General features: G+C 40.6%; 1 protein-coding gene across 3 annotated transcripts; it reads left to right on the top strand.

The window, feature by feature from the left end:
• The first annotated feature begins 36,090 nt into the window (after window positions 1-36,090).
• ASB9 (ankyrin repeat and SOCS box containing 9) lies at window positions 36,091-63,076 on the top strand. 3 transcript variants are annotated; one of them, XM_039339868.1, is made up of 7 exons: window positions 36,093-36,421; window positions 46,378-46,457; window positions 49,108-49,215; window positions 57,267-57,417; window positions 59,734-59,868; window positions 61,167-61,358; window positions 62,281-63,076. In XM_039339868.1, the coding sequence occupies exons 1-7, from the start codon at window positions 36,328-36,330 to the stop codon at window positions 62,403-62,405; spliced, it is 885 nt and encodes a 294-aa protein (XP_039195802.1). In that variant the 5' UTR covers window positions 36,093-36,327; the 3' UTR covers window positions 62,406-63,076. The 3 variants fall into 3 exon arrangements, with proteins under 3 accessions (XP_039195800.1, XP_039195802.1, XP_039195801.1); XM_039339866.1 differs by lacking the exon at window positions 62,281-63,076 and having other exon boundaries at window positions 36,091-36,421; window positions 59,734-59,883; window positions 61,167-61,930; XM_039339867.1 differs by lacking the exon at window positions 62,281-63,076 and having other exon boundaries at window positions 36,100-36,421; window positions 61,167-61,930.
• Window positions 63,077-72,089: the final 9,013 nt, after the last annotated feature.

Genomic DNA, 72,089 nt, shown 5'->3' with positions numbered 1-72,089 from the left:
AATATGCTGGAACAATGGGAGAATATGTGGATGAAAAGTTTAAAATTTACATTGAATTATAACTTAAAAGAAGATTTCTACAAGATGATGTATCACTGATATTTAACACCAGACAAGTTATCTAGAATCTATAAAGATACTTCAAATGAATGTTGGAAATGTAAATGTAAAGAAGGGACTTTTTATCATTTATGTTGGACATGTGACAAAGCAAAGAAATATTGGAGAAGGATTCACATTTTGATATAGAAAATCCTTAAAGTAAAAATAAACATGAAACCAGAAACTTTTCTTTGGAATTTAATGGAAAAGGACTTGGAAAAACTTTGATCCTGTATATGTTGATAGCAGCAAGACTACTTTATGCACAAAAATGGAAGGACATTTCGATTCCCACTATGGACAAATGGTTACAGAAGCTGATGGAGTTGGCAGAGATGGCAAAATTGATTGTTCTGGTTAAAGAAAAGAATACAAGTACCTTTGTTTCTACATGGAGACTACTTCTGGACTTTGTGCTTGAGGTGGAAACAAATGAAACTTTGATTTTGGGTTTCACTGATTAGATTGATTTGTTGTTACAGAAATGGTTAGTTTTTACTATGATGAAAAAGTAAAAAGTTGAGGCTCGACATTAATACTCTATTCTACTGCAACAGGGGAAGTCATAAGTCAATCTCTTTTTTTTCTTTTTCCTCCCTTTCCTTCACTTTCTTCTCCCTTTTTCCTCCCCATTGTGTGTCCTACTAAGGAGAAACTTCCTGACAGTGAGGACAATTAACCAGTGGAACAGCTTGCCTCCAGAAATCATGGGCGCTTCATCACTGTAGATTTTTAAGAAGAGGTTGGACAGTCACTTGTCTGAGATGGTATAGGTCCTCCTGCTTGAGCAGGGGACTGGACTAGAAGAACTCCAAGGTCCCTTCCAGCTCTATTCTATTTTATTCTACTCTACTATTTGCTTTGTATTTTGTATTTTACTTTACATCTTAATATTTTTTTTTAAAGGAGCTGGGTAACCTAGATGCAATCCTGTGAGGGTGGTTCGAGGATCCCATGGCGACCTGGCACACTGAATCCCACATCCGCTCCCTTAAGCAGGGAAAGTGGCCAATGGCAGAGTACATCCAGGACTTCACCAGCCTAGCCAGCCACCTCCCTGACTCGCTCGAGTGCATTCTGATCTTCTTTTTCCCGGGGGAGGGGGGACTAGATCGAGAGCTACACCAGAAGTGCTAAAAGTGCTTTGGAGTCTGCAAGCATGTTTCAGAGTTGCCAACAAAATGGAGATTGACCCGATGGAGTTCTGAGAGCACACCGTGCAGGACAGCTGGCCCAGCAAAATTCCCAGAGATGCACAGGCCCTAGGGGAGAGAGGGGCATTCCCTTGGCCAGAGGAGGCAAGCCCCAGGAGCCTGCTTCCCCTGCAGAAAGAAGCATAACTGAATGCCTCACACCATGACCAGCAATCGCTCCTCCACCCACTAGCCAACCCAAGAAAAAGAGACCCCCAGGAAAGCCAAAGGAGAAGACACATGTGGGACAGCAAATCATTGAGTCCTCTCCTCAGTCCAGCGAGGAGGCTGGAACTCTGACCAACCCTTGAAAGAGTCTGGTCTTCTATGAGAATGACAATGAGGAGGAGGAAGATCCATTGATAACTGGCACTATCATCCCCATGATGGCCCTGATGGTGATTGTGGTGCCCTTGTCAAGGTTCCGACTGATGAACCCAACCAAGCAAACACCTTCAAGACATTCTGATCTCTTCATGTAAAACTTTATTCAGTACATCACTGTGGCACTAATGAAAGCAAAACCAGCTCTGGCAAGACCCCTCCCAAACCCACTGACAATGCTGCTAGCATCGAATGTTCTTGCTTTGACAACATATGGAGATGCAGCCATTTTCTTCTACTTTATGTTTTAGGGTTAGAATTAGATGATACTGGGGGGAAGGGGAGGAATGTGCTTGGGAATTTAGTTAGGCATAACAATACTGTGTAAGAGTGGGAACCAAGGTTTTTTGTAATAAGAGATCATAAGACATGGTGGGCTGAAGAACTGGTGGGGAAGCCAGCATTTCAAACTAATTGGGGAATGTGATTTATGACAGTTAGTTAGAGGAGAGAATTTTTGATACTATGTGCTTAGGGGAGAGCGAAGTCAGATTTTGGCTTGGACTATGTACGTGCCAATGTGTTGCTACTCGAATAAAGATTCTTTAAGGTAAACAATGCCTCGAAGTTCTTTGAAGAGTTTCATCTGTCGGAACCATGACATTAAGCCAAAATCTCCAACTTTCCTAACTATCTAGGGATCCTGAGCCCCAGTCGCTGTCCCTAGCACTGAGAGATAAGCTGACGAAGATTTGGGGAAGATTTCATCATTTCATCATGGAGAGGGAGAAATTGCCTGACAGCAGCTGCTACCCCAGGGAGAGGGGAGCGACAGCCAGTGCGCTGGTAGAGAAGAAGCTTTTGCTGGCTTCCCAGCTGGGAGTGAAACCCAAGCAGCTAGGACAGCTAATCTGGTCATCAGATTGGGTCCAGCCCAGTGGAGACTCCAAACGCTTCGAGACGGCCTTGCCACCCTTAAGGGCTTTAAAGGTGGACGAGACTGGGCTACCACAAAAGGACTCCACATATGACATTCCCCATACCAGGGGAGAATTACCAGACTGTCTGCCACTGAGGACTCGGGTGAATGGAAATATCTGTCTGCAGCTTGCAGTCAGTCAGTGGAGAAATTGGTAGAGAAGTTTGAGGGGCTAGAAATGAAAAGTGGGGAGCAACTTTCCCATTCCCCATATGCCAGCGATCAGGACAATCAACTCCTACTGAGAGGAGCCCCCAGCCCCTCCTTCACAGAGCAGGCAGCCTTCCTGCTCCTGAAGCCCCCTGCCAGGCTTCCAGTCCCACAGAGAGAGACAGCCCCAGTCACCGCCCCTCCAAAAGCCCCAACCGCTGCTGCCGAGATGAAGGCCCAGGCATCCGCTGGGACAGCAAATCCCCAGAACAATGTGCATATCAATTACCCAGTCTGGGTCCCCTGCAGCAATGGGGAGTATGGCAGCCCCTGCGGGTGGGAGGTCAACAATCTCTGAGTTTGCAGCAGATAATAGAGGCCCTGCAGCAACTTGGGGTGGCGCAGAGGCCAGAAGACCAGCAACCAGTGGGGGGACAACTGCAGCAAGGGGATTGGTCGCCACCCCTGAATGTACAGCAATGGCAGGGGGCCCTACATCAACCAAAGATGCCACAGCTCGTGACAGACCAACAGCAGGAGGAATGGCAACAGCCTCCACCCAGACAGCAACTTTTGGGAGACCTAAGGTGACTTGGGATGCCCCAACCACAGACACTGCTACCACAGCAGGGGGTGGCCACAGCCCCCGAATGTGCAACCCCTGAGAATGCGGCAGCAGCCATGGTGGGGCAGGCAGCAACTGGGGGTGCAACAGCCACAGTGGGGAGCCCAACAGCCATTGAATCAGCAACCAGGATGGGGCCAAAAGCAACTGGGGTGCAACAACTACAGTGGGAAGCACAACAGCCATTGAATCCACAGCTAGGTTGGGGCCAACAGCAACTAGGGTGCAACAGCCACAGTGGGGAGCCCAACAGCCAATGATTGCTCCACCTTTTAGAGCAACCTTCGATGGGGACCCTTAACCAAGTGTACTCTCATTTGAACCGCTGTGGCCATCTCTTCCCGGACTTAGCCACTATGGTTGATATGATTATGTCCAGGTTAGAGGGAGAGGCATCTGAGTGGCTGAATAATTTATATAACGAGCAAGCCCCCAAATTGGAGGATTCCCACCTCTTTCTCCTAGGACTGAGAGCAAGATCTGAGGACCCATCCATTGCCCTCAAAGCAGAAGAACACATCCATAAGATAAAACAAGCCGGCAGGCCTGCCCTGGAGTATGTATGAGACTTTCACAAATTAGCTGGTCAGATAGAGAGGTGGCCTGAGCAATCCATAGTGCATCATTTCAGGGAAGGACTAGACGATCACCTCTCTCAGGCCTGCATCTATCGAGCAGTACCTGATCAGCTGCAAGAATGGTACCAGGCAGTGGTAAGATTAGACGTTCAGCTCGCTCGCTACAAGAAGCCTCCCCCACCTGAAGCCGAGCCAAGGCCAGAGCAACCCAAATGGTAACCACCCCACAAAAACTTCCATTTGCTGCAACTGCTGAAAGATCCCAGCCACCTGCAGGGCTGCCAATCAAGTGCTTCCGATGCGGACAGCAGGGACATCAAGCAGCGAACTGCCCAGTCCTCTACTCCCAACAACAGAACAGACCGGGACCAGCAGCCAACAAGAGAGAAATCCAACTGGATCACATAGGAACCTGTTGCCCAAGTCACATCTCCCACACAGGGGGATGCAGGGACCCAGGCTGGACCCGTCCCCTCTCTACCCTCTTTCGACAGCGACAACAAAGGAGAGAATGACCCAATGGTGAGTCGACATGTCCCACCTTTCTCTCTACCTGCCAAATTTATAATCCCTAAATTGGAGGCACAGGCGGATTTAAAAGTGTTAGTCGATTCCGGATGCTCCCGGTACATCATTAGTTTGTCATTTGCCATGAAAATGGGCATACGAGCAAAGCTGCTCTCCAAACCAATGAGGTATGAGCAAGCCGATGGCTCCTTGATGGGAGGGAATTTAGTCACACAATTAACTGAGCCCCTACGCTTAGAAATAGATGAGCACTGGGAGTTCATTCGTTTCCTGGTGGCTCCAAAAATGACTGAGACTGTGATCCTAGGATTAGCCTGGTTGGATAAATGGAAGCCATTTATCTGGTGGGAGAAGGGAATGAGAACTGTAAGGCTACCTATAGGGCCCAAGCCCCCTATTGATTCAACGGACGTTACAGGAAACTTTAGCCCACCCAACGAGTGAGCGCACATGGTTGCCTCATTGCCACCAGGTGAGCCACTTATCCCCAGGGAGTACTGGGATCTGGCAGAGGTATTTAGTGAGAAGGAATGTGACACCTTGCCTCCCCGCTGACCCAATGATTGTTCCATTGAACTGTTGCTGGGAGCCAAACTCCCACGACCGAGAATGTACGTCATGCCCCCCCTTGAAAAGGAGGAGATGCAACGATACGTGGACAAAACCCTAGAGAAGGGGTTCATTGAACGAGCCAAGTCTGCTGTGGGTCTCTGTGTTGTTTAAAGAAGAAAAAGATGGGTCTCTTCGTCTCTGCATAGACTTCAAATCTCTGAACGCAGTGAGTATGGAAAATAAATACCCCCTCCCCCTCCTAAAGGACTTACTAATCCACCTGGCTAAGGGGAATGTCTTCACTAAATTATACCTGAGAGAAGCATATTACTGGGTGAGAATAAAGGAGGGAGATGAGTGGAAAACTTCCTTCAACTGCCCCTTGGGAAGCTATCAATTCAAAGTCATGCCATTTGGGCTACAGGGGGCCCTAGCCGTATTCTTGCAATTGATTAATGAGACCCTACATGATCATTTATACAAGGGGGTTCTGGTGTATCTTGATGACATCCTGATATACAGCACAAATGTGACTGATCATATAAAGCTGGTGAGAGAAGTATTAAAAAAAACTATTGAATGCCAAGCTTTATGTCAAACTGTCAAAATGTGAATTTCACCAGACCCAATTAGATTATCTTGGCTATAGAATTTCCAATGAGGGCATTGAAATGGACCCAGCCTTTCTCTAGTAATTTTCTATAATCCTATTTTATGTAAACTTCCTAAAGATACATCACATCTACATCCAATTTCCTTAAATTGTTAAACATCTAAACTCTTTTTCTTGATATATTTAATCCATTAATATTTATAGAAAAGAGCTTAATTACGTCTCCCATTTTTAACTTGATCTATTTTTTTGTTTTTATTTTATATTTAATTAATTGAGTCGTTAAAAATTGGTATTCTCATCTCTGATTTCGTATACTACATGGTATTTGTTTTAATACGATTATTTCTTTACCCTTATACATTATTGATTCGTCTCTTGTTTTTTATACATTTTATCCCTTATTGATCTTCTAGTAAACCTTATATGAACCTCTCTCGCCAATCTATGCCTTCGTGCATAATTTGTGTATACTCTATATGTTTCATCCATGTCTCTTTTTACTTCCAATTTTCTTTGCCTAGAATCACCGCCAAAATCTCTGCCATTTTTCTCCCAAATCTTCCTTCTTTTCCTCAACAATATTTTGAAATCTTAAACAAAATGAAGCTTTGTTCATTTCCAGAAAAGCAATAGATTCAGTCAACTCCCTATTTGCTTGATCAGATTTCTGTATCATCCCTTCTATTTTACTATCAACAAGCTCCATTTTGTTTCAACTTTTTGAATTCTTTGTTCATTTTCCATCATTGTTTGTTGTATATTACCTATCTTATCATTCATATTTTTAATTTCATCTCTCATTTTTCCAATATCATTCTTAATTTCTTTATGATGTATTTTCATTTCTTCATGATTATTTGCTATTGCCTCTTGGGTCATCATCATTGTTTCTTGAATCGTTTGCAGTGTTATCTGCAAACTCTGTGGGTTCATTGCCAATTCTACTTTTTCTTTTTCTTTCCCCAACATGATTCTTTGGCCTGAAGGAGAGGCCATTGCATTACTAGAGAAAGTAAAATTTAGAAACATTATACACAATATTAGCATAAAACAAGAAAGGAGGAATTATTATATGTGTCAAAGAAAAATAAAATTAAATAAATATACTTGGATGAAAAGGGGTGAATTTTAATGTTGGAAATAGTATTAGAGTAAAAACAGTATATGCACTAAATAATATGAGAATATTTGTATGATCACCATGCTTAGATGGAATTCCAGTCGAGTCTTATAAAAAATATGAGTGTTACTACAATGAATAATGTTGGATTCCTAGTAAGTAATAGAATATGAAAGAAGGAAAATGTAAATAAGAAACAATGGGGCAATAAGGACAAATATTTCAAAGAAAGAGGGGGGAAATGTAAAGAATAGAAGAGTACTGTTACAAACTGCTGTTAACAAAAAAGGATATATTACGTGTGTATGTGTGTAATGTTTGTTGTGTTTTGTTTTGTTGGTCTAAAATAATAATAATAATAATAATAATAATAATAATAATAATAATAATAATAATAATAATGACAAAGTAGCAACAATGGTGCATTGGAAGATCTGCAAAAAATATCATTTGCCTGTAAGCAAAAACTGGTGGGATCATAAAATAGAGAAAGTCATAGAAAATGATAAAATTAAACTGCTCTGGGACTTCAGAATTCAAACAGACAAGCACCTGCAACATAACACCCCAGACTTAACAATTGTCGATAAGAAAGACAAAAAAGTCTGGATAGTGGACGTGGCAGTGCCTGGAGACAGCAGAATAGAAGAGAAAGAACTGGAGAAGATAACAAAATACAAAGACCTACAAATAGAAATAGAAAGACTGTGGCAAAAGCAAGCAAGGGTAGTACCAATAGTCATAGGCTCCTTGGGTGCAATCCCAAAACAACTGGAGCACCACTTGAACACCATTGGCATTGACAAATTCGCTATTAGTCAATTGCAAAAGGCGGCCTTATTAGGAACTGCTTCCATCCTGCGACGATATCTGTAATACCATCAAACATCCACATCTGCCTATCCCAGGTCCTGGGTAAGGACTCGATAGGTAGACAAAATGCCAAATCCAGTCTGAACATCTGGCTGACTGTGCGATGAATGATAATAATAATAATAATAATAATAATAATAATAATAATAATAATAAAGAAATGGACCCAACCAAAGTAAAAGCTGTAATTGAATGGTAGCCCCCAAAGACTCTCAAACAGCTCCAGAGCTTCCTAGGCTTTGCCAACTTCTACTGTCAATTCATCCCCTCCTTTGCTGAAATTGCCATACCCCTTACATAACTACTCAAAACAGGCAAAGGAGGAGGAAAACCACGACAGGTCAACCACTAACATGGACTATGGGCTGTCAACCCGCTTTTGAGAATCTAAAAAGACTATTTGCTGTTGAGCCAGTCCTAAAGCACCCCTGCCTAGGGGAGCCCTTTGTAATTCAAGCCGATGCCAGTGACGTGGCCGTTGGAGCTGTATTGCTGCAAAGGGACCAAAGAGGAGCTTTGCAACCCTGTGCTTACACCTCAAAAAAAATTACTGAAAGTGAAAGGAGGTGGGCAATCTGGGAGAAGGAGGCGTTCGCAATTAGGTGGGCTCTAATAAACTGGCGACACTATCTAGAAGGGAGCAAGGTGCCTTTTGAAGTATGGACAGATCACAAAATCACTGAAAACTCCCCGCAAATTGTCCCCAAAGTAGGTGCAGTGGGCACAGTACTTTAACTGTTTTAACTTCACTCTTTTTTCTGGGAGGAAAAAACATCCTAGCTGATGCTCTATCCAGACTGCCCCAATACAAAAGTGAATGTGGAGAGGTTAACGAGGCAATTATCTCCAATCCACAAACTGCCGCTCAACTCATGCCTCCACTGATGTGGAAAATTATGTCAGGAGTTGTACTGTATGTGCCACCATGAAAAGAATTCCAGGGAAAACCCTCGGTTACTGCAGCCAGTGGCAGAGCTTTCTCAACATTGGGAAGAAATTGCTATGGACTTTATAGTAGATCTACCTGAAAGTAGAGGAAATACTGTCATCTGGATGGTGATAGATCTGTTTTCAAAGCAGGCTCACTTCATCACCTGCAAAGGGCTCCCATCTGCCCAACGACTGACTAAACTGTTCTTGAAACATATCTACCAGCTGCATGGAACCCCTAAACGAATAATTTCAGACAGGGGGGTGCAGTTCACAGCTCAGTTTTGGAGGAGCTTTCTTAAATTAATTGGATCATCTCAAGGTCTATCATCCACTTTTCACCCGTCTACCAATGGGGCCGTGGAAGCCGCTAACAAGATGGTGGAGCAATATATCAGATGTTATGTTTCCTACCAACAGACCGACTGGACCGATCTCCTTCCTTTTGCAAAGGTGGCTTACAATAACTCTGTTCACAGGAGCTTCCGGTGGGAGGCGACGGCGATGGCGGCTAGCTTTTAGCCGTCCAGCTGGGGAAGTGTCAGAGCCGCGGAGCGCAGCGCGCATCAGCTGGCCCGCGGCTCGGAAATCCCTTCCCGGGCAAAGGGAAGGGATAGAGAACGCAAGAGTAGAGGTAGAACCCCTGAACCCCCTCTGGATTTATTTCTAGAGGGGGTGAAAGGAGTGTTCCCTCGGAGCTCTTGCTGATCTCCGCCTCCCAGCTGTTTTTGCTTCCTAGGAAGCAAAAGAAACCGCCGCTTCTATCTCCGTGTTTACAGCATTTTGGTGAGTAATTTTTAAACGGACGGAGCAGTTTAAAGGATTTTTTGTTATATTTTAGGTGTTTATTTTTTTATCTTTTGATTTTTACTATTTTTCCTCCTTTTCTTTGTTATACTAGTGAAAGGACTTAAGATGGCGTTTTGAAAGTGTCGGAGTTTTTTTTTCCTTTCTCTTTTGTTTTACTTTCCCTTTTTAAGGACTGTTTTTTGCTTTTGCTTTTGCTTTTGGCTTAGAATTTTTTCTTTTGAATTGTTTGCTCTTTTACTACTTATTCTTGGGATTTATTTTGGACTTTTAATGATTATAGTTTGTCTCTTTTTAAAAATTCTTTTTTTCTTTTTTTCCTCCTCCCTTTTTGGCTGGAGGGGAAAGGGAAGTGACAATTGTGCTTTTTAAAATGGCTTCAAAGAGGCAGCAGCCTTCCTCAATACCCAAGGTTATTTCTTCTCCTATAACTTCCACTGCACAGTTACAACAACAATCTAAACATGCACCACCGGCTCAGCCACCACCCTCCCCTCCTCTACCTGGACTTTCAGTACAAGAGGTTAGAGGCATAATGGGAGAGATTGTAGTTCAAATGAGAGAGGAAATGACTCAATTTGTTTCACAGATTAAATCAGAAATTAAATCTGATCTCAAAGAAGAGATAACGGGGATAAAGTCTAAATTGCAAGAAAATAATAATGAATTACGACAAGATATACTGGCAGCTGTTTCAGGTTTGGCTACTGTGGTGGTTAAGCTCGATGCAAGGCTTGAGGAAGTGGAAGACAAAGTTGACTCTTTAGATGACAAAATTCAAGACGTGGAAAGGAAGGTGGACTCCTCACAAGAAGATATTTTGATGTTTCAGTACAGACAGATGGAGTATGCTCTGAGGATTAGAGGCCTCAAGGAAGATATGAATCAAGATTTGATGGAGGTGGTTCTTAGTGATCTGGCGCTGGCTTTGGATATGGATAAAGGAGAATTACAGAGAGAAGTGGAAAAAATTTATAGACTCAACTCCTGGATTGCTAAGCAGAAGAATTTGCCCAGAGATGTGGTGATTTACTTTACAAAGAAGTCCCTGCGGAATGAGATTATACAAGCTTTTTACAACAAAAGATTTCAGATTGCCGCCCAAGATGTCATCATTCTAAAGGAAATCCCATCTAAAATTTTAAGAAGTAGGAAAGACTTTGCTTTTTTAACCAATGAGCTTAAAGCTAGATCGATGCCATTCAGATGGGAAATTCCGATGGGTATCGTTTTGAGCCATGCTGGGACACGTTACAGATTGAACACAGTTGACAAAGCTAGAGATTTCTATACTTCGGTCCTGAGTGCAGGCTCAACTTCATCTGGTCGGAAATCTTTGAGTGGTAAGGAACCTGAGCAGCAATCTGAGGCACTAGATTTGGTTTCCGCAGGGATGATAGAAGTGGCAAAGCAACGCCAAACAGAGGCTAAAGAGCAGAGGATGACTCGTGCAGCCTATAAGCGTAAAGAGAAAGAGCAACGTAAAAAAGAGCCCAAAGAGAATTCTCCTGGAAGTGCATCACCGCCGGTGGGAGGAGCAAGACCCAAGAGTTATGCAACACACGCAGCTCTGTCAGAGTTTGATGGTGTCTTCTCCAGGCTGCGTGCCAAGGGAGATGGCAAAGTTTTTGACCTGGAATGTTAATGGATTGAATTCTCCTCAGAAACGGAAAAAAATCTTTTATTATTTGAAGCAACATACCAATGATGTTATTTGTTTACAGGAAACTCATATTCTACTTAAAGATCAGAAATATTTAGTTAATGCTCGTTTGGGATCTCATTTTATATCTCCTGCACCTGGGAAGAAAGGGGGAGTTGTTATATATGTTAAACAAAACCTGCCAGCTTGTCTGGTAGAATCAGATCCCCAGGGGAGATATGTGATGATTGAACTTGGTATTTATGGAAAGAAAGTACTTATAGTTGGACTTTATGCTCCAAATCAACAACAGGAACAATTTTATAAACAGTTACACCAAAAAATAACTTTGCTTGATTATAGATCAGTGGTATTAATGGGTGATTGGAATGGTGTCTTAGACACACAAAGGGATAAGAAAGGTTCCTCTCCTTTTCTTAAACAAGCAAGGCTACCTAAAGCCTTTTTTGATATGAAAGAAGACTGGGAATTAAGGGACTATTGGCGGGAACGTAATCAAGAGGAGAGAGATTTTACTTTTTTTTCTGACAGACACCAATCTTTTTCAAGAATTGACTTTTTCTTGATTACCACGGATTTGTATAATAAAGTAAAGAATGTAAAGATTTTTCCTAGATCACTGACGGATCATAGTCCAGTTTGGATGGAGTTGATTCAAGAGAAAGAGGAAAGAAGATCCTGGAGAGTTAATGAAAATTTGTTTAGACAAGAGAAGAATGTTCAAAAACTAAAGGAGTGTTTAAAGGACTATTTTGCTTTGAATATGTACAAGGGGACTTCAATGTCAATGGTATGGGATGCAGGTAAAGCATTTATGCGCGGTGTTTTGATAAAAATGAATAATTTTTATAAGCGAAATCAGATTCAGAAACGTAGAGAACTTGAAGATGAAATTAAACTAAAAGAAAGGGCTTTGATTCTAAATCCTTCTGATGAAAGTACTAAAGAATCTGTAAAGTTATTAAGGTCACAATTTAATATGTTGATAGCAGATCAAGCTGCAACCAATTTATTATTTATGAAACAAAATACATTTTGTAATGCTAATAAGCCGGGGAGATGGTTGGCTTATCAATTAAGAAAGAAACAGAGACTGAGAATAATAGAGAAAATAAATTATAAGGGTAAACTAGTTTCTCAGAAGGAATTAATTAAAAAATCTTTTTTGGATTATTATCAAAACCTATACAAATCTACTAATGTACAACTGTTAGATATAAATAAATATTTAGCTGAGGCAAGTTTTCCTAAACTGACTGAGGATCAGAAATATGAAATTAATGGTTTAATTACTAAGGAGGAAATTGCCTCAGCAATTCAACAATTGAAATTAGGGAAAGCACCGGGTACGGATGGGTTAACAGCTGTTTATTATAAAGCCTTAATGGAGGAGATGATCCAACCATTAAATGATCTTTTTAATGGTATCTTACAGGGTTTAGAGATTCCTCCTTCATGGCGTAGTGCTTTTATATCATTGATTCCAAAGGAGGATCAAGATCTTACTTTACCAAAAAATTATAGGCCTATATCTCTTTTAAACGTGGATTATAAGATATTTGTAAAAATTTTGGTAAATAGGCTTATGAGGGTGGTGCATCATCTTGTGCATAAAGATCAATCAGGGTTTATAACAGGAAGGTATATGAAAAACAATGTTAGACAAATTATTAATTTATTAGAATACTTAGATAAGAACAACCAAGTTTCTGCAGGGCTCATATTTTTAGATGCTGAAAAAGCATTTGACCAACTGAATTGGCATTTTATGCTAAGAGTAATGGAAGAAATGAATTTTGGTGAAAACATATTACAAGCCCTTAAGGTAATATATCAAAAACAAACAGCACAACTTATTGTTAATGGAGGTTTGTCGGAGGTTTTCACAATAGAGAAAGGTACTAGACAGGGGTGTCCTTTATCGCCATTGTTGTTTGTTTTAACATTGGAAATATTATTGATCAAAATTCGAGAGTCTCAGGAAATTAAAGGAATATATGTTAATAAAAAAGAATATAAGTTGAGAGCTTTTGCGGATGACTTGGTTGTTACTTTGTCGCAACCTGATTATTCTGTAGTAAACTTATTACAGTTGATTCACCATTATGGTTTGGTCTCGGGTTTTAAGATTAATGTAAATAAGACTAAAATTTTACCTAAAAATATGTCGAGTCAGGAGAAGCAGATTTTGGTTAACTCGACGGGTTTTGAGATTGTTAATAAGGTAAAATATTTGGGGGTGATGCTGTCTGTTTCTAATGCAAAATTATTTAAAAATAATTATGAAAGGTTGTGGGTCAGGGTACAGAAAGACTTGAAAAATTGGGAAAAGTTGCAATTATCCCTCATGGGAAGAATTGCAGTGATAAAAATGAATATTCTACCCAAGTTCCTTTTCTTGTTTCAAATGTTACCAATTTTGAAAAATGAGATTAATTTAAATGAGTGGCAGAAGGGTCTCAATAAATTTATTTGGGCAGGTAAAAAACCAAGGGTTAAGTTCAAAATTATGCAAGACTTCCGTGAGAGGGGTGGACTCAAGGTACCAAATTTGAAATTATATTATGATGCGGTGGTTTTAACATTAATTAGTGACTGGGTAAATTTGACAAACTCTGAGATACTTTATCTAGAGGGATGGGATTTACTTTATGGGTGGCATGCCTATTTAATATTTAATAAAAAAATAGATTGGGCTTTTAAATCTCATATTTTAAGAATTTCTTTACTTAGGATCTGGAGAAAATATTATAAAAGTGATTTTAAAGTACCATTATGGGCTATACCTTGGCATGCGATAGAAGGAATAAAAAGAGGGGTTAAAATGGATATGGTGTCTTATAGACAGTTACTTAAATGGGATGGACAAAACTGGCAATTAAAATCACGGGAAGAATTAGCACAAGAAAATTTTACTTATTCTTGGTTCCAATATAGGCAACTACTAGATAGATGGAAGATGGATTGTAAGGTGGGTTTTCTTAGAGAAGATGAAAATCTTATTAAGCAACTGAAGGATCAAAGACAAACCCACATTAAGAGAATTTATGGGGTTTTAGTTGAATTGGACTCAGAAACGGAACTAATTAAAGATTGTATGATTAGATGGGCGCAGAACTTTGGTGAGCCAGTTTCATTGGACACCTGGGAAACTATTTGGGTGAGAAATGTCAAATTTACTCAAGCACAGAATTTAAGGGAGAATTTTTATAAAATGTTTTATAGATGGCACCTTGATCCACAAAAAATGTCTTACATGTACCCTGACGTGCAACCTAAATGCTGGAGATGTGGTTATAAGGAGGCTTCCTATTATCATATTTGGTGGTCATGCAGAGAGATAAAAGCATTTTGGATCAAAATATGGTGGAATATCCAGAGAATTTTTAGAAGGAGGGTAAAATTTACTCCGCAATTATTTTTGTTAGGTATTGTTACAGATTGTGATACAAAGGAGGTTGTATTGATGTTAAATTTGATCACAGCCGCGAGGCTGTTAGTTGGACAATATTGGAAGAAGGAATCTTTGCCTACATTGCAGGAATGGTTTTTTAAAGTAGCTTATCTGGCGGAAATGGCAAAGATTTCGGCTTTCTTAAAGCAACAAACGCAAGAGAAGTTTTTTGCTATCTGGGACAAATGGATAAAATTTATACAATTTAGATTGGGTATACAAAAATATCATATAGCTTTTTCATAAGTTTTATTTTTATATATATTATAGATATCTTTTTTATATATATAAACATAAAGTTTTTAATTTAATTTTTATTTATTTTTTATTTCTCAAGCCTATATTCTGCTCTGGGAAGCTCAGGGGGGGGGAAGGGAGGGTTTTTGGGAGGGGTGTGGGGTGGGGTTTTTTTTTTTTTTTTATATATGTATTGTTTAACTTTTTTTCTTTTGTATATGTTGTTTTTTGTTCTGTATTGTTCTTGTTTTTCTTGTAAAATTTATAAAACTTTTAATAAAAAAAAAAAAAAAGAAAAAAAAAAAAAACAAATAACTCTGTTCACAGCAGCACTGGCTTCACACCTTTCAGAGTAGCCACAGGAAAAGAGTTCAGCCCAATACCTGAATACGCTCAAGCGTCCCCACCTCAGACACTTTCTCAATGGGTGAGGGAGTGGGAAGAAGTTTGGAGAGCTAAGAAAACTGCTTTTAAAAAGATTTCTGAGACCTATAAAAAGCAGGCAGATAAAAAGGGGCTCCTCAAAGAACATTCCAAATTGGAATGTTGACTAAATATTTATGCCTCAAATTACCTAGCAAGAAATTAGGACTGAAATTCTTGGGGCCTTTCCCCATCATAAAGATCATTAACCCAGTCACAGTAGAATTAAAACTCCCTAGGCTTTTAGGAAAAGTGCATCCTGTCTTCCACTGCAGCTTGTTGAAAACTTTTAGGGGCTCCACATTAAGATCTCCCCTGAAAAAGGCACCTGGACCCCTCGTGGTAGTGGGTCAGATTCATTATGAAGTAAAGCGTATTCTTGATTCTAGAATTTTTAAAGGGAAATTGCAGTACCTAGTCTGAAGCCACTTGGGTGAAAGCTAGCGATGTGAAAGCCGACAGACTCATCAAAAGGTTCTATAGGAAACACCCTAACAAACTGAGAGACAGCCCCTAACATATGCTTTTGTTTACATTACAGGATCTGTCCTTTCTGTAAGGGGAGGGTCAGATGTCAACGCTGCTAACATCGAATGTTTTTGCTTTGACAACATATGGAGATGCAGCCATTTTCTTCTATTTTATGTTTTACTCTTAGAGTTAGAATTAGATGATACTGGAAGGAGGAGGAGGAATGTGCTTGGGAGTTTAGTTAGACATAACAATACTGTGTAAGGGTGGAAATCAAGTTTTTTTATAATAAGAGATCATAAGACATGGCGGGTGAAAAAATGGTGAGGAAGCCAGCATTTCAAACTAATTGGAGAATGTGATTTATGACTGTCATGTTGCCCAATCAAGTGGAAAAATATTGTTATGAGAAAGCATCTCTAGGTCTGGCCAGACACCTGGTGTAATGTCCTTGAGTCTCACAGTCTGGCTTCTTAAACTTTGCATTCCAAATCTCTCAAGACCTTGTTTCAAAACGTGACAGGCGGACCCTCTTAAAACTGGAAGGAACCTGGAAAACAATAAACACACATTAAGCCATTCCTCCTCCTTATCTTCTTACTTTGGAAGCCCCTGGTTTCTGTGGGCAATTTATATGGGACTTATTGATTAACCACTCTGCTCTGATGTTGTGAGGTTTAACCATGTCATTTCTTCTATTGGGTAACCTCTCCACTGTACTAGATACTGTTGCTTCCCCTTATGGACCTTAGAGTCTAAGATTTGCTTAACCTCATAATGCCTCTTGCCCTCCACTACTATTGATCTGGATGCTTCCTTTTCAAGTGGCCTCAGTCTAGACCCCTTAGCCAGCTTTAGCAAACTGCAATGAAATACTGGGTGCACTTTACCCAATTCTGGGCAGTTTCAACTCTACCATAACTGGGTTAGTAATTTTCACAATAGGGAAAGGTCCTATGTACTTAGAACCGAATTTCTTGTAAGGAATCCTCAATTTTAAATATTTGGTAGATAGATACATTTTATCTCCTATATGGAATATCCCCTGGGGAGCTCACTTCTTGTCCATTTCTTTCTTTTGATTCTCTGTTGCTTTGGCTACTACTTTCTTCACATTATCCCAGGTGTTTCTAATGGAATCTACCCACTCATTCAGTGTTACTGATGAGGGGGTCTTTGTTGGGCACTCTGGCATTGGTACAAACTCTACTCCCATAGCTATTTTAAAGAGGGTAAGCCCTGTGCTACTGTGTACCGCATTGTTGTATGCCACTTCAATGAATGGCAGAAGCTCTGCCCAATTAGACTGCTGGTAGTAAACATAACAATGTAGGTACTGTTCCACCATTGCATTGGCTCATTCTGCAGCCCCATTTGTACTCAGATGGAAAGCTGAACTAAGACTTTGGGAGGACCCTATTAGCTTTACAAATTCACGGCAAAATTTGGCAGTAAATTGGACCCTTCAGTCAGAGATTATGTATTTGGGTATTCCGTGCAGCTGGTAAATATGTTGCAGGAATATCCTGGCCAATCTCTGGGTGGATGGGAGGCTGGAGAATGCTGTGAAGTGGGCCTGCTTTGAGAATAGGTCCACCACTGTCCATATCACCATATTTCTTCCATTCTCTGGAAGCTTGACTATAAAGTCCATGGCTATTTCTTCCCAAGGCCGGGTCAGATCAGCCATTTTCTACAGGAATCCTGGACTCTTCCCTGGTCTGTGCTTCATGGCTGTACACACAGCACAGGTCTTCACATAGCTTTCTATGTCCTTCTTCATTCCTGGCCACCAGAATTGTCATTTAGTCAAGTGTAATTGTAGTCTGTCAGGAACAAATAGTTTGCTCCCTTTCTAGGCCAATTCCTCCCTCAAAGTTAGCTCCACTTGGTGAGTTCTAAATCATGGAGGTCCTGTTTCATCTTCTGTGTGAAAGCATCACCAGACAGGGTCCCCCCCCCTTCTTTCCTGTTGTCTGGTGGTCACTTGAGTAGCCAACTTCCTCATATGGATAATAGAGTTCACCACTTCTTCCTGAATACTTTTGTATTGGTGATAATTTATGCTCCAAATGAAAATCAAAAAGAATTTTATAAAGATCTACATGAAAAACTTATAGAAATTGGACAAGGAAACATCTGTATTATAGGAGATTATAATGCGATAGTGGATGTAAAAATGGATTATATTAGCAATATGAAAAATAAAAAGAAGCGGAAAACACTATCAAAAACATTTTTTGAGATGGCACATGAATTTAATTTATTTGACCAATGGAGGAAACAAAATCCCATAAAAAAGGAATACACCTTTTTTTCAAATCCACACAAATTGTGGTCTAGGTTGGATATGGCATGGATGAATGGGGAAATAGGACAAGAAGTGGAGACAATAGAAATAATGCCAAATATGTGGGCAGATCATAATCCTTTGAAAATAGTGTGGACAGGTCAGAATAAAGCAAAGAGAAAATGGACACTTAATACTCAAATTTTAAAGGAAAGAGAATTTACTGTAAGGATTAAAAAAGAAATGGAATTATTTTTTAAAGAGAATACAAAACAACAAACATCATTACAAATTATATGGGATACTGCCAAAGCATATCTAAGAGGTATAGCAATAGCATATACAGCTAGGAAAAATAAGGTGAAAAGGCAGACACAAAATATACTTCTGGAAGAGATTAAAAAATTAGAATCCAAATTACAATGAGAGCCACAAGATGAAATGATTAAAGAGGAAATGACTCTGGCCAAACATAAATTAAATATAGTAGAACAAGAGGAATTGGCAAGAGAACTGAAAGTAATTAAACAAAATTTTTTCGAACATGCAAATAAACCTGGGAGGTGGCTTGCTTACAAATTAAAAAAAGAGAAGGACAAAAGATTTATTCAGGGACTACAGGACAAAAATGAAGAGTTGCAATATAAAATAGATGAAAAGAAAAAAATAATTCAGAAATACTTTGAGTTTCTATATAAAAAAGAGGAAATAGAGGAGGAGAATATAAAACAATATCTAAAGGCCAATGGTCTCCCGGAATTAAAAGAAGGACAAAGAGAACTATTGAATAAAAAAATAACAGCAATGGAACTAAGAATGGCAGTACAAAAACAAAAAAAATAATAAAACCCCGGGGCCAGATGGTCTACCAGGGGAAGTATATAAGACTCTATATGAAGACCTGGAAATGATATTATTAGATGTATATAATGATGTATTGGAGAAAGCGAAATTACCAGACTCCTGGACAGAAGCCAACATAACTCTTATTCCAAAAGAAGATACAGATCCGAAACAAATAAAAAATTATAGACCAATCTTGTTGTTGAATTCGGATTATAAAATTTTTACTACAATAATTGCGGAACGACTAAAAATAATACTAAATCAAATAATACATTCGGATCAAAATGGTTTTTTATCTACTAGACAAATTAGGAACAACATGAGAACGGTGTTAAATGTCCTGGAATATTATGAAGCACACCCCGAAATCAGGTTGCATTAGTATTTTTAGATGCTCCGAAGGCATTTGATAGCCTTAATTGGCAGTTTATGTTCCAACAGATAGAAGATATGAAATTTGGAGAGAAGTTTGAACAAATGATAAGGTCAATATACAAAATACAAAAGGCTAGAGTAATTATAAATGGGGAGAATACAGAGAAGGTAGAAATTAATAAAGGAGTAAGACAGGGATGTCCAATGTCACTTCTACTTTTTATTCTAATGCTAGAAGTGCTATTAACTCAAATTAGAAACAACAAAGAGATAAAAGGATTAAAGGTTAAAACAGAAGAATACAAGAAAGACACAGGCATTTGCAGACGATTTGGTATTTTTTATAGAGGAACCATTAGAAAGAGGTAATATTTTAATGAATGAAATAGAAAAATATGGAATGGGGGCCGGACTAAAAATAAACAAAGAAAAGACTAAAATATTAGTAAAAAATTTAACTGAAAAATAAAACAGTGGATTAGAAGAAAATTTGGGGTTGCAAATTATAAAAAAGATTAAATATTTAGGAATTTGGCTCACCATAAGATGCTCTTCAATAAAAAAAAGATAACTATAAAAAATTGATACTACAAATACAAAAAGATTTAGAGACTTGGGGGAAATTACAATTAACATTGTTAGGAAGGATTTCGGTGATTAAAATGAATATTCTACCAAAATTGTTATATCTATTTCAAACAGTCCTGATAAAATTGGGGGAAATTTTTTTTGACGAATTAAACAAAATGATTAATAAATTTAGATGATTAGGTAAAAAAGCATGAATAAATGTTAAAGTGTATAGGACAGCAGAAGTAGAGGTGGCCTTGGGCTCCCAAAATGGGAAATCTATTACCAAGCAGCGGGGTTGCTTTGGATCAACGATTGTATAAACTTAGAAGATAAAAGGATCTTAACAATTGAAGGTCATGATTTACAGGCTGGATGGCATGCATTTTTATGGGGAAAAGATAAGAAATCCCACACATACTTTTACCGGCATCAGATAAGGGATGCATTAATTTGGACATGGGAAAAAGAAAAAAAATATATACGAAAATTCCAATTTGGATCTCACCAATGGAGGCAATGATTCATCCAAACACACTGGATAAAACAAAGATGATAAGGTACAAAGAATTATTAGATAACCAAGGGAAGCTAAGATCAAGAGATGAATTAAAAGAACAGGGAATAACTATTGATTGGTGACCATATATACAGATACAATCAAAATATAGCAAAGACACGGAAGAGTATGGAATAAGTCGGACACCACAACAATTGGATAAAATACTGACAAACAAAGGAGGAAAATTTTTAACAAAAACCTATAAACTCTTATTAGAAGTTGAATTGGAAGAAGAAATAGTAAAGGGTCCAGTGATAGCATAGGCACGAAATATAGGTAGAAATATAGAATTAGATGAATGGGAAAGAATATGGAACAAAAACTACAAACTAACGCTGTCAACTGCATACAAAGAAAACCAATATAAAATGTTCTACAGATGGCATTTAGCACCGGTGAGATTGGCCAAGATATATAAAAATATGAATCTGGACTGTTGGAAATGCAAAGATAAAGAAGGAACATTTTACCATATGTGGTGGCAATGCCCCAAAGCAAAGACATTGGGAGCAGATAAGGAGATAGATACAGGAAATAACAAAACAACAAATTGAACTTAAATCCAAAATATGTTTATTAGGCATAATTAATCCAAAAATGGAAAAACAATTTCAATACATCATTATACATATAATAACTGCAGCACGCATCGCATATGCGCAATGCTGGAAAAGGGAAAACATACCAACAAATGCAATGATTATACGCAAGATATTAGATTGTGCTGAGATGAACAAACTTACCTTAGAAATAAAGGACAAAGAAGTCACAGACTTTTATGAGATATGGGACATGTATTACAACTGGTTAGAACTGAGGAATAAAAAAGTATGAGAAGTAATGTAAATAAATGTAAGAGATATAGGACATAGTATTGTTAAGTAAAAAGAAAAAATGTACTTTGTATTTTGCTGTTTGTAAAGAGAAAAGGGGAAAAAATTAAAAAAAGCAGGCAGATAAAAAGAGGGCTCCTCAAAGAACATTCCAAACTGGAGAAAAGGTTTATCTGTCAACTAAATATTTACGCTTCAAATTACCTAGCAAGTAATTAGGACCGAAATTCTTGGGGCCTTTCCCCATCATAAAGATCATTAACCCAGTCACAGTAGAATTAAAACTCATTAGGCTTTTAGGGAAAGTGCATCCTGTCTTCCACTGCAGCTTTTTGAAAACTTTTAGGGGCTCCACATTAAGATCTCCCCTGAAGAAGGCACCCGGACCCCTCATGATAGCGGATCAGATTCACTATGAAGTAAAGCATATTCTTGATTGTAGAATTTTTAAAGGGAAATTGTAGTACCTAGTGCACGGGTTGGCAACCTGCGACTCCGGAGCCGCATGCGGCTCTTTCAGCCGTCTCTTGCGGCTCCCTGTCCTCAGCCACCATGTGCAGTCTGAAAAAAAAAGTGGGATTAAAAAAGTTCAACCAATCAATTCAAACTTCTCATGAAGTTTGAATTGATTGGTTGAACTTCTTTGATTTGTGGGACTGCCCACAAACCTCTTTCCTTCTTCGTACTGCACGTGGTGGCTGGGAGGATTGCTGAAAAGGTGTCCCTGGTAAGGAGCCGTGGGTGGCCGGTTTCGGGGTGCCTCTTCCCTGCCTGGCGGGTCTTCCCTCGCCCTGCTCCGCTGCCACCTCTGTTAGTTATGGGGGGTGCCGGGGGTCTTCCGGAGCTTCCCCTCTCCACCTGCACCTTTCGGCCATCTCACAGGCAGCGGATTCCCCCGTGGCACCTGCCTGGCCCTTTACCCACTGCTGCGTGGTCCTCTTGGCTGTCCTCCTGCTGCCGCTGCTGCCAGTCACGCTGAGCAAGGCCAAAGAGGTAGCGAGTGGGCAGCTGCGCCCCTTCACCATCCTGCTGCTGCCGCAGCTGCCCTCGGTGCTGCAGGAGAAGGATACCTTGGGCTGCGAGGGCAGCGGGGCCAGCAGTGGGTCAGGACCCCTCCTTGTCCCTGCGGCAGCATTTCCCATTGCCGGTACGGCTGCCCATGGTGCACCCAGCCTTGGTGACCTCCTCTTGCAACGGCGATGGCTGAGGATGCGGTGGGGCAGCAACCGAGCCGGGGCGGCGGGGACCCCCGATGATGCTGCAGTGGCTGCCGCTGCCGGAGCCACTGCTTCCCATCCTGTTCCCCCTTCCCACCCATTTGGATGAGAACGCAGCGAGGGTGGTGGCCAGACCGCACTGCCGCCGCCGGAGCCGCTGCCTCCCATCCTGCTCCCCCACCCCACTCATTCAGCTGAGGACGCAGCTGGGGCGGTGGCGGCAGCTTCCTCGCCCTCCTCCTCCCCTTCTTCTTCCTGCTGCCAATGGACGGCTCGGGCAGGTGCCGGGGAAAGATGGGTGCCTGGAGGGAGCAGCCGAACTGGTGGACGGGCTAGCAGCAGCTACATTGGATGGGCGGAGGGTGAGCTACCTCGCCCTCCTCCTCCCCTTCTTCCTTCTGCTGCCCCTGGGTGGCTCAGGCGGGCACCGGGGCAAGAAGGGTGCCCGGGGGGAGCAGCCGGGCCGGCAGAGGGGCTGGCAGGGGCCAGTCAAGCAGAGCAGCCACAGCATTGTGGCCAGGGCCAGTGGCCCACACGGCAACAGCCCCCGCCACGGCTACATCAGATGGGCGGAGGGCAAGGCTGGCCAACGCGGAGTCCCGGCTAGGGGGATGGCGGCAGCTTCCTCACCCTCCTCCTCCCCTTCTTTCTCCTGCTGCCAATGGGCAGCTCGGCAAGTACCAGGGCAAGACGGGTGCCTGGGGGGGAGCAGCCGGGCCAGCAGGGGGGCTGGTAGCGGCTACATTGGATGAGTGGAGGGTGAGCCCGGGCAACGTGGAGTCCTGGTTCAGGCGGCAGCGGCAGCTTCCTCGCCCTCCTCCTCCCCTTCTTCCTCCAGCTGCCCCCGGGCGGCATTCCCAGCTGGGGCGGTGGCCGGTGCCAGCATCACTACCTGGGCAGCCGAGCCGACCACACATCTCCCTGAGCCGGTCCATCGGGGGTGGTGGCAGGCGGGGGCATCGCTCCCTGGGCCATCCCTGGGCATTCATCTGCGTGACTGAGATAGGCAGCGCCACCCCACTCCGCTCTCATTTCCCCCGACCAGAGTTGGGGCCGCTGCCTATCTCAGTCACATGGACGAACGGCCGTGTAAACAGCACCAGATGGCTCCACCGCCGCCACTGGAGATGAGCTTGAAGGAGAGGTCACCTGCTCCCACCTCCTGAGAAGCAGAACTTCTGCTTCCTCGCTCTCCCAGCGAAAGAACCCCAGAGAGGTGGAAGACATCCTTTCTCCCACTTTCCGCTTCTCATCCTCTCTTTTCCAAGCACCTCTTCCAGAGCGAGCCAGAAGCCTCAACTCCAGCCTCCCACAGCAGGCTGAGATAGGCAAGCCCACAGCTCCTTCTCCCCATCAGCCTCCTCCTCTACTTCCTAGGAACCTTCGTACCAAAAGGCGGAAAGAAGAAAGTCCCAGAGAGGGAGAGTGTGGGGTGGGGGAGAGCAGTCTTTTCCAAGGGGAGGAGAAGCTGGGACAGAGCTGGACAGGGGGCAGAGCCAGTGCAAGTCTCGCCTTAGGTTCCACTCTTTAAATCAAGCCTCCTGTTCTGTGTGCATGCGGCGCGCGCATGCGCGCATACATTATGCGGCTCCCAGTTTTTTCTTTTGTGAGGAAAACGGGTCCAAGTGGCTCTTTCAGTTTTCATCTTGCTGACCCCTGAACTAGTCTGACTCAGCGGGAGCCTGAGGCTAAATAAACAAACACTTAACACACACTGGCTACAAGGAATGCAGAACCAGCTAACAGCAATTAGGATTGACAGGATTAGAATAGAAAAACCAAAAGGTACACAACAATAAAATAATTAACACCGGATCCCTCCTGGAGCAAAAATTAACACCTTTTAGACAGAAATGAAAAGGTAATTAACCCAACAGTAGACACTGACCAACAAATCAGAAAAGACAAATTTAAACTCACCAATCAGAAATGACAATTTTGGAAACCATGAAAGGGTATAAGAACTCATGTTTAAGGACCATTCTGTCTAGCTAGCTGGGGATTCATGCTGAATTGTCACTCAACTTTAATCTACGTGATTAAACCTCTTTTTCCAGTAGCTGGCTTCACATTCTATTTGTTCTCCTCTGCGCAGTTTGGGAGAATCCCGGCTGGAAGATCCTGAACGGGGGAATTCCTCCCAACATAAGTATGCTCTGTAAATGGTAAAAAGAACTATGCAGTCAATGCTGAAGAAAAACAGTTCAGTCTATATAAAGAAAATTTTCTCAATTTAAAAACTTTGTCAATGCTGGTATTTTCCCAATGTCATCAAGAGAACAAAGGAACAAAATAACTGTAGTCTGATTAAGCTACAAGCAGAACTCACCAGAATTTGGAACTTTGCATCCAAATAAATGTTTGATTTCCAAGATTTCTCTTCTCTCCAAGTCCAGTCTTTTCCCCCATTCACTTTTTTCCGCTGTGGTTGCAATTCTGTGCATGTCTGTTTTTTGTTTTTTTTTTACATTTTTAATTAGATTATTCAGGAGAGCTCCACTTCTACATGTCTGCTCTCTCCAGCACCAGAAAGACCACTTAATACAAGGCAAACTTAATAGTTCACTGAAAGATAAAGTTAATAGTTTGTCAGTTCTATTGTGGACTAGAATTTGGAAAAGTTAATATTGGGGAAGGGTGAAGAAGAATGACTGGTTTTTAAGATGCAATAAGCTTTTTTTAACAAAATAATTGCTAAATAATTTAGTAGATAATTACTTATCCTAGAGCATTTTCTCCAAGAACCTACAGATGGCATTGCACAGACAAAATTTGGATAACAATAACTCAATATAAGTTAAAAGAATTGCAAAGGGACAGAGATACACACATGCATATATGTACACACATACACAAACAAACAAACAAATAAACAAACCTCTACCTGGCTGAGAAAAAGATTTAGACAGAAAAAGAAAAAGAGAAAAAGAATGGACAGAATGTCATTAACCATGCAAGGTCTGTTGAGAGAAAAATCTTCATTAGGGTCCAGTCCAAGCCGAGAATAAACAAGATGGAGACTGCTTTAGAAAGAAGGTTGCAGTTTATTGAAGAGGAGACCCAGATGTAAAGATGGCTCTGGGAAAAACTGACCAGATGTAGTACATAGGGAGGATTTTTATACCTTCTTGGGCTTTTGTTTGGAGTTGTTCCTGTGGAATGAACTTTGACCTGAGTCTGAGTGTGCCTTTCTGGTATTCTGATGGTGGTGGGTTAATCCTATTATGTCCCAAAGATCATATCCTGCTTCCCTGGAGCTGTGGCTGATGGATTTTTTTGGTGTGAGGGATTGTTGATTCTAGGAATCTTTATCTTTCTAATCCCAGCTTCCTGGCTCTAATCTTTCTGACATGATAGCAGTGTTCCAATATCTCAGGGGTTGCTTGATAATATAAAGCCCAATCTGGCAGGCCAAATCCTCCATTTTCTTTTGCTTCTTGTAGCATTTTCAATCTAATTCTAGCTTTTTTTCCTTGCCAAATAAATTTCAAAATCAATGTATTTAATTCACTAAAAAAATTTTTCCCAGTTTTATCGGTATTGTTTGAAATAAAAAGAGTAGCTTTGTTAAAATATTCATCTTCATCATTGCTATTCTCCCTAGCATTGAAAGTTGTAGATTTTTCCATTTTTCCAAGTCTAATTTTATTTTTTTAATAATTTTATGTAGTTGTCTTCTTTTATTGTTGCACATCTTGCTGTTAAATATATCCCCAAGTATTTGATTTTCTTAACTATTTGAAGTCTGTTTTTTCTTGCAATTGATTTTTTTGTTTATCTGTGAGGTTTTTAGTTATCACTTTGGTCTTTTCTCTATTTATTTTTAGTCCTGCCACTTCTCCAAATTCTTCTATCTTTTTCATAAGCTTGAGGCTTGTCTCAAGTGGCTCTTCTAATACAAAGACCAAGTCATCTGCGAATGCTTGTAGTTTATATTTTTCATTTTTTATCTCCAGTCCTTTAATTTCTAAGTCTTGCCTAGTATTTCTATTCAGTATTTCCAATGTTAATATAAATAATAATGGAGATAATGGGCATCCTTGTCTTGTGCCTTTTTTAATATTAAAGTTTTCTGTAAAGTCTCCATTTAAGATTACTTTAGCTATTTGTCTATGATAAATTGTTTTAATTATATTTATAAAATTTTCTCCAAAATCCATTTCGTTTAGTTGCTGAATCATAAATTGCCAATTTACGTTATCAAAAGCCTTCTATGCATCTAGGAATATTAATACCATCTGCTTCCTTGGGTGCATTTCAAAGTATTCCAAAATATCTAAGATCATTCTTAAGTTATTTTTTATTTGTCTTTTAGGTAAAAATCCAGTTTAGTCTGTATGTATAAATTCAATCAAAAATTTATTTAATCTTTCTGCTATTATTGAAGCAAAAATTTTATAGTCCATGTTTAATAGAGATATTGGTCTATAATTCTTTATCTGTTTCAAATCTGAATCTTCTTTAGGTATTAAAATAATTGTTATATCTTCGGTTCTTTAGGCATTGAACAAGGCAGAGTGTTGAAACAGCGAACAACTTTATTAACTCAGAACAGAAGCAGCCCCAAAGGCAGCTATTTATACAGTTAGCCTCTAGGTGGCAACCAATAGGTTTAAAGTAACAGTTTCCTGCCCCAAACCTCATTATCAGCTTGGAGACAGCCAGTCTGGCTTTCAGTAACAGCAACTGTTAAACAATACAGCAATGTAGGTCAAACATTAAGCAAGTGATTTAAAACAGTAAATGCTCCAACACTGGAAGTTTTTAAGAAGAGACTGGACAGCCATTTGTCCGAAATGGTGTAGGATTTCCTGCCTGAGCAGGGGATTGGACTAGATGACCTCCAAGGTCCCTTCCAACTTTACTACTATTATTATCATTATTATTAACAGTTGTGGCCAATACATTACACCCCTTCCCCCCAGATGGCTCAAACTCTCAATTGCTGGACATAGCCCTGCAGATATTTAGGTGGCCTTCTTGACCATTCTGAATGTCTAGGGGTTGCAAGGGTCTCCTGGTCTACCCACTCGCCTGTCTGGCTGGGTAGACCAGGACTCTGAGGTCCAGTAAAGTCAGGTTGGCTTGGGTCCCTTTGGCCGGCCAGTCCAGATTGGCCCAAACCAAAGTCCAATCATGCAGCAAAGTCTGCAGGGCTGTCCCTCAGTGCAGTTTGCCGGTCCTGTTCAGCGGATACTGTCTGTCTGTTCAGGGGAAGCTCTCCTACGGTCTTTTCACCATCTCCTTGAGTAAGAGTTCTGTTGAAGTGTGCAAGCTCCTCTGTTGGGCCACTGTCGCATGGCCCTTGCGTGCGGCCCTCTTGAGAGGCCTGAGCCAGCGACTAGTTTGCTAGTCTCCGACATAGCTGGCCAATGTGCCAGCGAATGGCTCACCCATCTTCCAAGACCACCTCATAAGAGAGTGGTCCTGACACCTTAACAACCACGGCTGCCACTCACAAAGCCCCTGGCCCATAATTCCGGGTCCAAACCCGGTCAGCCACTTGTAAATTCCAAGGTGCCTTTGGCTGAGCAGAATCTGAGGCAACCCGGTCGGGGTGCAGCCTGTCCAACTTGGTGATCAAACATCGGCCCCATCTGAGTTCGGCAGGGCTTCTGCCCATGGCGGTACAGGAAGTTGTACATTGGCAGAGTAGAAAATCTGCCACTCTGTGGTGCCAATCCCCTGTGACAATCTGTTTTAGTGATTCCTTGGTTGTGCAGACCATGTGTTCCACTTGGCTGTTCGAGGCTGGGTGAAAGGGAGCCAACGTGGTGTATCATATTAGATTTGCCCTCAGGAAAGACTGGAATTCAGAAATGGTAAACTAAGTCCCATTGTCTGAGACTAACACATCTGGAAGTCCATGTGTTGCAAAGATTCTGCGCAGTTCCTGGATGGTCCTGGCAGTAGGACCAGGCAGTGATTATTATTTTTAGGAATATTGGGAAAAATTATATATTTAATTGTTATCTATCAAAACAATGAGAATTGTATTAACTCAACGTTTGCAAAAGAGGATATTTTGGGAAAAGAAGAAATCAACTAAAACCATTATGTGGATTATGGATTATAGAAATCAATTGTTAATGATTGTTTTACAAATGTAACCCAGACAACACACTGTTCACCAATTATTAAGTGATTTATGTTTTTTTAAAAAACCAATAAAATATATTACAAAAAAAGTCCACTCCTTTTTCAATTAATTTTTTGGTCAAAAATTGATATTCTTTTTGTGAATCTCTTATCCTTCTAGGAACCTGTTTCAAGACTACAATTTCCTTTTCTTTATACTGCAATGGATCCTCTCTCACTCTTCTCAGTATCTTGTCTCTTGTTGATTTTTTCACGAATATAACATGTACCTCTCTGGGAAGTCTGTGTCTTCTTGCATAACTTGAATTGACTCTAAATGTTTGATCTATCTCTTCTTCCATTTCCTGTTTCCCAATTTTCAATGCATTTGCTAGCAGTTCTATCATCAGGTCTTATTTGTCTTCCACTATATTCTGAAATCTTAAGAAATAAGATGCCATGTCCATTTCCAGAATTGCCACTGAATCCTCCAAATCTTTATTAACCTGTATCATCCTTTGGTTTTCTTCTTTTATTTCTTCCATCTTTTGGTCAGTTTCCTCTGATTTGTCTTCTATTTTCTGAATTCTTTGTTCATTTTTTGTGATCATCTGTTGGAAATTTTCTAATTGTGAGTTTAAATTGGCACAGAATATTGGACACTATAAATTTCTTTTCCACCTAACAGAACTTTTGCCCTGGCTTTAGACCTTCATGGTTGAAAGGCTCCCCTTTTGGGTGCCGCTGCAGGGATCTTTTTCTGCTGCCTCTATTTGTGTCTTCCCCTTTCTGCCTTAATAGTATAAAAAGTTTGTTTTCTCACATCCAGGAGCCCCCATAGAAGCACCTATCAAGTGTCCCTGACCAGATCAATTTTTAATCTTGTGCTAGTAAAAGTGTGTCACCCACACTTATATGGCACAAAGGGGGGATTGTGCAAAGTCACATCCCCCCACCCCCCCCCAAGAAAGAAAGATTTTGAGGATATTAAAAGGGCAGAATATTATATTTCCCCAAATGAATAATGGAGAAGAACTTTAAAAAGGCAGAAACCTCTCCCTCCCCCCAGCCAGAAACTCAGCAGAAACCAGGTTTGTAGAAATATAGATGTGATAATCCTTTCAGGAAGGTTGGAGCCAGGAAGCTAGAAGCTGATGAGATTAGAAAGACAAAGACCCCTAAAATCTACATATCTCACCCAAACTCTAAAGACATGACCTTTAGGACATACCACTTTATAATGCCTTGACAAGGCCACACTTGGAAAACTTTTGGTCACCACAATGTAAAAAGGATGTTGATTCTAGAAACAGTACAGAGAAGAGCAACAAAGGTGATTAGGGGACTGGAAGCTAAAACATATAAGGAACGGTTGCTGGAATTGGATATGTCTAGTTTAAATGAAGAGAAGGATGAGACTGACATGATAGCAGTATTCCAATATCTCAGGGTTGCCTCAAACAAGAGGGAGTCAAGTTATTCTCCAAAGGACCCAAAGGCAAGACAAGACGCAATGGATGGAAACTAACCAAAGAGAGAAACAACCTAGAACTAAGGAGAAATTTCCTGACAGTTACAACAATCAGTGGAACAACCTGTCTCCAGAAGCTGTGAATGTTCCAACAATGGAAGTTTTTAAGAAGAGACTGGACAGCCATTTGTCTGAAATAGTATAGGGTTTCCTGCCTGAGCAGGGGGTTGGACTAGATGACCTCCAAGGTCTCTTCCAATTCTGTTGTTGTTGTTGGCTAGGCTTTTATGACAGCATTTTTCAGAGTTCCCCATGCTTCTTGAGTTGTTTTCCTTTCTAGGATTTTCATGCATGGAATCTTTCCTAGATTCAATCTGAGTTTGTTGAAATCAGCTCTTTTTGAGGTTTGAGACACTGGTTGAATTATTTTCTGTTGCTTGTATTTGCATTATATTGAATTCAAGTATGACATGGTCACTTTCCCCCAAGGTTCAAACCCAAGATATGAGGAATGGAGAACAGAGGATAAGAAATGGAGAATGGGGAGGAGGAGTGGGGAGAGAGAGGGGGGGAGGGAGGGAGGGAGGGAGAGAGAGAGAGAGAGAGAGAGAGAGAGAGAGAGAGAGAGAGACTTCTCAGGGGGATGGCATCTTCCTACACTATCTACTAATTTTAGTATTTGAGTCCTTATAAAAGTGAGTTAGTTTACAAAATGCTTGTATTATAAAGTGTCTCTATTCATTTTCTCTGATTTAAAAATTATTTAATCAGTATACTGTGTTCCTTTCCTGGCACCCATCTTTTTCTAATTCATACCCAACAATTTGATAGAGGTATTTCTGGCTTAATGACCTTAATTGAGACTGAAATTTACATTGCTAATTGATGCAGTCATGAGGTGAAACATCATATGAAGGGCACACTTACTGATGGCAGTTTCGGTAGTCCTGGTTCAGGTTGTTAGGCCAAGAGCGCTCTATTATTAGGCAAGGATCTCACACATCTTCTGCCCTGTTGTACTTGCCTCTGTTTCAACTCCCCATCATCTCCCCCTATTTCTGCACTTTTGGCTGCCTGGCACACTGCCCCCCATGCCATTTTGCCACCCTGCACACTGCCCCCCCCCAGGTGACCTTCACCATCTTCTTCTTCCTGCTTCTGACAAGGTACGTCCAGCCTGGCACTTTGTGAGGCAGTTGCTGGCCATGCAAGGCCTTCTTTTGTGATGTTCCCAGGCTTCATCAACAGGGAAGTATCAACAACAGAATGTCAGCAGCCTTTATCAGCAGCAGGAAGAAAAAGATGGTGAAAGTCAGGAAACACTGTGACTGTTCACATGCTGGTTGGATTTCTTCACTGAAGCCTGTACCTAATGAGCTTGACTGGTCTAGGAAAAAAGTTTAGTTAGTAATGGATTGGATAGTAAAGTGAGCTGAATTCTTAAATGGAAAGACTTAACATGATTGTGGGCTGATCTGTACATGAAACTAAGGATATATACCTTAGGAAAAGAATCTGCTCATGTTCGTTTTAAGTTTATATTATTTGTACATTGTCTTTTAAAAGAACCTATAGTTCCTGACTTGCCAAGCCAATTTGAAAATATGGTGTACATGGCTTCTGTGTTTCATCAGCCACAATTTGAATAGAAATCTCAAATTCAGGCATAACAAGTAGAATCAACTACATAAGAGAGAAAAAAACCCTCTTTCTATGTGCTTGATTCTCTTGGAACATAATCTATTTCTATATTTTATACTTATCCATGGTTTATGATACCTGTGAACATATCCTGTAAATCAGATCTGCTGAATGAAAATTGTAATTCACAATACAGTCTTTTGAGGAGCTTTATTATGGCTGTCCAGGTCAGGAGCAAACATATTTTAAAGCTGAGAGAGATGGAGACCAAGAATGCAGTTAATAAGTTAAAAGTAAATAAGATATCAAACTTTCAAGATAATATTTCTTTGTTTGATTATTTTATTACATTTTTGAGGCCATCTGTTTCCAGATAACTCTGGGAATATAGCAATTTAGAACATTGGTGGGGAGGGAATCCTATAAAATAGGCAAAAAGAACTGCGCAAGTCCAAATAAAAACATACATTATAACAAAATACAATGAAGAGAAGCTCAGCATTCTCCCATAGGAGAAAGGTCTGGGAGAACTGCCAAATCTTTAGTAGAAGATACTGTTTGTTATTCATTCTGTTTTTTTCCACCCTGAACAAGGCCATTGTATTCATTATCATCATCTTTTCCTCTTTCTCCCTTCCAACAAATTCAGTTAATACCATCTTTTTTCATTTCAAAAGCCACATTGTGTAAATTAAGCTCATCCACCTTTTTTTTTTTTAAAAAAAAAGTGCAGCACACTTTGGTTGTTGATAGATTGAGAATATATGAATTAATTGTTACCTTGATTTTATTTATCTGTTAGTATGCCATGTTTTCTATGTTCAAATAGGATTACGTAAAATTAAACACCATTTAAAAGAACAAAATATTTTTCAAAAGTACAGTTGTTTGTAGCAACTCTTAATTAGTTCTGGGTAAAATATAATTGACACCTGTTCTAATTTTATATGCTGACAATTAATAAAATCAACTATTTGCTGTCATCTAATACATTTTAACATTTAACTAGCAAACTTTGGGTGCGGGCTGTGTATTATGACAAATATAACCATAGGAATTTTTTTACAAATATCTTCCCCGTTTTATTGGGATTGGCATAGCTGCTATTTTCACTTTTATCTATTTTACATATAATTCAAATAGAGCTCTTGATATCAGTGGAATAAAATCAACTTAAAACTCTCTCTGCATATTTTAAGGACACACAGTTGTAATTTATAAGTTAATGTATACCATTAATTTTGTAATTTTAATGACAACTTAAAAACAATCTATTCTCTGGCCAATCAGATGCCATGGGGAAGTCCATAGAGAGAATCTGCTTTTATTTGCCAGCAACTTATACCTCAGATCCACTCTCTCTGATTCAACAGGAACTGTGTGGCTATTTTATAGCCCCTGGTAGACTTATGCATTTGTTTCATCCATGAATTTGTCTTATCCTCACTGAAACCTAAATAAATAGGGGACCAATATCTTCTAGTAGGAAATTCATGAAAATCACCCTTTTATTGGCTATTTGTTCTAGTATGGATATTTATTTTGGTAACGGTGAAAACTTCTCATCCATAGTTACTCATAAGTTACTCGTCACATAGATGGTTCTTTGGGATTGCATCAGAAAAGATGACCTTTCCTCTCTTTGTACTTTGCTATACTGTATTTTAAAAAAAGCCTCCTTTTTTGTTTATGCTAATTGTGGTTGTATGAGAATATTATACTTACTAGCCTTTTCAGATTGTCTGAATTTTCTTGAACGCAGTTGTATTAGGGCTACCGGATGTGAGCTGAGAAAATCTGGACAACCATTTTTTTCCTACCATTTCACACTCTTGTATCTGGTAGCATTAATTGTACAATAGAATGCTTTCTTATTTATCCCTTTAGTATTGATTTTCTTGTTTTGTTATATTATTTTAAAGTTGCATTTTTATTAGGCAATTTGTCTCTGCATGACAGTGAAAAAGAGGACTGAAAATGAAAATAATGTATGGTCTGAATTTTCTAGTTTGGAGGAAATGACTGAATGTTTTTGGGGGCTTGTCTCATAATCAACCTCTCAACCAGGTAGTCTAAGGTTATGAGTAAGCAATCTGTTTTCTTGTCATGGTTAAGAAATTGCCAGAGGTATCTCCCAAAAGCGTTACCAATTTAGTAAGCCTGTTAAAGACTGTTTGCTTCTTTTAGATATAATACACTATACTGACTACACAATGAAAAAATGGATAGATGTTCGGCTGTAGGGCAACATTACATGATCCATATCGGGGTGTCAAATTCAATTTCACTGAGGGTCACATCAGAATTATGGTTGCACTCAAAAGGACAGGTGGACGTGGCTGGGTAGGCATGGCTGGGTCGCCATGACTAGGTGGCATGGCTGGGTAGGCATGGACAGCTCGATGTTGCTCATGTTGAGGGGTGCCTGTGGGGGGAAAGGCAAGGCTGGAAGGGGGGATCTGGATGTCTCCAGTGGAGGAATGCGAGACCAGGGTGAGTGCAAAACCTTGTCCACTAGAGGAGCCTTGCTGTCCCCTGGACATGAGACCAAAAGGGCCCCTCCCTGCCCACCTATCAAGTGGTGGACAAGATCTGGCCTATGGGATGAAAGGCAAACCAGCAGAAGGGGAGATGGGAGCATGGGGTAACACGAGCCAAGCATCAGCAGAGGCCGGTTCCAAGTCACGCCACCACCATGTGGCAGGGCAGAGAGGGGAATGCAGCACTTACAATAGTCATGCTAGGCAGCTGGAAGGCTGGGGTCTCTCTGGGATGGTGTTTAGGCACCTCGCTAGGATGGTTGCTCATGATCACATTAGAGAAAAGTCACACCCTTGGAGAGGCAGGCGAATGCCGGAAGCGGAGCTGCAGTCTAGAATAGCTGGGCACCCGTGGATGCATGAGCCACCCCGTGAAGAAGGACATCTGCTCCCTGGGATGCAGGGCCGACAGAATGCCACAGCCCAAGCAGAGAGGAGGTTGAGTGCGAACCCCCCCGAAGGAAGAACTGGGCACCCAGTTAGGAATGATGGTCCCTGGGCTACCCGGAGCCCTGGGCAGTGAAGCACAGGTGCCGAGCCTGGCCCTCAAGCTCCCTTGCAGCCCAGTTCAGCCCAGCCCCTCTTTCCCAAGGGGGTGCTTGGCTGTGCTTACCTCCTCCTCAAGGCTGCTACTGTTGTGCTTGCTCTCCTTGGGCTGGCTAGGCTTCCCAGGCTGGAGGAGAGTGTAGGAGCAGTGGGCCTCCTGTTGGACAGGGCTGCTGTTGATGCCGCCACCATGGGGCAAGGCGAGGCAAGGCAGATGGTGGGGCAGGACGAGGTGGGGAGGCCTAGCTGTGGGGTCCGAGGTACGTGAGTGTGGTGCATGGGGGGGAGGGCTAAGCGTGGCTTATTGGATGCCCCAGCTCATATCCAGCTGGCCATCGCTGCCCACCAATCAGCAGCTGATGCCATGCACTGCCTGCTCCCGTGTGCTTGCTGCTCCTGCACACATGCCCAGGAGAAGCATCTGGATCAGCTGGGGTGGGCCAGGGCTGAAGCGATGGGGGCTGGCCCCTTGCCAACTCCAGGGTGGCCCTATGGGCCAGATCTAAATCCATCGCAGGCCAGATCTGACCTGAAGGCCTTGAGTTTGACACATCTGATCTATATAAACCCATCATGCTATATTCTTTAGGAACAGACATTATTCAGAGTACAGAAAAGGCGCTGGAAATATTAAGCTGTATAAATTAAATACCTGCAATAAGAAAAAAAAGCCAACATCATTAAAAACTAGCTTACATCCCTATATCTTGGTATATTTTTCCATTCTTGCAAATTATCTTTGCTTTCTTCCATTTATCCCTTCATACATGAACTTTTGTTCTTTAAGCAATGTTATGCTTATCATGTGAATGGATGCGCTGGTTCTAGTGGCATTTCCTCTGTCCTTTTGGATTATCTTCACACTTAATTAGCACAGAAAATGAAATATGCCAATTAATTGAGAAGTCTTTATGAATGCTCTGAGTTTGGATTTATTTATTATTTTTTTAGCAAAAACCAGATTTCCCTACTCTGCCATCCTCTAGATGCATTTGCACTACTACTCCCATTAGCTTCCAATGACACCTCCCCTAAAGAAGTGGGTAGGCATGCTGAGTTTAGCCCAAATACAACTAGAGTATGTGAGGATCAGAAAAACTGTCAGAGGAATCATAACATTGAAAATTTAGTTTTTCAAACATATGGCTTTAATATCCACACCCTAATGGTGTCCATTTCTATGTGAAAAGAGATACTTTGCCTTTTAATGTATATGTTCATGTTATTTTTGAATGCTAGTGCATCTATGTCTGAAAATAAAATAATGTATGCTTTGTGATAAAAGCAGAATAGATGATACTAAAATGTCTCTCTTTCCCTCCCTCCCTCCCCCTCTCCCCTTCCCTCCCCTTTCCCCTTTTTCTATTATAAATCCCCTGAAGGCACAGTTAGTTGAACAAGTTAAACTAGCTCTTTCTGTCTTGTTTTGTTGGCAACTGAGAAGTTTTCTTATAAAAACAGAAGAGAAGCATGCTGATTGGATATAGTACTGGAAAGGATATGACATCAGCCATATTCCTCACTTTGTTCTGTGTGTCTGAAATCTGAAAATGTCTAGGTGTTTTGGTCACTGTTGACAGTAGCTGCAGTAATCCCTTAATAAATAACTCATGGAACTTGAATCTGGGTTGTTTTTGTTTTTGGCTGGTTTGTTTGTTTTAAAAGAGGCAAGTTGGAATTTGAACTCTCATGATTTCAACTTTGAAGTGGAATAACTGTAGCCCAGTATTGCAATGGATGTGGAAGAAGAAAATACTGGTCTTTGCCTATTTCGAAGTTCAGGAAGGATCACTCATCCACGTTATCTACTTAATCTACTGATGGGTGGTAAGTAAACACTCTGTTATGTGCAGTTTCATAGCAGATGTGAAAAAGCCAGAGAAGTTGTGAGTTGGCAGTTAGCAGAATTTATTTCTTTAGAATATTTTTTTTCAGCAGAGAGAATAATCAATAAAAAGGATCAAATACAGAAAATACAGAAGAGTGTGCAAAAAAAGTTGCTAAAATAGAGATTTTTTTTTTAAGACTGGAGATTTACAAATGTAAATTGCATTTTGATCTGTTTGACTTTTGCATTGCTTCATAGTATCAGCATCAAATATGAGAAAGTTGATTAGTTCGCATAATTTGAACAATATCCTTCAGGGTCCTCCTCTTATTACTTGTATGTATGATGTTTTGAATAATATTGGAGTTTGTGTACAACTAGGGATAATTATTTCAGTATAATTTGGGAATTGCAGCAACAATGACCTTAGCATTCACCCCATAATGTCTCACTGTTGACTTTCTGCTTGCAAACTTCTTTAAAAAATATTGATTAAAAATGGCAGTATGCACATAAAATAATTACAATGATATGTTTGTGATCTGCAGTTTATGCTGAATTTCTATAGGGCTTCAGTGCTCTCAGCAAACATATTGATTTTCTGCAACTGAAAATAGGTTAACCTTAGTAGTTATTCCTACTTATGGTTATACAGTATTCCATTTATCATTTCAATAATAGATGTTTATATAAATTTAAAGTTGGGTCATATAATCTTAAATGCAATTTAATTCGAAAAGTTATATATTAAACAGTTTGCAAAAAATAAAGCAAAAAAATTTAAACTGGGAGAAAAGACAGATCTGAATCATGACACTTTTATAGATCTAGAAACTTGTATGGAAAATAGTTTCTTTATATTCAGTAGTCAGAAAGATTTTATTCCCCCCCCTCCCCCAACTCCTGAAGATTGTAGCTTCTGAGAAACAAGGAGCTTACAGAAGAGATATGAGATGGATGATTTTTTAAAAATGAGAAAAACAGTTCCATTCTTCATGTTCAGTTTTTTTCTGAACTTCATTCTAAGGATGAGTCCCTACATCCTTAAACATTAGAGAAAAATATTCATATATTTCTGCCATCTTTTAATCCCCTAAATAATGTCTAAAAATTATAGGAAGGTTTCTATATAAAATTTGTGCATGTATACAATTCTTATATCTAATGGTCAAACCACACTGGCAGGCTGAATTTGTGGTCTGAACACAAACAGTTTGCAAGGGAATAGTTTATAAGTACCATATATATATGGTTCAATCCTTACAGTATTGTCAGAATTGGTGATCTGGTGATCTAATAAAATATCAGCCATTAAAAATATCAATTTTAAGCTAGATATTATTTCACTTGGGCATCCCATGAATACTACTGATGGTTCACATGTTGTATGCTGCTCACTGATGATACTTTATGTTTTTAGTATGAATGCAATTGAGCTAAAAGCTATTTTATAGCATGTATAAAAAGAAAAGATTGGAAACCAACCAATATAATCAACTCTTAAATATAAATATAAGAATACATTTCTTTCATCCTGGAAACATTTTACATCAATATGAAACTTAGCTTCCCTCTGTGTAGCATGTAAAACTTCCTACATCTGTCAACAATTGTGTATTGAAGAATTATAACTTTGATATTTAGTATATTTTTTGATTATTATTTTTATACAGAGAGTTTCTCATATAGGGAAATTTCAGATATATATTAGAGGACCTTCACTGACAATTGAAATCTGACAACACTATCTTAACAGTATTCAGTTCAATGGTTCTTGAACAGTAACGTTTACTCTTGACAGCAGCTTTCTTCATGGTGTCTTGCAGATACCGTCTTTCCCCGAAAATAACACCCAGTCTTATTTATTTATTTATTTTGCCTCCAAAAAAGGCACCTAGCCTTATTTTCAGGGGGTGACTTTTCCACTCACCTCACAGCGGCAGCACTGACAGGCTCGCCCAGCTGGCCTACTTCTTCTGCAGCCAAAGGATCAGCTTCATTCTGCAACTCAGAAGGGAGCTTGGGCCTGCATTTCACAGTCAGGCCCTTCTGGAAGCCCTCTGCAGCTGATAACCAAGCAATGGATTCAATCCATAGCTCAGTTCTCGGCTGCAGAGGCCTTGCAGAACTGAGCTATGGATTGAATCCATAGCTCGGTTCTCAGCTTCAGTGATCTTCTGGAAAGGCCTCTGACTGCAAAATGCAGGCCTGGGGACACCGCAGAAGAAGTGGGCCAGCGAGGAAAGGCTTGGCTGCAAGGTAAGAGGGTGCGGGGCGCATGAGGTAGTTCCACCACCCTGCCCTAGCTTGATTTTTAGGTGTGTGCCTCACCCCAAAACTAGGGCTTATTTTGGGGGTAGGGTTTATATTACACCCCCCCAAATCAAGCTAGGGCTTATTTTCAGGGTAGGCCTTACTTTTGGGGAAAGATGGTATTTTTCCATCAGTTCCATCAATGCTACTCTGCTGAACTGTCAGGAATTGAACAAGGATTCTCTTGTAAACTGAATTTAAGTATATATGTTATACCTAAGAATAGTCAATAAATTATAGAAGTGTATATCTCCATAGAAAGTAACCGCCTTTTAAAATTTCTTCAGACCCAGGTTCTTGCTTCTTTTTTAGCAAAAGTAAATTACGTGCTAAAACATATCTCTAATACTTCCAGTACAGATCATACTCAAAGAAATCATTTTTGTAAATTTTGCCTTGTGGCAGAAATCCTTCAAAGCAATTATTTTTTCTTACATTTTTCCTGTTATTTTAGTGCTAATTCTGTAGTTTGGATATGCCAATATAATCAGCCCAGGGTATTAATGGACTAGAATGAGGATATAAAAATTAAATGCTGACTTTGCATCTTTAACAAGAGACATGTTGGGAGGGCATGCCTGGTTTATTAACACTTACTCTTTCTGCCTAAGCAAATGATAGCCGCAGAATATAGAGCCCAATTCAGTGCCCATTTTGAAAGGATATTTTCATTAATTTATTTTGACTGAACAGGCACTATTGGCACAATGCCTGTTTCTTTAGCCAGGAGCAAGACTAGTTTTGTTGCTGTCTTTAATTATTGAAAACTTTGAAATAGTTTATCTGAGCACACACTTTTATTTGAAAATCTTTCTCTGTGAAATCGGTTGTGCGATTGATCTTATAACTCCCCTACTTTAACTAACATAGTTTATGATCCTACTCATGATTAGGGACTTTGTTTTCTGGAAGTTAACTATGTAGAAAAGGTAAATGACGATAGCTCAGAACTAACTACTACTACCAACACAGATGTTAAGTTCTGTATTTATAGCTTATTTGGAGATATTATATACCCTTGACTGAAGATCAGTACATGCCTGGGATGGTCGTCCTCTTCCATCAAACTCGCAGCTTCGGGAGGGATGCACATGGAGCAATGAGAGAGGAAGGGGACACCTGCCTAGTCACCCAGATTAGTTAAATCAACTCTGGTGATAAGTGGAGTGACAGGTTGTAGACAGATTGCCCTCATATCCAAATCAAGCCCTGTACTTATAGTTTAGATAGCAGCTGGGAGTGATGGGAATTGAAATCCAACATGCATGTGGGGTATCAAGTCATCTATCATTGTGATAGCTGATATTCTTTCAACAGCACTGCATCTGCAATAATAATAATAATAATAATAATAATAATAATAATAATAAACGTGGTTGTGGGGCTTGTGTACTCTGAGGAAGATGAGAGCTATGCCAGAGGTTCAACCATACTGGACAGGTCTCATCAGAGGAGTCAGACAAAGAGTGTCTCTCCCATAAAAAATATGGTGAGACGTAAATTTCAGAATGCCATACCGGCTCGGACGTCGCCCGGGTTAACAAGGTCCGCACTAGATATTGGAGTTCCTGGATATCTGGTGAAAAATGGGTTACAGGACTCAGGACTGTTGGCTGAGCAACCAGGGCCAGCAGCTGCAGAACTACTGGAAGAAAAGGTGTTTACCCGTCGCAGATACACAGTAATGGAAAACAAAGAAATAATGATCTGTTACTACAGATCAAGTCCAACAAGAAGAGGATATCTAAAACGAATGCACCAGTTCTGGAAAGAACAACATCCAGAATCAGAAATAACAGAACAGAGACTAGCAGATCAACGCCGATTTATAACACGAAATAAAGTATTCACAGAAACAGAATTGGACGAACTGCAAAGGTTTACCCAGGGCAAAGAAATCAAAGCCTTACAGAAGTAATTCAGAATGTAGAGGCAAACCAGGGGGAGTTGGCAGTGAAGGAATCCAGCAGAGATATACAACTGTTCTCATTTGGAAACCAGGCACCTCTTCCTCAGGAAGAACAAAACCCTCTAACTAAAGAAATAAAAGAATTGAAACAAAGAATAACTGAGCATCTAGAACAGCACAAAAACAACAGAATAAGGCTGCCTGCATTGAAGCTTGTTCCAAAGAAACAGCTAGCACAAGCATTAAAAGATGCAAATACTGCAATAGCAAGTATAAGCACCAATTCACTGCAAGAAACAAACCAATTAATGTACAGCACAGCTGCAGTTATAACAGAATACCTGGGATGTAAAATCAACAAAAAAGAAAAACAAACAAACAGTGCACCACAAAAATGGAAGGTTAGACTAGAAAATAAGATCAGCAAGTTAAGATCACATGCAAGCAAGCTAGAACAGATGAAAGAAAAGAAGCTGAAGAACAAGAAGACCAAAGAATACCTAATCAAGAAATACCACTTAGAAACAAGGAAGATCAAGGAAGCACTGGAAATAATAAAGCAACAAATAACAGCTATAGCCAGGAAAATCAGTAGATATGAAGCTCGAATTGCAAACTATAGGCAGAACCTCCAATTTCAATCCAATCAGAAACGTTTCTACCAATCCATCAATGGAGAAACTGCAAGGAATCAGTCAGTACCTGACAAGGAAGAAACAGTGCAATTCTGGAAGCAGATATGGGATAACCCAAAGAAATACAACAAGGATGCAGCTTGGTTAAAAGAGGTGGATGCAAATAAAACAGAAGTTGAAATGAAAGAACTAGTAATAACAACAAAAATGGTAGAAAAAAGAGCAAAGAAAATCAAAAATTGGTCAGCACCAGGTGAAGATGAACTGCATGGGTTTTGGTTGAAACATCTAACTGTTATACACCCACTCATTGCCAAGCAGTTCAACAATATACTACAAGGAGGAGAAATTGAAAAGTGGCTAACAACTGGGAAAACCTACCTAATAATGAAAAATCCAGCAAAAGGGGCAACACCAGGTAACTACAGGCCAATTACCTGCTTACCAACAACTTTCAAATTACTAACTGGTGTGGTAGCTGATGCAGTACAACAGCATCTAGTTGAAAACAATCTCTTTCCACCTGAGCAGAAAGGAAACCGCCCCAATAGCAGAGGAACAAAAGATCAACTCCTAATAGACAAAATGATCTTGGAAAACTGCAAGAGAAGGAAGACCAACCTGAATGTGGCATGGATTGACTACAAAAAGGCATTTGACTCTCTGCCACATGATTGGATAATAAAGTGCCTAGAAATAACAGGAGTCAGTAGAAACATCAGAAAATTTGTGCAAAGATCGATGGCACAATGGAAGACACAGTTGCAGATCAATGGTGAGAAAGCTGGGAGAGGTTAATATCAAGAGAGGAATATTTCAAGGAGATTCATTATCACCATTACTATTTGTTATTGCACTGTTTCCTCTGTCAACAATACTGAATAACTCAGGACATGGCTATCAAACATCAAAAACATCTGCTAGACTATCCCACCTCCTTTACATGGATGATCTGAAGCTGTATGGAAAAACATCATCTGAAATAGAATCGCTGCTCAACACTGTCCGTATATATAGCCAAGATATTGTAATGGAGTTTGGCTTGGACAAATGTGCCACACTTACTATCAAACAAGGAAAAATAGTGAAAACTGAAGGAATCAAGATGCCCCACGAAAATAACATTAAGAGTCTGGATGAGGAAGAGTACTACAAATACTTGGGTATCCTTCAAGCTGACAACATCAAGCACACTGAAGTCAAGAAAAAGATTAGAGGTGAATACATCAAGAGAGTGAAGAAGATCTTAAAATCCAAACTCAATGGAGGAAATACCATAAAGGCAATCAACACCTGGGCAATCCCAGTCATTAGGTACACAGCTGGAATAGTGGACTGGACTCAAGCAGAACTAAAAGCAATGGATAGGCAGACCAGAAAAATAATGACAATGAATCATGCCCTTCATCCACGCAGTGACATTGATAGACTTTATCTACCAAGGCAAATAGGTGGGCGTGGAATGCTACAAGTACATCAGATGGTTGAAGAAGAAAAAATGGCTTTGGAAGAATATCTGAAGAACAATGATGAAGATGCACTGAAATTAGTATATCAGGAAGGCTTACTAACTACTGGAGAGACCAAACTGGCCTACAAGAAAGACCAAATGAAGAACAGAATAGAGGCATGGGAAGACAAAGCACTACATGGCCAATACATTAAAAAAATAGCTGGGAAAGCAGATAATAATAAAACCTGGCAATGGCTAAGAGCAGGAAAATTGAAGAAAGAGACCGAGGGATTAATTCTGGCTGCACAAGACCAAGCCTTAAGGACAAATGCATACAAAGTCAAAATTGAGAAGACAGCAACAGAGAAAGTCATAGAAAATGATAAAATTAAACTGCTCTGGGACTTCAGAATTCAAATAGACAAGCACCTGCAACATAACACCCCAGACTTAACAATTGTCGATAAGAAAGACAAAAAAGTCTGGATAGTGGACGTGGCAGTGCCTGGAGACAGCAGAATAGAAGAGAAAGAACTGGAGAAGATAACAAAATACAAAGACCTACAAATAGAAATAGAAAGACTGTGGCAAAAGCAAGCAAGGGTAGTACCAATAGTAATAGGCTCCTTGGGTGCAATCCCAAAACAACTGGAGCACCACTTGAACACCATTGGCATTGACAAATTCGCTATTAGTCAATTGCAAAAGGCGGCCTTATTAGGAACTGCTTCCATCCTGCGACGATACCTGTAATACCATCAAACATCTACTTCTGCCTATCCCAGGTCCTGGGTAAGGACTCGATAGGTAGACAAAATGCCAAATCCAGTCTGAACATCTGGCTGACTGTGCGATGATTGACAATAATAATAATATATTGAAATTTTATGATCCCACCAGTTTTTGCTTACAGGAAAATATCATTTGCCTGTAAGCAAAAACTGGTGGGATCATAAAATAGAGAAAGTCATAGAAAATGATAAAATTAAACTGCTCTGGGACTTCAGAATTCAAACAGACAAGCACCTGCAACATAACACCCCAGACTTAACAATTGTCGATAAGAAAGACAAAAAAGTCTGGATAGTGGACGTGGCAGTGCCTGGAGACAGCAGAATAGACGAGAAAGAACTGGAGAAGATAACAAAATACAAAGACCTACAAATAGAAATAGAAAGACTGTGGCAAAAGCAAGCAAGGGTAGTACCAATAGTCATAGGCTCCTTGGGTGCAATCCCAAAACAACTGGAGCACCACTTGAACACCATTGGCATTGACAAATTCGCTATTAGTCAATTGCAAAAGGCGGCCTTATTAGGAACTGCTTCCATCCTGCGACGATACCTGTAATACCATCAAACATCTACTTCTGCCTATCCCAGGTCCTGGTAAGGACTCGATAGGTAGACAAAATGCCAAATCCAGTCTGAACATCTGGCTGACTGTGCGATGATTGACAATAATAATAATATATTGAAATTTTATGATCCCACCAGTTTTTGCTTACAGGAAAATATCATTTGCCTGTAAGCAAAAACTGGTGGGATCATAAAATAGAGAAAGTCATAGAAAATGATAAAATTAAACTGCTCTGGGACTTCAGAATTCAAACAGACAAGCACCTGCAACATAACACCCCAGACTTAACAATTGTCGATAAGAAAGACAAAAAAGTCTGGATAGTGGACGTGGCAGTGCCTGGAGATAGCAGAATAGAAGAGAAAGAACTGGAGAAGATAACAAAATACAAAGACCTACAAATAGAAATAGAAAGACTGTGGCAAAAGCAAGCAAGGGTAGTACCAATAGTCATAGGCTCCTTGGGTGCAATCCCAAAACAACTGGAGCACCACTTGAACACCATTGGCATTGACAAATTCGCTATTAGTCAATTGCAAAAGGCAGCCTTATAGGAACTGCTTCCATCCTGCGACGATATCTGTAATACCATCAAACATCCACATCTGCCTATCCCAGGTCCTGGGTAAGGACTCGATAGGTAGACAAAATGCCAAATCCAGTCTGAACATCTGGCTGACTGTTCAATGATCCATAATAATAATATATTGAAATTAGAAAGGCCACAAATCTGAAAGAAAATTGAGCTGAATGGGGTCATCTGATCATTTAGTTCACTTAACTAAAAGCAAGAATATTCATGAACATTATCCTTAAAAAAATGAGGCCATACTGTCCAAGTCCATGCTTGAAGTAAAAGACCATTTAAAATGATTGAAGAGTCATGAAATTGAAAGATTTTTTAAATTCTTTTTCAGGTAAATAAGAGGGATAACATTTTTGCTGATCTGTATTTCTTGTTAGCCTCTATTGTGGAATTGTGTTTCTTTAGCACTATATTAATTATCTGACACAATGTGAAAAAGAAGTGTCAGATAGCAAATGTAATTTTTTCGTTTTTATCATCAAATTGAGCAGAAACCTAGTCATTACCAACTGCTGGTTATTTTCTTGGAAACATTTACAATAACTTTTCAATATGTTGTATTACTACTATACTGGCATTCAATTTGTTACTTTAGAACCAAATAGTTTATAGAATTTTAAACCAAGGAACTTAGATTCTAAATTTTGACATCAATGAAAAGGAGAAAATGAAGGAAAGGAAGGTAGAGATTATAAATAAACTAATGTGTTTTATGTAGCAGGTATTTAAGTTTAGTTGTAGGCTGAGTTCATGTGCAATGTAGCAGCTCAGGCACTGTATTAAGCCCTTGTAGAAGAGGCAGTCTTAGAAGTAGCATTTAGTTGAATGGAGGATTATTTAACTTCTCTGGTAAGCAGGTTAGCCATACAAGACAGCAAGAGAGAAATAGTGAAGTTGTTTAAGGTCCTCAGGTATCGCTGTAGGACCAAGGTCACAATTAGGTATTTTGTGTTATAAGTGGAGACAGAAAACATGGGTCATGGATTTAATACAGTACATTGGATTTGGGAATGGAAAGAAATCCGGAATATAAGACCTGATGTGGAATCAGAGCCATGCTTAATATAAATACATTTGATGAGCATATTTTGACGAGTCCCATTCCACCTCCCTGCCCATGTTTACATATGGAACAGAGTGTGTGAATGGGATCTACTCATTGATGTGTCCCAGTTCCTGTTCACATTCAGAATTCTTGATATGAAATTCAGGAGCAGACTTTGAAACTTATTCCTGCCTTATGTCATGTGCATAACTCCCATATTTCATGCCATGCATGAAATCTGCTATAGTTAAGGGGTTTTACATTCCTTCAGTTTTGTTGGAGGTAAAAAGCTGTGCCTTTTTTGTAAATTGTTTTTCTCACATTAGGCAACCAAATAAAATGAGCAGCATAGCAAAAGGCATAGAGATGGCAGTAGTCATCTTGATGACTAGCTTTTGTCTGTTTCATCGTGTGATATTTTGGGTTTTTCCCCGAGTTATATGGGTCTTAAGATAAGAATGACCTGCAAGGCAATAAAATATAATTGCCTTTGCTTATTGAAGCAGTATGAAGTATTTAATCATACCGAAACCCATAAATGCATATAATCTTAGAAAATCCCTTTAGGTAGTGGGAGCTTTATTAAAGTATTATCCAAATTCAAGTATAGAGATATACTAATTAAATTATATCCTTTTTCTCCATCTTCATACAGATTTTGTCTCTGACTGGTCTCCTTTACATGAAGCATCCATTCATGGGAGACTACATGCTCTGAAGAAACTCATCAATCAGGTATGGTGATAAAAAGGAGATCAATCTTTTGCTTATCCTCATCATTAAATACTTTTCTGAAGACAGGCTGTACTTCACAATATAAGGTTGACTTTGCTTTGACTTCAAGGAAATCTATATTGCAGTATTTTTTCTCTCTTTCTTTACAATATTTATAGCCAACTTTCTCATTTTTATTTACATACAAACATGCACATCATTAAAAACACTAGTATATCAAAGGTGCCACTGACAATCTGAGGGCAATAAATCTGCTGAACAGTGCTGCTTTTGCCTTCTCACATAGTAATTACAGCGTTAAGATTCCCTTAACTTTGAGGAGACTTTTCCATAAGATGGGGGCCACTACTGGGGCTTGCTATGTGATCCATACCTCTTGAACACGATAGGTTGGAGGGGATGGACCAGCAACTGGTGTTCACTAAATGACTGTGCAGGTGGCACATTCAAATTTAGCAAGATATTTCCAGGTATCTCCCAGTGCTGTACTGTGCTGTAAAAGGCTTACACATTATAACCAGCACTTTTAATTGAACCTAGTAGCCTTTTGGTAACCAATGATGTGACTTTGGAATAGGAGTACAGGTACTCCTCAATTTATGATCAGTTGCTTAGTGACCTTTCAAAGTTACAATAGACACCCAATCCAAAGGTTCTTATAACCCGGTTCTGAAGTTCTGATGGCCACATCCCCTGTAGTCATGTGACTGCATGTCAGGTGCTCCATAACCAACTCACATTTATGGCTGTTTGTGATGTTCTGCAGTCATATGTTTTACAATATTTTTGTCCAAACTAGCATTTACTTCAGGTTTTCAGCAAAAATGTGCCATAGCTAACAATGGTTTCACTTTATCACCACTGCATTCATTTCATGACTTTGCATTTATGACCATTTCATTCTTAATCTAAGCTTGTTGGGCCCCAACTAAATCTTTACAGTCTTCAGACACTCATTCAGGAATTCCATGGTATCTCTGGTTGAGCTTATATGTTATTGTATACAGTATGTGGATACATATGGTCCTCAATTTATGACAATTCATTTAATAACTGTCTGAAGTGCTGAAAAAAGTGACTTACAACTAGTCCTTGTGGTCACATGATCAGAATTCAGGAGCTGGCATATATTTATGATAATTGCAGTGCCCCAGGGACATGTGAACATCATTTGTGACTTTCACAAAGGGCTTCCAACAAGCAAAGACAGTGGGGTTCATTTAACAACATGAGATGCTTAACAATTGCAGCAAAAAAAGATAGTAAAATCAGGCACAATTCACTTGACACATTGCTTACTGACAGAAGTTTGGGACCCAACTGTGATTGTGAGGACTATCTGGACTATCATCCACATAGGGATAACACTTCAATAGGTGAATGAGCTTCTCCAGCTTTTTCATGCAGAAGTTAAAAAATATGGGGAAAAGCAGCAGTCCATAAAAAACCTTGGAGTTCCTTGCAGATTCATTTTGTTATAGCTACTGATTATGTGGCATTCATGCATTTTGATTTCATTGTGCTAAGTGTGTAAAACTAATTTACATCCATGCTTGACATTTCATCTTGAACAGGAGGATAGATGGGAAACAAAAAAGGATAACTGGGAAAAAAGATTCTGTAAAATTCTGCTCTGATTTGCTGAGTTATTTGTAGAAAAATACAAAGTAAAATGTAATAAAAATCAATTAAAATGCAATATAATTGTGTAGGTTCTTCTTCACCTAATCCAGAAGAACAGATCTTTTTGACAGGGGAAAATGGTTGAGCACTCAAGTTTTCAATGATTCGCTAAAAATACACCAATAAACATGGTGGAAGAATTAAATGTGATCAAGCAGGATTTAACTAAAATTAATTTCTGTGAATGTATTTCTTTCTCCTTCACATTAAAAGACTCATAAAAATATTTTGAGGAGCTTTCAAGGCAGCCTTCTGCTCTGTGGACTTCTGGTTATTGAAACTTTGCAAGTAAATCAATCAATTTAAGTAAAACTATATTTGTAAGTAAATATTATTTTATTTTGAAGGCTTGAGTGATTTAATTTCTCCTTTTGCCTTTTTTGAATCCATACTTTTATGCTTTTGAAAAACCAAAATAAAATGATGAGAAGTAAGTCAAGTTTTTCTTCTTCATGTGGTGGTGGTAGTTGTGGTGGGATGTGAATCTTGACACGTGTCAATTTTAGAAAGCCCTGGATCAAGCCAAAGACCTTTTGATCCAATATTCAACTCTCATTACGACCATTTCAGTAGTAGAAAATTTGGGGCCAAGACCTGAGTCCAAGTGCATCCTTCCATTAGAGTTTTCATTGAGGCTTGACATTTTCAAAGCAAATAGTTTCCCATATATTTCTGCCACAATATTTAAGATATACTGTAACAGTGTTGGGGAAAAAATCTGCATCCAGCAGAGAGCATATTGTTTAGGAAAATTAATACATTTTAAGTTGCAGAATAAGCTTTAAGTGGTTCAAAGATGACCTGATACTATAGTTGCCATATTATAATGGCCTGATGCTACTTAAAACCCAAATAATGGGTTAATCTACTGGTGGAAACAGTAGATCCAATCTTTAGTTCGGTTAGTTTAGATTTGAAAACAACATGTGGGATTTCTCTCTAACTATGCTTTTTGTTGTTGTACCAGGGAGCTAGTGTGAATTTTAGGACAGCAGATTGTGTATCTCCTCTCCATGAAGCTTGCTTAGGAGGACATGCTGCATGTGTCAGTGTTTTATTAAAACATGGAGCCAACGTAAGTACTCAAAGATCTAGTTATAGTGCATGCAAGAAAAATAAATAATTCTTCAGCATGATGAATGTAGAATCCACTGGTGGGTAATCTCAGCCTTCCTGCTCAGAAGAGACTAAGTCAGAACTTTAGCCATGCTTCCCTCTGGGAGTGTCCCCCAGTTTTTGACTTAGTCTCAGCTCAGTAGGACGCAACTCCTTTGGCTCCTCAGTTAGACTAGGTTAATTAATTTGGTTTATTTTTAATTGGATTTCAATTTATTCAAAAGATCTCTAAATTCAGGTGTTTTTATTCTTCCTTGATATTTGGACTCAAATTGGCAAAGAATTTGGCAGTAATCCTCCTGGATATTACTCAGGCCTTTGGGCCACAAGAGCCTAACAGGCTCCTACAGAGCAGGTTACAGGCTGATCTGAAGTGGAGTGTTTTCGCTTCCATCGAGATGATCAGCGGGACCCCTGATCAGCCGGACAGCTGGCTTGCGGTGTTTCAGAGTTCCTCGGAGCTTGTACGGACCGGAGGGCTTCCCTTTCCTTGCTGTTGCCGACGCACGAGGTTTCTCTGTTGGAAGCAGGTGACTTCGGATTGCAGCGAAGCTGAGCAACCAAACCGCAAGTGCTTTTTTCAGAGCGGGGGGAAGGGAGCCTATTTAGACTGCAGATTTTTAAGGCCCTTCCTTCCAAGGGGACTTGTAGCTCCATTTTCTCAGTTTTTTGGCATGTTTGCCATTGTTCAAGAGGCACTAGAAGACACAGCTGCCATTTGAATGCATGCTCAAGGCGCGGCTGCCATTTTGAGAGCGATTTAGGCGCAGACGCCATTTTGTAGGGACCTCGTGTTCCTTTGAGCTCTATTGGGACCTGCTTGCTTAATTGCCCTGGCCTGCTGTGTCAGGCCTTCACTGGGGGGAAGCATTGAAGATCTTTCTGGATAATTTGGTGCATTATTAAGGGAATCACATCAGTGATCGCCTCATTGCACTTGCATTATTATTTTGACTACTCATGAAATTCAGGTTGTATATCCTTCTTTACTGTGTGTGTTGAGCGAAGGGGAATTTATTAGAATCCACCTGTTTCTGTTTAGTCTGTGGCACTGTGCCACAAGGCCTTGACAGGCAGTTCTAGTGAACTGTCTGGCTGTTTTTTGCCATTGCTGTGGTTCAGAGCGAGGGTCATTTTCCCGTCTCTGACAACTAGATCTGCGTGTTTGGGTTCCCCCCACTTCTAGATATCCCTTGCCTGGATTGTCTAGATTGCAATGGCAGACAGTTCCTCACCCCAGGCATCACAAGGCTCTGGTATTCCCCCCACACAGACAAAGCGCAGATCAACTGATTTGGATGGGGGAGGAAAGAAAAAGGCCAAGACAAAGCATTTATCTACCAAAGAGTCGTCCAAGGCAGCCGAGCCAGAAGCCATGAGGAGACACCAGGCGCTGGAGAGGGAATTCTCCAAAGCCCAAAGACTCATGTCCAGTGAAGCTGAAGTGGTTCCCCCCATTCCATTGGACACTTCTCCATTTGAGCCTCCATTTGCGCCTTCCCAGGATGCCCCTCGGGCATGGTCTTCTCAGGGGGAAATTGAACAGGTTGGTCCCCCTCGCTCCTCCTCTTCTTCTATACAGCCTGGTCCTGAGGCAACGTATGTCCCAATGGAGGTTGGGGCTAGTTCTATGAAACAACGAAATATATGGTCTGAAAGGCAGTTTCAGGCATTCATGCACCATGAATTTATGCAATTTGTGTTATCCTCTAGCAGTACTACGGTAGAGGAACAGTGGTCATCTCTGGCCACATCAGTGGTTCCCCCCATTCCATTGGACACTTCTCCATTTGAGCCTCCATTTGCACCTTCCCATGATTACCCTAGGGCATGGTCTCCTCAGGGGGAAACTGAACAGTTTGGTCCCCCTCGCTCATTATGTTCACCTACACAATAGGGTCCTGAAGCCACATATGCCACAACTGAGACTGGGGTCAGTTCTAGGGACCAACAGAATATGTGGTCAGCACAATTTCAGGCATTTATGCAACATGCATTTACTCAATTTATGTCATCCTCTAGGAGTCAACCACCTTTGCAACCTCCATTGCCTCCATCCTTAATAATAATAATAATAATAGTAGTAGTAAAGTTGGAAGGGACCTTGGAGGTCATCTAGTCCAACCCCCTGCTCGGGCAGGAAACCCTACACCATTTCGGACAAATGGCTGTCCAGTCTCTTCTTAAAAACTTCCAGTGTTGGAGCATTTACTGCTTCTGGAGGCAGGCTGTTCCACTGATTGATTGTTCTCACTGTCAGGAAGTTTCTCCTTAGTTCTAGGTTGCTTCTCTCCTTGATTATTTTCCACCCGTTGCTTCTTGTCCTGCCTTCAGGTGCTTTGGAAAATAGCTTAATTCCCTCTTCTTTATGGCAGCCCCTGAGATATTGGAATACTGCTATCATGTCCCCCCTTGTCCTTCTCTTCGTTAAACGAGACATACCCAATTCTCGCAACCGTTCCTTATATGTTTTAGCCTCCAGTCCCCTAATCATCTTTGTTGCTCTTCTCTGTACTCTTTCTAGAGTCTCAACATCTTTTTTACATCGTGGTGACCAAAACTGGATGCAGTATTCCAAGTGTGGCCTTACCAAGGCATTGAAGAGTGGTATTAATACTTCACGTGATCTTGATTCTACCCCTCTGTTAATGCAGCCTAGCACTGTGTTGGCCTTTTTGGCAGCTGCAGCACACTGCTGGCTCATATTTAAGTGATTGTCTACTAGGACTCTGAAGTCCTTCTCACAGTTACTACTGTTGAGCATGGTGCCACCTATGCTGTACTTGTGCATTTGGGTTTTCTTGCCTAAATGTAGAACCTTGCTTTTTTCACCATTGAATTTCATTTTGTTAGTTAGTGCCCAGTGTTCAAGTCTGTCCAGATCCTTCTGTATCTTAAGCCTGTCTTCTGGAGTGTTGGCTATTCCTGCCAGCTTGGTGTCGTCTGCAAATTTGATGAGTTCCCCATCTATTCCTTCATCCAAATTGTTGATGAAGATATTGAAGAGTACTGGGCCCAGAACAGAGCCCTGGGGCACCCCACTACACACTTCCCTCCATATAGATGCAGTTCCATTGAGGACCACTCGCTGAGTACGGCCGGTCAGCCAGCTATGGATCCATCTGGTGGTGGTTCTGTCTACCCCACATTTTTCTATCTTGTCAAGTAGTAGGTTGTGATCTACTTTATCAAATGCCTTACTGAAGTCCAAGTAAATTATTTCCACAGCATTCCTCTGATCAACTAATTTTGTCACTTGGTCAAAGAATGCAATAAGATTTGTCTGGCATGATCTCTTTTTGACAAACCCATGTTGGCTTTTAGTAATGACTTTGTTTGCCTCTAGGTGTTCGTTGATTCGTTGTTTGATTATCTTTTCCAGGATCTTCCCAGGTATTGAGGTCAGTCTGATAGGTCTGTAATTTCCTGGATCCATTTTTTTTCCTTTTTTGAGGATGGGAACTACATCAGCTCTTTTCCAGTCCTCTGGTAGTTCCCCTGTGTTCCAGGATCTTTGAAAAATATAGTTCAGTGGCTCCGATATTACATCTGCCAGTTCCTTGAGAACTCTGGGGTGTAATCCATCTGGTCCTGGTGATTTGAACTCATCTAGGCTGGACAGCTGCTCCCTAACAATTTTCTTGCTTATCTTAACTTGTGTTTCTGTTTCGTTTTTTATGGCACTATTTTTGATAGGTTGGTCTGTTTTTTCCCTTTGTGTAAAGACAGATGCAAAAAATGAGTTAAATAGTTCTAGGTAAATAGCCAGGTATTCCGCCAGATCCAATGCAGCCACCGTTGCTTCTCGCAGATTACTGTGGCTGAAACAGTGGCGGACTGACTTAAAGTCCAAGTGGCGTCTGTCAACGTCCAAATACAGTGGTACACACCTATTCGGTTCAGTCCTCGAACCACATATAATTGAAGGCAAGGACAAATGTAAGATCCTGGCACACCCATCCAAAAAATCAGATAAGCGGCCCCAGCAGGACTTTCGTAGGCAGGCCTTCCATCCCAGTGGTTCCTGGGAGTGGAGGCAGCCCTTTTGGACCGGGCAATCCTGGGATTGGCCCAGAGGCTCGCGATCCTTTCCCCCCAGGCAGGATCGCCAACAGGACCACCAGAGCATTGCAGCCAAGGGCCAGTTCCAGTCCAAGCGTCCCTTCCGGGGCTCTGGGGGCTGTCCCAAGTGATGCCAAGGAGGACTATCCCATAGGGGGTCGCTTGGCACTGTTCAGCGACGTTTGAGAGGTCACCACCACCGACTCTTGGGTCAGAGAGACCATAAAACACGGACTCGCTCTAGAGTTTTATTCACCTCCCCCAGATCATTTCATACAGTGCCCAGTATCACAAAACACAACCAAAGCAAAATTAGTAGCCACGACCATCTCCCATTTGGTAGAAATCAAGGCAATAGAGCCTGTTCCAGAGGAACAGGAAGGAGAGGGGTTTTACTCCATTCTGTTCATGGTTCCCAGAGCCTCAGGGGGATGGAGGGTGATACTGGACTTAAAGGGTCTGAATTACTTCTTGACCTACAGAAGGTTCAAGATGTAGTCCCTAAAGTCCATTCTGGCCAGCATCAGGAAAGGGGACTTTCTCTCCTCCATAGACCTGACAGAGGCATACTTACACATTCCAATACTTCCGGACCACTGCAGGTTCCTTCAGTTTTGTTACGCGCACCGACATTACCAATACAGAGCTCTTCCCTTTGGCCTCTCTTCAGTCCCAAGGGTCTTCACAAAAGTTTTGGCAGTATTGGCGGCCCAACTCAGGAAGATGCCGGTGCGCGTGCAATGCTATCTCGGCAATATCTTAGTACAGTCCAGTTCCTTCCAGTCGGCTCAGTCAGACCTGGAAATCACGATACATACCCTTCAGGTTCATGGGTTCTCCGTGAACTTCAAAAAGAGCCACATGTTCCCCACAAAGTGCCTCCTTCATCTAGGGGCAATTATAGATTCAGATCTTTGCAAGGTTTATCTTTCACAGGAGCATCGGGTCAGCATCTGAAAGCTCATGCACCAGGTTCGAAGAGAGAGAACAGTGCCTCTGGTCCATCTGTCTCAGCTCCTGGGAAAGATGGTTTCTTGCATGGGGATTGTTCCATGGGCCAGACTTCACTCCAGAAGCCTTCAATGGTTCCTCCTTCCCTTCCAGAAACAGAACCTCAGTTCATCCACCAGAAAGGTCAGGGTTCCTCATCATACTCTGTCATCTCTTCTTTGGTGGGCTTCATCTGCAATGTCCAAGGGGACCATTTTCAAGGAGCCTTTCAGGCTCACCTTGATTACAGATGCCAGTCTGTTCGGTTGGGGTACCCATCTTCAGACCCATCTTGCCCAGGGACAGTGGTCCCAATTGGATCTAGTCCACAACATAAATTGGCTCAAACTCAGAGCCATACACTTAGCTCTCTGTCGGTTTTCCTCCCTAGTGACGGGACAGCACGTCCTGATCCTGACAGACAATGTGGCAGCCAAGGCTCATGTCAACAAACAGGGAGGGACCCGGTCCTGGTCACTCATGCAGGAGGCCTTGGAGCTGGGTCTGTGGGCAGAGTCCACTCTGGGTTCCATCAGGGCGGAACACATATTGGGGGAAGCAAATCGACAAGCAGATTCCCTGAGCAGGGTCACAGTAGACCATTCAGAGTGGCTACTGGACCTGGAACTGTTCAGGGAAATCTCGGCCAGGTTTGGCCATCCACATCTGGATCTCCTTGCCTCCCCGATGAATGCCCAACTTCCCAGGTTCTTTTCCAGGTTTCCAACAAGGGGGGTGGAGGGAACGGACGCCCTCCGGTGCAAGGGTCGGAGGGCCTGCTCTATGCCTTTCGTCCTCTCCTGTTGTTACAGGCAACCATTTGCAAACTGATTCAGGAAGGGGTGGAGATAATCTTAATTGCTCCACATTGGCCAAGGCGTCCGTGGTTTGCAGACCTTGTGGATCTATTGCTCTCGCCACCGTGGAGGATTCCCCCGGACTGAGTGGCTCTCAGCCAAGGGAATCTTCAACATCCAGATCCACAGTAGCTCCAGTTGGCCGCCTTGCACTTGAGTGGGAAAGTTTAGCTAGGCAATCCTATTTGTCCGGGGTGATCTCGATGATCCAGGCCTCAAGACGCCCCTCAACTAATAGGATTTTTGACGCCACATGGAAGAACTTCTGCACGTGGTGCACTAAACAGCAGCTCAGGCCATTATCAGTCACCATTCCTAACATATTGGAGTATCTCTTGGAAGGTATGAATAAGGGTCTATCACCTAGTACCATCGCAGACAGGTTGCGGCCTTGCAAACAGTCCTTACCTGTGACAACCTGGTCCCTTTATCGCATCATCCGGCTATAAGTGCCTTTCTGAAGGGAGCGGTTAACGCCAGATCACCTGTGGTCCATCGTTATCCCTCTTGGGACTTACCTAGGGTGTTACAAGCCCTGACTTCTCCGCCGTTTGAGCCCCTTAGGTCTTGTTCACTTCATTTCCTTTCCTTAAAGGTAGCATTCTTGGTGGCTATCACATCGGCCAGATGGATTTTGGAATTGGCCGCACTCTCAGTTCAGAGTGATTTGTGTACCTTTTTTGAGGATAGGGTGGTCCTTTGTTTGGACCCTTCCTTTGTTCCTAAGGTTAACACTTGGTTTCATAGGTCACAGGACCTAGTTCTTCCAGATTTTTGTCCTAATCCGTCACATCATCTGGAGAGACAAGGGCATAAGTTAGACGTGTGCAGAGCTCTGAGTCATTATGTTAAGCAGACCTTGGCCTTTCATAAATCAGAGGCCTTGTTCGTGTCTTTTCAGCCCTCTGCCATGGGTCAGAAGGTATCCTCTTTGACCACTGGTAGATGGATCAGGGCATGTATTGCTTGGGCCTATCTTTCTCAGTCATTTCCAGTTCCTACGCATATCACCGCTCACTCGACGCGCAGTGCAGCTGCGTCTGCGGCCTGGTCCACTCAGGCATCGGTCGAGGAGATTTGTAGGGCAGTGACCTGGTCCTCCCCTTCTTCCTTTGTAAAACATTACAAGATCGATAGGTTTGCTGCGGCGGATGCCTTGTTTGGTAGGAGAGTTCTGCAGCAAGTAGTTTCTTCTCAGGAGACACAAGCCTAGACTTTCCCTCCCCGTAGGGACATGAAAGGCTTTGGTATGTCCCACCGGTGGATTCTACATTCATCATGCTGGAGAAGGGGCGTTGTCTTTCCTGAACGCCTTTTCTCAGCATGATGATGTAGAATCCACACCCTCCCTTAAGGCAGTCTAGGCAGGTGTCATGTTAATTGGAGCCATTGCGTCAGACTTCGTCATGGATGCTTCGCCTCATCAATAACTGGAGGACACTCCCAGAGGGAGGCATGGCTAAAGTTCTGACTTAGTCTTTTCTGAGCAGGAAGTCTGAGATTACCCACTGGTGGATTCTACATCATCATGCTGAGAAAAGGCGTTCAGGTAAGACAACGCCCCTTTCTAGATACTGCCTTGGTAGCTTAGGAATGTAACCTTTGCCAATGAGATCCTCGTACACTTTTTCAACAATGGTAACCCAATTAATATTCGGAAAAATAACCTGATTCATAATATTATTATTCCTATAAACCCAAATCAGGATTAATGTGCTGGAAGTGCTTTTGCTATCTGTTTGTTGCTACTAGTTCACAGTTGAATTAATTTCTTTTGTGAAGAAAGGTCAACAAGGGGATTAAAATATCCTTGACAGAAATGTCCTCTCATTTTAGCTATGTTGGAACAAGATAAGAAATGTACTTTCTGCCAATGCTCAAAAACTCTCATTTATACCCACACAAACACATTCACCTACTCAGGGCTGACAATGTTTAAGAGCTCAGATCCTAGATTTATTTTGTACTAAAGTATATTTATGGAGGTACTATGATAATAAAATGTCATTGCAAAACATTTTCCTACATAATTTTATGTTTAAAACTTTTCAACATGTTTTATAAATAAAACATTACAGTATCAATTTTTTTTTCTCTTTAGGTAAATGCCACTACTATTGACTGGAACACACCCCTGTTCAACACTTGTATCAGTGGTAGCGTTGACTGCTTGAACCTGCTACTGCAACATGGAGCCAACCCACATCCAGTTTGTGACCTGGCATCCCCCATCCATGAAGCTGCTAAAAGAGGTAAATTTGTCAGCATATATACCTATATACCATGGTAACACAAGAGGGGTACAACTTTGTGAAACAATATATTCATTGTTTCATTCCACACAAATTCTATACAAATCCACAAATGATCTCTGTTTGTTGTATGAATATTGTATAACTAAATGTTAGCTATCTGTTGTTTGGACTATAAAACAAATGTCTAGATGTGTTACAAATAATAATATCAGCCCCTCATGTGATACAGAGTAGCCATTCCCAGCAACCTCAGCCTCAAGAGCAATATTGAAGGACATGGAGCATTGCAGTTCACCTGGAAAGCTCATCATTTCCTCATCCTTCAGTCATAGCATTAGAATTTCCTCTCTGGTCAGATCATTTTGACATCAGTTCCATTTTTATATCTTTACCTACTACAGGTTTGAAAGTTGAAAAACATCAAGCTAAAATCAATGCTCTGCCCTTAGCTGCTGCAAATTCCTTAGCAAAAAAATTCCTATATTTTCATTCTGCACAAAAGGGAAAAACAAATTCAATGGTAGTCTGGTGTTTTGCAGGCTGGCTCATCCAATGTTGAAGAAAAGGGGAAAAGGGAGAGTAAAATTCTTCACCCTGCTTGTTTATCTGAGCTAGAGAAGAGTATTTGAAATTGCTTTGCAGGATTCTGTTCTTTATTGAATTCTAAAACTTTCTGCTGAGCTGGAAATAAATATTCCCTGCTTCCTAACACTGTTGACTTAGCACTGTTGACTCCAGAAGGGTCTGGATCTCTTTCAACTGGCACAGAATCCCTGTGTGGAAAGCCCTTGCTGTCTTCCCCCCAAATATGAACATTAATATAGGTTACAATTACTCTTATCTTTGGAACGACTTTATTTAAATGTTATTATTGATATACAGGTAGTCCTCAACTTACTGAGAGTGAGTAAGTGAGAAATCTATTGAGTGTTGCCCCATATTACGACTTTTCTTGCTACATTTGTTAAGTGAATCACTGCAGTTGTTGAATTAGTAACACAGTTGTTAAGTGAATCTGGTTTTCCCATTGACTGCTTGTCAGAAGTTCGCAAAAGATGATCACACACAACCAGGACACTGCAACCATCATAAATTTGAGTCACTTGTCAAGCATCAAAATGCAAATCATGTGACCATGAGGATGCTGCAATGGTCGTAAGTGTGAAAAATGGTCATAAGTCACTTTTTCAGTGTTGTTGTAACTTTTAGAATGTTAACAAGGATTTCTGGCTCCACAGCCTAGCTGTCTAAGTGGGCTTGAACATAGAGTTTGTCTTTGTAGCCATAATAATATGCTCTGAGTCCAGAGCAAAGTATGTTGATATAAAAGCTGCCATCACAGTCTATTTTACAATTCTTCACCAATGAAGCTGGTCTCTGTTGCGGTCTTATCCCAGAGTGATACTTTCAAGATAATGATTGGGGACCTTCTGGCCAGCATTGCATTTCCTTTTCGGTGTCATCTGTTGTTGGAAAAAACAATCCCTAGTTGCTTTCCTGAAATTACAGGTGGGGCAGGTTCAGGGCTCAAACTGTCTTTTATATAATGTAGGTATTTTGCATTTATTTGTAATGTTTTGTTCATCTCGTAAATTAAAGAGATTAGGGGACAGGAGAGGAAAAGGTTCTGAGAAATGCATAAAGGGAATCTGACCATCACAAGAAGATTTCTGAGATGCCTTTTCTTCACCCAGTCCAAAGCAACCCAGCAAGATGTGTCTTATTGCACAATCTGGAAATCAGGATAGTAATTCCATCTTCCTACTCCCTAATTGCTGAAGGTTTAAGCCTTGTAATAGGGAAATGTTAAAGGAAGGAGCTCATGCTTCTGATACTCCATCCTGAGGCCTGTAATCCATAGACGTTGCTCTTTCTTGGTTCTCAGCTGGGAACACTCATGCCTTGGCAGTGATAGGACTCAATTGGAGGGCAAAATTGTCAATCTGCTAAGATGAGACTGTTGCTCAACAAAGCCTGCATTACTACTTTGATGGTGTTGGAGTTTTGTCTTGTGGTGATGGTGGTCACCATCTTTGGCCAATGGGGGAGTTACATATTGACTACAGTTTAAGGGCACTGGTTCAGCCACTTATGCATAGCCAGATGACATGCGCTGTGAACGACCTGAGTATGAACCCATAACTATAATGGAAGAAGGTTGGTCAGAGAAAGAAATTGGAAAAATTGGAAAAGTTTTAAAGTTTCAGTTATTTGTAAAAACCAGTGAGTCTTTGTTCACCTTTTACATGTAAGCAACTGGAGTCTGGTTTTTGGGTTTTAATTTAATTTTTAAATCTCTGTGATCCTTTGAAGGTCATACCAAATGTGTGGAAACTCTTCTATCCAATGGAGTCAGTATTGACCATAACATAAAGCATCTTGGAACTCCACTGTACGTCGCTTGTGAGAATCAACAGTTGAAATGTGCGAAAAAGTTACTTGAGTCAGGTAATTCACTAAAAGGTATATAATATCAACAAATCATTTTGCATGCCTGAAAATGTCTATGGGTAGAGGACAGACAATCATGGGAATAGCTCTGGGAGGCCAGTAGTATTTGTAGATTGTATTTTGATGGAGAGGGAAGGGTACGGTAACTAGGATAGTACAACGCTACAACATTCCTGTGTCTCTCTTCAGTTTATCCACTAAGACACCTTCCCTCTTAATTTAATAAAATAAGCCATGCTTGAAGAGAAGAAGATGAGCCATATTGGATCAGACTAAAGCCTCAATTAATCCAGCCTTCTTCCATAGCGGCCAACCACAGGTGCTTAGGGGAAGCTAAGGAGCAGGAAGAATGAAGCAAGAGGGAATGCATTCCTCTTACTCATGTTTCTCAGAATACTGCTCTTTGATATTAGAAGTAATAGTCATGTTGACTAATATTTATTAGTCATCTTCATCTTTCATGAATGTTTATAACCTTTTAAAAGACATTCCTATTAGTGACTAACATACCTTGCTTTGTTCCGCATATTGATTTGGGTAGAATTAGCTATTTTAAAGCCAGAGTGAACATATCCACAATGAACTCATGGTGAAGCAGCAGGTTCCTATAGGGCAGGGGTAGGCAACCTTGGCTCTTTTATGACTTGTGGACTTCAACTCCCAGAATTCCTGAGCCCACCACAGGGTTATCAAGAAGCTTAACTGAATATAATTGCCAAAACACAGTGGCTTCTAGTTCTTTTGATTTCATCAGTTTGGCTTGGAACCCTGGCAAGATATTCCTGCACAGTAATGAATTTTCCTCTGTAGATTTACAAAAATCTATATGCCACCTACTCAATAGATTGTATAAACACCCATATCTTCTCAGGGCCTTTCTTCAGCAATTGTGTCAGGGTTGAAGAATTTGGTTGGTTAATTTTTTATTGCAACCTTTTCCTTAAAACCACAGCCTTGGGGAACACATGCATTGTAAACAGAAACCAATTTGAAATTATTTAAAAATGAATGAACTGTCACTGCTTCCTGCAAAAAAATTTGCATTGCTGTGTTGCATTAATGATACTGAGCATTCTTAATGTCCCATTTCAGATCAATATAATTGATACATTACTTTAGCAGTAAACCTCAACAATGAAACAGTTTGAAGCTATTTCAAATTAAGAAATGATTATTTAGGAGACCTTATGTTCCTTTGGCAATCTATAAATTGACAATTATTCAGATGGATCTGAGATAAGAAATAACTAGGTTAAATTACTGTTTGTTTAATAGTTCTATCTCATTTGTTTTAGGAGCAAGTGCAAATAGTGGAAAAGGCCTGGATTCTCCTCTCCACATAGCTGCTCAAACTTCCAATGTTGACATGGTCCATTTGCTTATTGACTTTGGAGCAAATACTAGGGTAATTAATGCAGAAGGAAAAAAGCCAATAGAGCTGGTTCCAATCAACAGTGCACTAATGCAGATATTTCTGCAGAGAGAAGGTGCCCATTAACCTTTGTTTCTTTCAAACACAGAGTACAGTATGTAAAGATCCCGAGGCATGCTTTGAATGGACATATCTGTATCACATTGTTAACTCTTACCAATGTGCCAGAATGTGCTCTTATTACATATAATATTGCTAATATTTCCACTAACTTGCGACCACTGATGCCATAATGGGTGCAACCTTATAATAATTAAAGGGAATGGTCATGGAGATAGATCCAAGTACTTCCTGTGAGACGCAGATTTCAGACAAAAGGAAGAATGGATTTTTTCCAAACCTGAAGTTTCAGATATGATATTGTTACAATCATAATTCACATTTGTAGATTTTTATAAAGTTCAACAGAAAAGTGCAAAAAAGAATATTTTTCAGTATGAAACTGGTTCATAATACTTTTATTCTCAGCAAATATGTACCCATGCATGACTGTACACATTATTATATATGCCATTTTTCAAAACCAAGACCCAAAGTGACACAAGATTTGTAAAAGGTTTGTTCTGCTGCAGTAAATTGTTTTGGCTGGTATTGTAACAGGATTGTTTAATTACAAATTAAAACAATTATATGGTACTTTTTGCAATCTTTATGGTATTATATTGCTGTGAATGCTTTAAAGGTCACAAACATGAATCTCACCATCAACACAGATTTAGAAACGTATTTATCCATTTTAAACTGCTTTATGGGACTGATTAACTTTAATCTTCAACAGTTATTCTAGATTAGAATAAACTAAAAATAATTGAGTTTGGAATGTTCCACTTCTTATATCCAGTTTAGAAGTAAATGTTTTCTATAAATATTGTTATTCTGGATTGCAAAGAACTAAAACTAGTTTAAATTCTTTAGAAAACAGATATTAAGATCATTCTTGTGGGGGGGAAGGGGTTGGCTTTTTTTTCCCCCTTTAGGGCTATTTTCCTTGATGCAGTTATGTCACCTGTGCATCTGGAGTTACTTGGGAGTCAAAAAGAAAAAGAGAATTGGTGAACCTATGTTACCAGATGAGCTAAAGAGGTTTCTTTTGTATCTATAAAAAGTGTTATATTCCTTGCTGATTAATTAATTAAAATACATAGTGTACAAGTTTTACTTCCTAGCAAAATTGTTTGTACAATTTACATTCCAAATACCCGATCAGGATTTTCAATAGAGCTAGTTTGTTTATCCCTGCATATTTTAATTGTTAGTTCCTATTTGTACATTAAATAAATTTGAGAACTAAATTAAAAATAAGATCTTGTAGCAGAATTTCAATTCCATATAGCTGATTATCTGAGATGTGTTATAAATGCTTCTATAGTAAATAGAAGATGCCAAGCACATGCAGTACTGTATTCTGTTATTATTAACAATTTTTTCTGATATGGTCCACAGCTAATTAACAAAGTATTATTGTTATTATATTAACAGTTGCCAGGAAATTATATTGTATAACAATGAATCATGGACTGGTAGTGTGATGTTCCTAAGAACTGGTATGGGCACACTTTTCATGGCATTTTTAGATTTCTTGAATTTAATTAAAATAGTAAAAGGGAAACTTAGGTAAGTTTCATTTAGTCTGGGTCATTGACCTGTAATAAAAGATTGAAAAGAAATTTAGTATGCTATAAAATAAGACAACAGATTATAGCATCATCTTTGTTTGTAAGAAAGATTTACACAGACATTTTTAGAAAATAATGTCTTGCTCAGTTCTTTATTTAAAATTCTTCCCATTTACTCATTAAAAAACTACAAAAATAAATATGAATGGGGCAGAGCAGTGAGGAGAAGTAGAGCTAATTGCTTCAAGGGATTTCATTGGTTTACCATGCAGTAAATGGGTCTTTTATATCTACATAAGCCATTTTGTAATTGTGACTCATGAAATGTGTTCTGAACATTTTTTTCTGTGTAGAAGCAAATATCCAACCAGACTCTTATAAAAGTAACTTCTAGAATCTAGAACTTTAGCCAGTAGAATTCTATCAACATTCTCTTACTGAGTTTTTGAGAGAATTCTTGAAGAAAATATAATGAAATAACGATTATCTGCAATTCGGAGCTCAAAAAACTCTTTTTGTTCTTTTGCATCAAAAAAAATCAGATTCCTTTTTTTCCCTTTTACATCAAAAATAGGAAAGATATTACCAAGACTCTGTCAAGTACTGGGAATGAATGCTGCCTGCTGGTGTTTTGAGTCTTATCCTTTCTATTTATTTCAAGAGTGTCACAGATAATGGGGTTAAAAGGTGGGTAGATTCACAGAGGTGGGGTTTAATGTACAATTGGAATTATTAGCAAATTAAACAGAAAATGGAGTGGTAGTCAGATATGGCAACCTATATATCAAATTGCCAAGCTGTTAAACAATGTGAAAAGATGTAGTCAGACCTAATGACTGATAAAAAGTGTTAGAAAACTGTCAAGTACAAGTCTTTTATGCTGTATGAACTACAAGGGTATCAAGAACAGGTAAATCTGGGGCAAATTAAGGAGTTTTCCGAACATTCAGAATTTTCTGCAAAAGCAAGTAGGGCTAGTTAATAAAGTTTATTTTACAGTTATTTCACATTCTACATGCAGAGATTAAGATGTTATTTTGAAATGCTCAACAGAAAAGATTTCATGATGCATATGTCATAATTTGTGGGAGGCAGATATCTGTGAAATAACAATTTCTCAAGAGCAACTGATAAGGAAGTCTGCTTGAACCAGATAGACAACAAATTTATGCAGGAATCTGCATTCTGTATTAACACTTGTCAGTCTGAAACTATTATTGGGGAATAATTATGGAGATTCTCAGTCATCCAGGTCATACCTACCCTGAAAATAAGCCCTATCTTGATTTTTTGGGGAGTGGGCCTAATATAAGCCCTACCCTATTCAATCCATAGCTCAGTTCTCGGCTGTAGTGGCCTTCCAGAAAGACCTTTGACTGAGACATGCAGGCCGGAACTCCATTCTCAAGTGCAGAATGAAGCTGCTCCTTTGGATGCAGAAGAAGTGGGCGGGCTGGACAGGGCTGTTGGTGATGGAGGTAAGTGGAAAAGACACCCCCTCACTGAAAATAAGAATGGGTGCCTCTTTTGGAGGCAAAAAAATAAATAAGACTAAGTCTTATTTTCAGGGAAACATGATAGTTGTCCCAAAGATGCTTTTTCACAAGGCAACTAGACTTTCTTCTTGAGAGCTGAAGAAGTTTCTTGGAAGAGAAGCAAAATGTCATCAAAGAAAAACAAGGAAGCTCAATTGCCTTGTGAAAAAGCATCTTTGGGATATGATTGGGGAATTAATGGCTATAGTCTGAAATGAGAGCCATTTTGATGTAGTGGCTAAGACGTCAATTTAGAAAGGAGAAAAATGGGAATTGTTCTGGACTTAGCATAGACCTACTTAACTCTAACTAGGGAGCATGTGTTAGTATGTTAGAATATCTGGCAGTTATTGGGTTAAATGCTGGGTATGTTGATGGGTCAGTGGGAGGAGTCAAAAAGGGTCATTGGGAGACTTCCTGGACACAAGCCAGATGGAAGCCTTTGTTCATCCAGCCATATGTGTTTTGCCAACATGTGACTCTCAGCAGAAGAAGAGGGGAAAATTCAATATTAAATTACCTATAGGTATGAACAAATATGGAAAACCAGATGCATCTACAGCATAGTAAGTCTCTGCTTAGAATCCCTGGACAATAAATGTTTGTTTAAATCATTTCTATCGAGTTATCTGTCTGTTTAGATTGGATTCAGAGCCACGAGTTCCGTCTGGGCAGAACAGGAATCACACCTGAGGCACATAGCTAGTTGGATGATCTTGGGCCATTCACTCTCACTCAACTCTAGAAAGCCCTAGAAAGAAGGCAAAGGCAAACCACTTTTGAAAAACCTTGCCAAGAAAACTGCAGGGCAGATGCCAGGAGTCAAAATTAATTTGAAGGCATACACACAAAAAATCTGAAATTGGTTGGCCCTAGGGTAATGGATGAGATAATCTCTCATATTTTGCTGTAGATTTTATTAATTAACTTGATTAAAAGAATTATAAAGGGCCATGTAGGAGGCAAGGGAATCCAACACACTGAAAAAGTATTAATCTGAAAAGGCAAAACCCTCAAGAAGTGATCACTCCCACTGATCCCTCAAAATTCAGAGCAATGTGGATCATGTACAACTCAATTACTGAACCTCTGTTGAGGTAATGATTGGGAGAAAACAAAAACTGAAGAAGAATGGGATGAAACATGAAAGTGGATCTACCGTTTGAATTATGAGGAATACTTGGGGAACTAAATGGCTAAAAAATCTTTGTTTATATTCTCCACAGTTGGATTAAACAAACTGAATTGGTAATACTATCTACTGGGCAGTAGATTGCCATGTTCAATATGACACATTATTTGTTTCAATAAATTTATATTTTTGCCTACTTCGTAACTTTAGGTAGCTAAGATGCCTGTGAAGTCTTTTATCTCTACTACGAATTAAAATCCTACTTTCTACATGCATTTACTGAAAAATATTCCAAATTATAATCACAAAACGGCAATCTTCCACCAGCTTTGCTGCAGACTCAATCCATGTGTCCAGTAATATTGCAGTCAGAATAAATAAAATCCTTTCAGAAGTGATAATAGTGATAGCAATAGCATTTAGACTTATATACTGCTTAACAGTGCTTCACAGCCCTCTCTAAGCTGTTTACAGAGTCAGCATCTTGCCCCCAACAATGTAAACTGTTCTGCTTCATTGACTTCTCAGAGTTCAAGTACAAGTGAAAAAATACCAGAGAAAGTGAAAGCTTGTTCAGCAGAAAAAATTCTTCCAGCATATACTAGTATCAGACTCAACTTATGTCTACTCAGAAAAAAAATTCTACTGAATTCAGTGGATTTGCGCTAATGAACAGGCAAAGAACTGGAAAGTGAAGACTGGCGCCCTGACATTTTAATTTAACTAACCAGTGATAAAAACATGCTTTTTTATCAAGAATACTGCAATTCTAGCCTTAGTACTATATTCTTAAAATGCATACCATTGCAGATGACTGTCAAAGGGCACAGACACATTAAAATATCTAGTGTAGCTAGAGACAAACTTAGCAGGGAAAGAGAGGAACATAATTAACCAGAAATGGGTAAGTGGGAAAGACATCAATAACAGAAAAATTTCGTCAGGAAAATATAAGAACAACATTGCTGAATATGCTGGCATCATTTTTTTTCACATTTATATTCCTTTTTGTTTCTAGGGTCATTTTGCCAACAGTTACCATTTTACACCATTTCACAGAATAATATAGATAATTAATTTTCTGAATGATTACATCACTACCCACTGCAGAATGTACAATATACCTGACATCTATACATGTGCTTTGATTTTATTTCCAAATGAAAACTAGGAGTTTGTTTACATAATTGGCTGTTAGTTAGCTTGGAATAAACAACAATGGTTAAATGGTATGTATACCATGCCAGACTATCTCACCTCATTTACATGGATGATCTGAAGCTGTATGGAAAAACATCGTCTGAAATAGAATCGTTGCTCAACACTGTCCGTATATATAGCCAAGATATTGCAATGGAGTTTGGCTTGGACAAATGTGCCACACTTACTATCAAACAAGAAAAAGTAGTGAAAACTGAAGGAATCAAGATGCCCCACAAAAATAACATTAAGAGTCTGGATGAGGAAGATTACTACAAATACTTAGGTATCCTTCAAGCTGACAACATCAAGCACACTGAAGTCAAGAAAAAGATACATCAAGAGAGTGAAGAAGATCTTAAAGTCTAAACTCAATGGAGGAAATACTGTGAAGGCAATCAACATCTGCACAATTCCAGTCATTAGATACACAGCTGGAATAGTGGATTGGACTCAAGCAGAACTAAAAGCAATGGATAGGGATGTAGAGCTTTGGTGGGTGCATAGAGACTCATGACTGTTGACCCCTTCCTTGGGCTCACCCTAGTCATCTCCTACAAGAATCACAGACAAGAAACCTGGCCTTTAAGAAGAACCTAAAAATTTGAGTCTTGGCTTCGGGCCCTGACATGGACCTGCTACAATTCTCACCCCCAGTCTGCCCATTATTTTGGTTCTTAAATTTTAATCCGTTTCTTCTAATTTTAAAAGTTTATAGCACTTTTTAACTTTTTATTATGTTGTAAGCTGTGCAGAGTCACTGTATTAGTGAGATTGGTGGCATAGAAATTTAATAAGTAAAATAAAATAAATAACATTCTTCCCAGAAATAATATTGCCATGCTGAATTATCTTTCTTTCAACAGGTAACTTTCCTGCTGGAATTCTTCAAGCTTAGAATCAAGGTCAATAAACATGAATCTTAAAGTTCACAATATAGAAGATGACTGTGAGGAGAGAAATGCTTTTACTGTATGAGATAAGGCAGCTCCACAGTCAATAATTTCCCACAGAAATTACTCCAAGGGTTCTTTCAAACATGAATGTGCAATGCCCTGGATTGTGTTTTTTAGGTTAGAAAACTTAAAATTTAATGTGAGAAACAGGTTCTGTTATCTTTGGAGGAAATAAATCTGGGAAAGCTTGCTAGGTATTGGAGTGCAGCTTCCAAATCAGGCATATACAGAGAATTTGAGGCATGTATATTTCTGGCATGAAGACAACATAGATAATGCAGAGTAACAGAATAACAGAGTTGGAAGAGACTTTGGAGGTCTTCTAGTACAACCCCCTGCTCAAGCAGGAGACCCTATACCAGGGGTAGGCAACCCAAAATACTCAAAGAGCCACTTGGACCCATTTCCCACTGAAAACAAAACACAGGGAGCCGCAAAACCCTTTGGATATCTAAAATGAAGATAAGACTGCATATATCCATATATATATGGATATATGCAGTCTTATCTTCATTTTAGATGTCAAAAGGATCTCTCTCTCTCTCTCCCTCTCCCTCTCCCCCTCCCTCTTTCTGCCCTTGGTCTGCTAGTCTTCTTCCCCCTGTGTGTGTGTGAGAGAGAGGGGGGGGGGCACTTGCGCTTCCCCCCCCTTTCTCTCTTTCCTCTCCCTCTTTCTTCTCTCCCTTTCTTTCCTCTCCCTCCCTTTCTCTTTCCTCTTTCTTCTCCTTTTCTCTTTCCTCTTTCTCCCTCTTTCTATTTACTCTCTCCCCCTTTCCTCTCCCTCTCCCTTTCTTTCCTTCCTCTCTTTCTCCCTTTCTTTCCTTTCTCCCTTTCTCTCCTCTTTCCTTTCCTTTCTCCCTCTTTCCTCTTTCCTTTCTTTCCTCTCTCTCCTTTTTTTCCTTTCTCCCTCTTTCCCCCTTTCTATTTCTTTCCCCCCTCTCTCTCCCTCCCCTTCTTTCATTTCCCTTTCTTTTCTTTCTCCCTCTTTCCTTTCCTTTCCCTTTCTTTTCTTCCTCTTTCCTCTCTTTCTCCCTTTCTATTTCTTTCCTCTCCTCCTCTCCCTTTCTTTCATCTCCCTTTCTCTTTCTCCCTTTCTTTCCTCTTTCCTCTCTCCCCTCTCTTTCTTTCCTCTCCCTTTCTTTTCTCTTTCTTCTTTTCCTTTCTCCCTTTCTTTCCTGTCTCCCTCTTTCTATTTCTTTCCTCTCCCTCACCTTCTGTCATCTCCCTTTCTCTTTTCTCTTTCTCCCTTCCTTTCCTCTTTCCTCTCTCCCCCTCCCCCTCTTTCTCTTTCCTTTCCCTTTCTCTTTTCTTCCTTTCTTTCTTTCCTCTTTCTCCCTCTTTCTATTTCTTTCCTCTCTCCCCCTCTCCCTTTCTTTCATCTCCCTTTCTCTTTTCTCTTTCTCGCTTTCTTTCTTTCCTCTTTCCTTTCTTTCCTCTCTCCCCCTCCCTCTTTCTCTTTCCCCTCCCTTTCCTCTCTCCCTTTCCTCTACCTCCCTTTCTCTTTCCTCTTTCTTCTCCCTTTCTCTTTCCTCTTTCTCCCTTTTTCCTCTTTCCTCTCTCCCCCTTTCCTCTCCCTCTCCCTTTCTTTCTTTCCCCTTTCTCCCTTTCTATCCTTTCTTCCTTTCTCTCCTCTTTCCTTTTTCTTTCCTTTCCTCTTTCTCCCTTTCTCTTTCCTCTTTCCTTTCCTTTCTCCCCCTCTCCCTTTCTCTCCTCTTTCCTTTCCTCTTTCTCCCTTTCCTCCCTTTCTCCCTCTTTCTATTTCTTTCCTCTCTCTCCCCCTCTCCCTTTCTTTCATCTCCCTTTCTTTCTTCCTTTCTCTTTCTTTCCTTTCTCCCTTTCCTTTTTCTCTTTCCTCTCTCCCCCTCTCACTTCCTCTTTTCTCTCCCCCCTCTCCCTTTCTTTCATCTCCCTTTCTCTTTCTCCCTCTTTCCTCTTTCTCTTTCTTTCCTCCCTCTTTCCTCTCTCTCTCCCTCTCTTTTTCTCTTCACCTCCCCCCCCCTTTACTAACAGAACCAGTTCACCTACCAAAACGTTTAACTTCCTCCTTTAGAGATGGGCAATGTAGATTCACCACATTCTGACAAAGAGAAATGCCAGCATCTCTCATCAATTCTGCTGCAGGGACAGCAAACGCTGTATATTAGCAATATCTGGAGAGCTACAGTTCATCCGCACCCTCCTGAAAGGCTGTCCCATCCATTGCAATGTCACGCTTTGAAAGGCCCCTCCCCCTCCTCCGCTTCAAGCCGACTGCACCCAGCAGGGAGCCTCAGTAGCCGGCGTGGAAGGGAGCAAGGGAGGAAAAGAGACAGACCATCTCCTCGCAGCTCACTTCCAATCCCGAAGTGGTGAATCCTGCTTGGGATTTGGGACTGAGAGGGGGGAAATCCTGGCTCCTAAGCTGCAGGGACTTCCAACCACAGAGCTTGCTTGGCTCTGTTCCCAGCCAGCGCCACGCGTGCGCAAAACAACAGCAACAAAATACTGCGATCGAGACTTACCCGCCTGCCTGGCTCCCGGGCCTCAGTAGCAAACCATTTGAAGCAAGCAGCCTCGTTCGCAGAGAGGAGAGGAGAGAGTGAGGGCGGTTGAGCTGAGTTTGTGGCAGGGATAACAAGGGTTCGGGAGAAGCTAGCACGAAAGTTCCATGTCTTTTGACTTAGCTCGCCTTGTCCCCCACTGGTTCTTTGCCCGAACAAGTCACCCTCTCTCTTTCTCTCTTTCCTCTGCCCCCCCCCAGATGAAGAGAGAGAGAGAGAGAGAGAAAGGCAGACGGCGCCAAAGGGGCAGGGAGGGGACGGAGGCAGGAGGCGGTAAAAGTCGCTGAAAGGTGCCCGGGACCCCACAGACCAGCCCGGGGAGATGCATGGTGAGCTCGGCTGCCTAGGGAATGGCCTGGGGACGGCCCAGGAAGTGATGCCCCCCCTGCTGCAGCCTGCCTGGCCCAGGGAGACATATGGCCGGGTGAGTGGCCCAGGGACGGCACAGGAAGCAATGTCCCCCTGCCACCCAGCCCGGCCTGGGGAGACACGGCCGCTGCCCCAGCCAGGACTGCCACCTGGCCCAGGCAGACACGTGGCTGGCTCGACGGCCCAGGAAGTGATGTTCCTGCCGCCCCAGCCGGGACTGAAGCCTGGGGGGGCAGCAGGAGGAAGGAGGGGGAGGGGGGAGGAGGAGGCTCCGGAGCCGCAGGAGATGGCTCAAAGAGCCGCATGTGGCTCCAGAGCCGCGGGTTGCCGACCCGTGCCCTATACCATTCCAGACAAGTGGCTGTCCAGTCTCTTCTTAAAAGCCTCCAGCGATGGAGCACCCACAGCTTCTGAAATTCCACTGATTAATTGTTCTCACTGTTAGGAAATGTCTCCGTAGGTCTAGGTTGCTTCTCTCCAACAACATTTTCTGGGCAACCATTTGAAAAAGACAATTGTACATATTAAAACGCACAGATTTAACAATTACAAAATAGGAGAGCCTGAGAAAATAATATTAAATAAGCCTGGGAAACATTATCTTTTCCAAGACTGCATGGAGTTTTATAATTGTCCAAAAATGGAAGGGTGATTATGTCCATACTCTTATCATCAGATGTCAAAAAGTGTAGAATCATAGACCTTTAGAGTATAGTGGAGTAATTCAATTATCACATTGGGAAAACCCAGGATCAAGTCTCTGCTCAAACAGAGCTGTAACAACAACAACAACAACAACAACAACAATAATAAAAAAGTGGCCTTATTAGGAACTGCTTCCATCCTGCGACGATACCTGTAATACCATCAAACATCCACATCTGCCTATCCCAGGTCCTGCGTAAGGACTCGATAGGTAGACAAAATGCCAAATCCAGTCTGAACATCTGGCTGACTGTGCGATGATCAATAATAATAATAATAATAATAATAATAATAATAATAATAATAACTATTACTATTTGTTATTGCACTGTTTCCTCTGTCAACAATACTGAATAACTCAGGACATCAAACATCAAAAACATCTGCCAGACTATCCCATCTCCTTTACATGGATGATCTGAAGCTGTATGGAAAAACATCATCTGAAATAGAATCACTGCTCAACACTGTCTGTATATATAGCCAAGATAAAGAGCCAGAAGTCACTAGGGGTAAGACCAGGCCTCAGGGCCCTGGTAGGAACTACATTCCCCCCCCCCTCTGCCTGCCAGCAAACAACGCTGGAGGCCAACGCCTGAGGGACCCATCCCCAGGACCACCAACAGAAGCCTTAGCAGCACAAGGCATTGCAAGGTCAGAGACAACTCACCATGGCCAAGCTCAGAAAATTGTCAGAGTTTGACGTGTTGCATACCGAGAGGTGGAGCTCTCT

The sequence above is a fragment of the Crotalus tigris genome, unplaced genomic scaffold (genome assembly GCF_016545835.1).
Source record: "Crotalus tigris isolate CLP2741 ecotype Arizona unplaced genomic scaffold, ASM1654583v1 scf7180000017740.2609645, whole genome shotgun sequence".
Taxonomy (NCBI): domain Eukaryota; kingdom Metazoa; phylum Chordata; class Lepidosauria; order Squamata; family Viperidae; genus Crotalus; species Crotalus tigris.
The sequence above is the reverse complement of the archived record's forward strand: the minus strand, read 5'-3'. Positions and strand labels throughout refer to the sequence as shown.

Coding starts and splice junctions, on each gene's coding strand:
- ASB9 (XM_039339868.1), top strand. CDS start 36,328: ATGGATGTGGAAGAAGAAAATACTGGTCTTTGCCTATTTCGAAGTTCA. Junction 36,422..46,377: donor ACTTAATCTACTGATGGGTG/GTAAGTAAACAC, acceptor ATCTTCATACAG/ATTTTGTCTCTGACTGGTCT. Junction 49,216..57,266: donor TATTAAAACATGGAGCCAAC/GTAAGTACTCAA, acceptor TTTTCTCTTTAG/GTAAATGCCACTACTATTGA.